Source organism: Pyrus communis, chromosome 2 (genome assembly GCF_041283825.1).
Source record: "Pyrus communis isolate YQ-2024b chromosome 2, ASM4128382v1, whole genome shotgun sequence".
NCBI lineage: Eukaryota > Viridiplantae > Streptophyta > Magnoliopsida > Rosales > Rosaceae > Pyrus > Pyrus communis.
The window spans coordinates 9,500,866-9,572,954 of NC_142566.1; the positions used below are offsets into that span (position 1 = coordinate 9,500,866).

Genomic DNA, 72,089 nt, shown 5'->3' on the forward strand with positions numbered 1-72,089 from the left:
GTCCAAATTCTAGCCCTAAGCCGTGCCTTTCCCCTTGTTTCCTTCCCTTGCCGTGCAAGGGGGGCACTTTGGTTCCATTTTATGCGCAAAAATCCTAACCCTAATAACCCTAATTCATTTTTATTCACTAGCCGTCACACCCTAATTGATTCAGCCACTCTCTCCCATTTCCTCCATAAGCCGTAGCCATTCACCCTAATTCCATCCCATTTATTCCCTTTCTAGCCGTGGCCCCCATTTTATCAAAGAACCTAATTCATGCAGCCACCTTGCCCTTTTATTTAACCCTAGCCGTCACTTTTCATTCTCCCATTGAGATTCTCACCCTAATTCTCTCCCAAAACCCCCAATTCATTCGGCCACACATTCACATAATTCCCCTTAAGCCATTTTCATCCTAATTATTCTTCTAAGCCGTGGCCCCCCATATATTATTTGACCCTAATTTCCCACTTTGGCGGTGCATCCCATCACCCAAAAACCAAGCAGCCACTAGCACCTAAAAACCTAATTAATTCCCATTAGTGCCGCAGCCACCATCACCCATTATCCCATTCTTTGTCCTTTAGCCGCAGGCAACCATTCAACCTCCCTTCTCTGCCGTGCTTTCCCCCAGCCATTGCAGCCAATTCCCATTATTGCCGTGCCTTCCTCCACCTTCCCAGCCACCTTCCACACCTTCACAAACCATCTACCAACCTTGCCGCACCACCCAACCTCCCTAAATCCATCCCTAACCCATAAAACCATCCAGAAATTCCCTAAACACTCTCTGCTGCAGCAAGGAGAAGAGGAAAGAGGAGCTTCGACGCGCAGAAATTCAAGTGGATTCGTTGTGCGTTCTAGGTGTAATCAATCCTTTGTGCTTTATGTTAAATTCAATTGTATTTCTCTTTTTGTGAACATGAGAGGCTAAACCCCTATTTAGCTAAAGGGTGATTCGAAACCATGTATATGCTTGCAATATGATTTGATTACTTTTGGTTGGAATTTCATGAATGGTGAATTCAATTTGTTTAACTGCTTGATCGATAACTTGTTTATGTATGTTGATTGAGAGTGCACGCTTAATTTTCATGCATGAATATGACGCTAGAATATAAGTGAGTTTCACCTAATAGTTATGAACTTATATTCACGAGTAGTGGAGGTTGCTTATAAACAATCGCGTTAAATGAATTCTTGGCACTAGTTTCATGCTCATCATAGTAACGAATGCCTCGTCGACACTTATAGTTTTCATGATGCTTAATGATCTTTGATTGTATCTTTATTGTGCTTTTCATGTAAAGGACTTTTGGAGAATGTTTTGAATTGCGTTGCGCTAACCCATCCAATTCATTAACTTAAGGAAAACTTGACGCTTAATTTAAGCGGACCTAATTAACCCTGGGTGTTGAGTTTCATAATTCATCGAAAGACCAACTGAAAATCAAATGGTATGCAAGTGTAACATGTGTGGAGAAGAACCTTCTAGCTAGCATTCATCCATATTTTCATCACATTCATATTTACATTCTGCCTTTAAATTACAATTTGTGCATTTAGTTTAATTTCGTCAAAACCTCAATCCCCCTTTACTTTAGTGTCTAATTTAGTTAGAAAGTGTCTTAGTTTGTGTTTATAAGTGTTTTGTATTCTTTGAGTCTTTTGATTTGTTTTAGTATTTTATTGTTTAGTTTTGCATTCTTTGAGTCTAGTTTAGTGTTTTTAATGTTTGTTTTACGTTTTTGAGTCAGTTTCCAAGTGATTTAGTAATCCCTCCTAATCCCCGGTCTAGAACGATCCCTACTTGCATCTTTACTACAATTGTCAAAAGAGGGTTTTAATTTGTGTGCTTAATTAGTTCGCATCAAGGTGGAGACACTTAGTCAAGAAGTTAAGCAAAAGGAGAATACCCGAGTAGCGGAACTCCAACACCTTACGGATGTGCACATTTAGAGATGTCCGATCTTCGGGGGACCCACAAGAGGGCAATCGTGAGGGAATACAATAAAGGGTACAACCTTGGGTGCCTCATGGGCTACGCTCGAAGAGACTATCTTGGAGATAGGATGCTCATAAGATCTTGGAGGAAATCAAGAATGCCAAGATCCCAATTCTGGAGCACCTTCTGAATGAACTTTCAGACTTGGAGATGGAGGAATCTTATAGCAGCGATGATTCAGCACCTGACGCACCCGTAGATTCTTCAATCTTCATTTATCCTAGCCAGGATGGGGGTGTGTCCCTTCCTTTATTCGGACTCTTTTTCCCTTTGCCCCATTTATGGGTGGTTTGCTTCTTTTTTACGTGTATACGAATTTTCTTTTTTAGTCGATGTTCTTTCATTTGGTTGAGAAAATTATTTAGCGACAGGACGGACAGGCAACTAACCTATGTTGCAAATGTTTTGACAACTATATACTACGCAAAATGATCGTCACAAATACTATTTACGACAAAATTACGACTTTATCTAAAGCATCGTTAATAATAAATAAAAAAATTTAAAATAAAGACAATTAAATAAATCAACTAGAAACCCATTTAAAGAAAATCAATTTAAAGAAACACTATTTGTAAAAGCACTAGGGTTTCGCCGTCACCTTAACAATCCTACGTAGTTCTTCTAATTACTTATGAATTACCCATGCATATTTTGAAGGTTAGGTTTTCCTAATATATATTCTACTTGGAACCTCCAAAATAGAACGTATATCTAACATGCAATATGTCCGGACATTCGGATCAAATATGAACATGAAAGACTCATTAAGTTTTATGAAAAACCATGAAACCCTTAAGACGTGATTTTCATCCTAAGTGAAACTACAATTATTAACCACAAGAAGTCAGCACCAATTTCAGGGAACCTTCTAACCAAAATTGCATCAAATTACTTTTCTAAATATCCTAATAGTCGCAAATCACTAAGACATTTTAGATAGTTTAAAACGGTGATTAATAATTCAAAACATGCATGCATAATATCATAAGTAAATTGAAAAGAAATTACATATTCTTACTAAGGCTCCAAGTTTTGCCCCACTAAAAGAAATTAGTTATGAATAATCATAAAACAAAATATTCTTAAGAATATGGAAAGAAAACCCCTTGAAAATGAACTTGAATTGTCAAAGGATCTCTGAAGTAGTGCGTCTCCTCCTCTTCCTCCCTTCTTCTCTTTTCATCTCTAATACCCTAATGGCTAAATATCTTTATTTATAATACTACAAAATAAAATCCTAAAAGGCCTTGGAATAAAACTAGGAAACATAATAAAATAATAAAGCAAAAAATAAAAAATTTCCTATTCAAACTGAAATTTGGACTTCTCAGAATATAAGACTTTTGACTGACCAAATCAACTCTGATTTGCTTCCAAAAGGTCTCTTTCAAAAGCCGAAGACATCCCCTGCACATTTTTAGAAGGAATCTTCTTCAAAATATGCCATCTTGACCTCCAAAACACCCAAAATGTACAAAAATGTCAATCTGGAAAAGCTGTACCTTGGGCTTTTATTTCATTGCCACGGTCAAACGACTACGTAGAAAAATTTGAAACTTTAATATAATCATCTTGAAAGACTCATGAACATCCTCCAACTAGAATCTCTCCAAAATTCATCCATTTGATTACTCTATGATCAAGAGGAAGTCGAATGTCTTATAGAAATATAACTCAAAGTATCAAAATCTCATCAAAATAAACAATAAATTATTACTAAGATTAGGGGTGAAATATATAGTATAATATCGACTTATCACCACCTCAACTAATTGGAAAGATAATCAAAGTCCCCAGAAAAGAGTGCAGTACAGTTCACCAAGAATTTCTGATTTTTTATAAGAAAGGTTTCATCCTGGATGCTAATTAAATCAATGAAGTCAGTTCCCTGCACTGCAATAAGGGAATAAATTCAGTTCTGGTCATGGACAAAGGCTTCTTGGAAGCAAAGGCATCGCCATCGTCAATAAAAAGATTATGCAAGTAACAATTGAGTCACTTACCAGATATAATTGGTAAGTATTGAATTTTTCTGATTTGAATTGTAATCCCTTTTTTATTTTTTTTTTTCTCTCTTGGAAAGCCTTATGGGAAGGCATACTTATATACAAAAGAAGCTGAAAGCTTTACACCCTACACACTTGTAATCGGATGCAACAGCACACATGCACATGCACATTCCTTTCCCTGCTGTCCATGTACAAAGAAAGCTGAAAGCTTTACACCCTTGTAATCGGATGCAACAATACACATGCACATGCACATTCCTTTCCCTGCTGTCCATGAGTCAGCAATCACATGCACATTCCTTTCCAGAGTGCACACCCTTGCTGTCTTTCCTTTACCCATGCTTGCCGTGATGTATGCTTGCTGTGCTGTCTGTACATATAGCTTGCCGTGCTGTCCTTCTTCCAATACTCCCCCTCAAGCTGGATCCAGTAGGTTGATGGATCCAAGCTTGGAGATGAGTCTTTGAAACTGATGAGAAGCCAGAGGTTTGGTGAATATATCAGCCAGCTGATCGAAGCTTTTTACATAATGTGTCTGAATCACCTGCGACTGTACTTGTTCACGGACATAGTGACAGTCAACTTCAATATGCTTCGTCCTCTCGTGAAAGACGGGGTTTGATGCTATGTGCATGGCAGCCTGGTTGTCACAAAATAAGGTCATTGGTTGAGCTGTGAACACACCTAAGTCACATAAAAGTCCTTTTAGCCATATCAGCTCACACGCGGTTGAGGCCATTGCACGATATTCAGCTTCGGCACTTGATCTTGCGATGACAGTTTGTTTCTTGCTCTTCCACGTGACCAGGTTTCCACCAACAAAGGTACAATAACCAGCGGTGGACTTGCGATCGATTGCGTTTCCTGCCCAATCAGCATCACAGTACCCTATGATTTGAGTGTTGTCATTCTTTGCCATGAGGATGCCACGACCAACAGACCCTTTTAAGTAACGTAAGATTCTTTTGACAAGGTTCAGATGCTCGATGGTGGGAGAGTGCATGAACTGACTAGCAATACTTACTGAATGTGAGATGTCTGGTCTGGTGATCGTTAGGTAGATCAGCTTGCCGACAAGCCTCTGATATAAGCTGATATCCGAGAGTGGCGTGCCTCCCAAGTCAAGCTTGAGCTTGCTATCAAGAGGGGTAAGTGCAGGCTTGGCATCACTCATATTGGCATCTTTAAGTAGGTCCATGACGTACTTTCGTTGATTAAGAAATAGTCCCTTGTAAGAAGATGCCATTTCGATTCCAAGAAAATACTTCAACACCCCAAGATCTTTAACCCCAAATTGTTGTTGAAGTGACTGTTTGTGTGTGGTGATTTCAGCAGCATTATCACCTGTAATTATTAAGTCATCCACATATATCAACACAACTAATTTGCTTGCAGTTCTTGTGCGAACAAATAATGATGAATCTGCATTACTCCTTTTGAAACCAATGCTATGAAGAACGGTACTTAGTTTTGCATACCAAGCACGTGGTGATTGCTTCAGTCCATAAATTGACTTATGTAACTTACACACCAAATTAGGCTCTTGGCTTTGAGGGTGTCCAGGTGGCAATCTCATATAGACTTTTTCTTCAAGATCACCATGTAGAAAGGCGTTCTTCACGTCCATTTGATACATAGACCAACCTTTATTGACGGCAACAGACAATAGAACCCTTACTGAATTCATTTTTGCAACAGGAGCAAATGTTTCCTTGTAATCCACCTCAAATGTTTGAGTGAATCCTCGAGCCACCAGCCTGGCTTTATGCCTCTCAATCGAACCATTAGAATTAAACTTGATCTTATAGATCCACTTACAGCCCACTGCCTTTTTTCCTTGTGGAAGTTTGGTGATGCTCCAGGTTTTGTGTTGGTCTAGTGCTTTGAGTTCATCTCTCATTGCTTCTTTCCACACAACTTGATTATTAGCCTCATAAAAGTTTTGAGGCTCACTGTGACTTGAAATGTTGTTAAGAAAGGCAGCATGAGATGGAGTTACCTTTTGATACGACACGCAATTTGAAATTGGATGCCTCGGTTTATATGTGACAAAATCTTGAAACCTTGTGGGAGGTTGTCTATCACGCCGAGGATTGCGTCGAGGTACTAGGAGGTTTGTCTCATCCTCGTTCAAATTGTCATCCACACCTTGAGGATTTTCTGTGTTGCCGTTGTCATCATCATGCACCGAGTCATCATCATGCACAGAATTATCAGGATGAGTACCTTCATTATTGACTTCAATGGGAGGTGTAGAAGTACAGATTCTTGGTAGAGGAATTAGGTCTAAGATGCACTCCCCCTGACTTGTGGCTTCATGTGATTTGCTGAAAAAAGGGTTAGCTTCATGGAATCGTACATCTTTAGATACAATTATTTTTCTTAGTTGAGGATCATAGCACTTATATCCTTTTTGTGTTGATGAATACCCAAGAAAAATACATTTGAGAGCTCTAGGGTCCAACTTATCTCGATGGTGTGACTGTATATGAACAAAACAGACACAGCTAAAGACTCTAAGATGTGAAAGGTCGATTTTTCTTCCTTTCATGACTTCAAGTGGAGATTTAAACCCCAAGACCCGGCTAGGAAGTCTATTGATGATGTACACAGCCGCCATGACTCCTTGTGACCAAAATCTCTTTGGTACGTTCATTTGTAACATTAATGCTCTCGTTTTTTCCAGAATGTCACGATTTTTCCTTTCAGCTACACCATTTTGTTGAGGTGTGCCGACACAACTTGTTTAATGCATGATACCATGCTTGCTCAAATATAATGACATGATATGGGACATATATTCGGTGCCATTGTCAGATCTTAAGGTTTGAATTTGAGAGGAAAAATGTTTCTTAACAAGATTGTGAAAATCCTTAAAAACTTCAATCACTTCACTCTTAGACTTTAAAAGGTACAACCATGTGGCTCTAGAGAAATCATCGACAAAAGTTACATAATACTTATAACCATCAAAAGATTCAAACGTTAGTCCCCATACATCTGAGTGAACTAGTTCGAAAACTTTACTAGTCCTAGATAAGGATGAGGTAAAAGACAATCTGGTGGCTTTAGACAAATGACATGTTTCACACGAAATTAAATCATTCCCTAAGTTTGGAAACAAGGAAGACAAAACAGGTTGGGAAGGATGAGCTAAACGTTGATGCCATAATTGACTATCTTGGGATGGACTGGACTTGGCTTGAAATCCTCTGGGACTGTTTTTTGATATGTAATAGAGGCCATCTAGGTAAAACCCTTCACCAATCGTCTTCTTGGTGAGGCAATCCTGAAAAATGACATTGTGAGGAGAGAAATGTTGATGTATATTTCCTTCCTAATGCAAGAATATATTTAGTATAATGGCATAAGCAAGGGTGTCGAATCCACAGGGACTAATTGGACCTATGTAACTACTTGTTTGCAAGAAATCTAAGAAATGAATCAAACTAGTCTAAATAGGCAGATTTGAATCAAACTAATCAAACTATGCAGATTTGTTGTTTTAACTTGAAAGCCTAAGAGAATGAAGTAAACACAAATCAATGAATCAACAACCAATATAATGAGATAGTATCAATGGAAATGAAACTAGGGATTCGATTTCACCATTGCTCAATTAAATCCATGTTTGTTAAGTTGGTTTATACTCATTCATCTACAAATTTCTTGAATTTGTTTCACTTGGATATGATCAACCATATGATGTGTGGATTTGATCAAATGTCTATAATCTTGAACCTAATTGTGATGTGCAACTTTGGTTCATAATCTAGAGTATGTAATGCACAAGAAACGTTCACTAAACCAAAGGGAACACTTGGCAGGATGTTTGCCAATCTTTCCCTTCATTCATTCACAAATCCACCAATATTAGACATGATGTATGTTTTAATCTTGGCTAAATAACTTGTGGTTAACTCAAATGGCGATCAAGCATACAAATCAACCCACAAATTCACAATTATAACAGAGAATGAATCAAGAACTAGGTAGACAAACTGAGCATTCTAACTTAATTACATAGCAAACTTTGCAAGGTTACATCGAATCCCTAGAGGAAGCTTAGTTACAATTCATGTTTACAAAAGATTTGACATAAAAGTATAAAACATGAATGAACATAGAATTGATAAGAATGAACCCTTGAAGCAAAACTGATGTTGAAGTCCTTGAAGAGTTCCTTGGTGTTGCTTCTCCAAATGTGGTGCGGATGAAGTAGATTGGTTTGGTTTGGATGGTTTCTGCCCTTAGGACAGAAATGGACAGAGAATGGAGTGAAGTAGGGGGGTTTTAGAGTGTGTAATGGACTGAAAATGAAGAAGGAACCTTGCGGATGGGAAAGGGAGAGAAAATGAGCAGTTTCTGTGAAAGGAAAAGAATGTAGAATGCAATGCAATGGAGAGGGCGAAAATTAGGTGAATGATGGACAGAAAATGGAGCCAAATAGAGTGTGTGTGATCCCCCAACATTCAGATTGGATCTAACATTTGTTTAACTCAGATGGCAGAGCATAAATCAGATGGAATGATGGGTTTCTGAGTGTGATACCTGCAAAGCATGGACATGATCTGCAAGTGTGGTTTATTTAATCCAAAACACATGTGGAATGTCTGCAAGCATGAAGGGGATAACCTGAAATTGGTTATAATACTATGGGAATGGCAGAAAGCACACGGCATGGGCATAAGTGGAGCTGAAATGGCATGGAATGTTTAATTGAGGTGCATGTGGATTTCTGCAAAGAGAAGTGAAGAAGGGAAATGGAATGCACGGGTCAGGTTGTGGACATGCATGTGAATGCATGTTTTGATGTTTTAGAAGTGCATAATCTGACTTGGAACCACATGGGATTTGCATGACATGATTGTGTTTGTTGGTGGAAATATGGCTGAATGTTTTAGGCAAGGAGGTACACGGCACAAGCCATGTGGAATAATAAGAAATCTGCATGTTTTTGCCTTGTTTAGAACCACCCAATGTGGTCGAATTGCACCATTTTCCTTCATTTGCCTTCCAATTGATCTTATTACACCTTGGCTGCACACTAACACAAAACAATGTAAAACGCGACTAGTTTAATCCAAAACAATCACAAAGACACCAAGTAAGGAAGATATAAATGCATGCAAAATGTGACTTATCAAATACCCCCAAACCTAGTTTTTGCTAGTCCTCGAGCAAACTTAAAACTAAAACACACAAAACTCAAACATCTAACTAAACCACTTTCGCTGGCTAAACGATTGCACTGAGCATGTGCAACAAGCCTTTGAACCCCTAGGTGTCCCTAGTTGGAGGAGTTGTGTCTCCTGAGGGTTTACAGTGATGACACCCACAAACATTTACAAAATCTGCAAACAACTTGGTTAAAACATGCTTTAAACAAACTAATAAGAACCAATGAAGATTTTGTCATTCATTCAACTCAAAAGATTGCCACTTCAAAGAATCGTATCAATTGTAACGTATAAAGATATTTCTCCATGTCTTACGACTTCAAAGTCACCATACCCAAATGCTTAAGACAGAATTCGCCTCAACTCTACTCCTCACAGATTTCACTCAAATTTTCACTCAGATCCTAAGGTTTAGTCTCTCAACAACATATATGAGTGAAATTATGTAAAGGAAATCAAAATTCTCACATATGAAATCTGAAATGGAAGCACAGTTTCTGAGTAGATCTCATGAAATGAATCAAATGCTAAGAATATAGATAACACACACACTTACCATCACCCATGAATACATCCTCAATGATCAGCTAGGTCTTTCTCAAGGTTGTAATGCAAGGCTTAGGGTATAGGTTATGAAAGACTTGATATGAAATACTAGAGCTTGGGGCATACCAAAGTGTTCTTGAGGATCATGCTCTTCACTTGCATTTGCTTTCTTTCTTCTTTGTTTTTGGCATCCAGGCCCTATGTCTTATAATGAGGAGATTTGGAACTTGTATCCATTTTAATTCTCTTCTTTTTTTTTTTATAACCCTTTTTTTTTTTTTTTAGAAGCATCTTCAACATAGGCGCCCTCGGTACATGCCACAATCTTGTTCTATAACTCAATCTGCCCTTAGTCTTCATCACATTGGTATTCCCCAAACTATAAGGTATGGCTTGTAATGGGCTAGAATGGGTAGAGTATGGTGTGGGTGATGAAAGAATTGGGCTAAAGTGTTTGGCTGCAACGAGGGTGAATGGAACACACAAATGGGTAGGATTTAAGCCTTTTAGTAGTTAAACATGCATAGCCTAAAATCATCTCATTGAGTTCATTCACGAATGATACTAAACACATGGTATCTGCAAAGAGAGTAATTCTTAGTATCCAATCAAAATAGAAGTAATGAGATCATTTAAAGTGAAATTGAAAGAAAGAGATAGGAGTAGAAACACTTTAAACCCTCTCAAAGAAGCATTTAGGCTCAAAATAACTCACTAGGGTAGTCTCCACTATTCTTCTTCCAGAATTTGAGTATGGTACCTCTATCATCATAATTTCAAGAGTTATAGCTTTATAAATGACAACAAGATGCAACTCTTTTCCATAGCAACCCAATTGTTTGTTTTCAAACATAGTCCTCATATACATTCGTATTAGCATGCAAAAACACTTTTAACCAACACTAACACTTCAAATAGGCACAAACACAACACAAAACTTCCAAACCACCCCCAAACCTAAACTAAACATTGTCCTCGATGTTTAAAATTGTATGCAATGTAAGTAGGCAAAGAAAATGGAATGGCAACAAAATAAACACAACATAAAGAAAGAACACAAACCACACTAGGTTGCCTCCTAGCAAGCGCTTTATTTAATGTCTAGGCAAGACATGGTAGCTTGTTCATGGTGTTGAAAATTCAAGAACATCTACGACTTGATACACTTGCTCTTCATCCACTTTATCCAAATATGGTTTCAATCGCTGCCCGTTGACTTTAAAAGAGGTGTCATTCTTCATGTTCTCTATCTCCACAGCTCCATGGGGAAATGTTTGCAAGACTTTGAATGGTCCCACCCACCTAGACTTCAATTTTCCTGGAAAAAGTCTCAAACGTGAGTCAAACAAAAGTACTTTCATACCTTGGTGAAACTCCTTCCTTAGGATGGCCTTGTCATGATAGAGCTTAGTCTGTTCCTTGTAGATTTTGGCATTCTCATATGCCTCATTTCTAAGCTCTTCCAACTCATTAAGTTGGAGCTTCCTTGCTACTCCAGCATCCTTGTAATCAAAGTTGAACTTCTTGATGGCCCAATATGCACGGTGTTCAAGCTCCATTGGCAAATGACAAGCTTTCCCAAACACAAGGCGATAAGGACTCATGCCAATGGGGGTCTTGTATGCTGTTCTATATGCCCATAATGCATCATTTAACCTCAATGACCAATCCTTCCTTGTAGGGCTCACAGTCTTCATCAAAATGTTCTTGATCTCCCTATTGCTAATCTCCACTTGTCCTGAGGTTTGAGGATGGTACGGGGTTGCCACTTTGTGATTGATGTTGTACTTCTTCATCAAGGATTCAAAAGGTTTGTTGCAGAAATGGCTGCCACCATCACTAATAATAGCTCTTGGGGTTCCAAACCTACAAAAAATCACATCTTTAATAAAACTCAACACAACCTTATGATCATTAGTTCTTGTAGCAATGGCTTCAACCCATTTGGATACGTAATCCACTGCCACTAATATGTATAAGTAGCCAAAAGAGGATGGAAATGGTCCCATGAAGTCAATTCCCCAAACATCAAAGAGTTCTACCACCAAAATGTTGTTCAATGGCATCTCATTTCTTCGGCTAATGTTCCCCATTTTCTGGCACCTATCACACTTAGAACAAAAATCAAAAGCATCTTTGAATAAAGTAGGCCAAAAGAAACCAGATTGTAAAACCTTTAGCGATGTCTTTTTGGCACCAAAATGGCCTCCACATGCCAATGTGTGGCTAAACGTTAGAATGCTTTGTTGCTCACTTTCTGGGACACATCTCCTAATGATTTGATCAGGGCAATATTTAAACAAATATGGTTCGTCCCAAACGTAGTGCTTTACCATGGCAAGGAACTTCTTTCTTTCCTGAAAAGAAAGGTCATTTCTCATTATACCACAAGCAAGATAATTCACAAAGTCCGCATACCATGGTTCTTTTTCTTGAACAACAAAGAGTTGTTCATCTGGAAATGATTCATTTAGGGGCAAGGGTTGTCCCACTCCATGGTTTTCATTAAGCCTGGACAAATGGTCAGCCACAACATTATCACTGCCCTTCTTATCTCGAATTTCCAAGTCAAACTCTTGTAGTAAGAGTATCCATCTAATCAAGCGTGGTTTAGCATCTTTCTTTGTCATCAAATACCTAATGGCTGCATGATCAGAAAACACAATAACTTTAGATCCCACAAGATATGACCTAAACTTTTCTAAGGCAAAAACAACAGCAAGCAACTCCTTTTCAGTTGTGGAATAGTTAAGTTGAGCATCATGCAGAGTCCGGCTTGCATAGTAGATCACATGTGGAAGCTTGTTCACCCTTTGCCCTAAAACTGCACCAATAGCATAGTCAGAGGCATCACACATCAATTCAAAAGGTAACGACCAATCTGGTGCCATAATAATAGGGGCCGAGGTTAGTTCATTTTTCAAAGTATTGAATGCATCCATACAAGCCTTATCAAAATGAAATACAACATCTTTAGCTAACAGATTGCATAATGGACGGGTGATCATTGAAAAGTTCTTAATGAAACGACGATAAAAACCCGCATGGCCCAAAAAACTTCTTACTCCCTTCACAGTGGTGGGGGCTACCATATTGGTGATGACGTCAATTTTGGCTTTGTCTACCTCCATTCCTTTGCTAGAGATTACATGTCCCAACACAATTCCTTGTTTCACCATGAATTGGCACTTTTCCCAATTGAGAACCAAATTTGTTTCCTGGCATCTTTGAAGTACTAAAGAGAGATGGTTAAGACATTCATCAAAAGAGGAACCAAACACTGAGAAGTCATCCATAAATACCTCAATGAACCTTTCTACCATGTCAGAGAAGATGGCCAACATACATCTTTGGAATGTTGCTGGAGCATTGCAAAGTCCAAAAGGCATTCTCCTGTATGCAAATGTGCCAAAGGGGCAAGTAAAGGTTGTTTTCTCTTGATCCTCCGGAGCGATTGCAATTTGATTGTAACCTGAGTAACCATCAAGAAAACAATAGTGTGAGTAACCCGCCAATCTCTCAAGCATTTGATCTATGAAAGGCATAGGAAAGTAATCTTTTCTAGTGCTAGAATTCAACTTCCTGTAATCGGTGCAAACACGCCAACTGGCCGTGGGCTTGGTGGTCACAAGCCCATTGTTTTCATTCCTCATCACAGTGATTCCCACCTTCTTAGGCACCACCTGAATAGCACTCACCCATTTGCTATCAGAAATGGGATATATGATCCCCACATCTAACAATTTTAACACCTCATTCCTAACAACTTCCTTCATGTGTGGATTGAGCCTTCTTTGTGGCTCACGGCTTGTTTTTGCTCCTTCCTCCAAAAGGATCCTATGCATGCACATGGTAGGGCTTATTCCCTTGATATCTGCAATAGACCAACCAAAAACAGATTTGAACTCTTTTAACACCCTAATTAGTTTATCTTCTTCATTTGGGGTGAGATCAGAAGCTATGATAATTGGATGAGTTTCAAATTCAGCTAGATATGCATATTTTAGATGTGGTGGAAGTGGTTTAAGTTCAAGTTTTGGTGCTTTAACATTAGAAGGAGTTAGATGTGACATTGATGATTCTAAAGGCTCAAAACGAGGTGAAACATTGAAAGGATACAATGCTAATGCTTCCAAAGCAGCTACTTCTTCCATGAGTGCATCTTCCTCATCAAACTCATCTTGAGATTGACTCAAAACAGTTTGCAATGGTTCATCCGATTGTGCCTGCAAGAACTTAGAGAAAACAAGTGAATCAAGCACATCAATGGCATAACAATCAAGAGATGACGAAGGATGAGAAAGAGATTCAAACACTTTGAATTGAACTGTCTCTCCTAACACTGTCATAGTGAGGAGTCCATTTTGCACATCAATGATGGCCTTGGCCGTGGCCATGAAAGGTCTCCCAAGCAATATTGGCAACTCACGATCATGTATAGGAGCTTCTTCCATGTCCAACACTACAAAATCTGCAGGCAATATTAGTTTATCAACTTGAACTAGGATATCTTCAACTATACCTCTTGGATATTTAACTGATCTGTCTGCAAGTTGTAATGAAATGGTGGTGGCTTTCAAATCTCCCAAACCTAGTTGAAGGTACACTGAATAAGGCATTAAGTTGATGCTAGCACCCAAATCAAGCATTGCCTTCTCTACTTTCTTGTCCCCTATGGTGATGTTGATAGAGAAACTGCCTGGATCCTTGAGCTTTGGTGGAAGTTTTCTTTGCAAAACTGCACTCACATTCTCAGACACCACAACCTTCTCATGGGGTCCATACTTCCTTTTGTAACTGTTTAACTCCTTGAAGAACTTCCCATATGCCGGCATGTTCCTAATGACATCAAGCAAAGGTAAGTTAACATTCACTTTGCTTAGTATATCAAAAATTTCTTTGAATGACTTATCCTGCTTGCTCTTGGCAAGTCTTCCAGGGAATGGTATTGGTGGAGTGTATGGTTTCTCGGCCTTGTGAAGATTTGGTGCTTCTAGTGAGGAAGTGGCATGGCTTGGTTCCTCAATTGATTTCTCATTGTCTCCTTGAGTGACACCTGCATTCACATGATCATATTCATTAGTAACTTCATTGCCAACTCTATTATCAATAACCTTACCACTTCTAAGTGTAGTGATTGCTTTGGCTTGCTCTTGGTTCCTTTGGAGTATCACGGGTTGGCTTGGAAACTTCCTAACCTCTCTTTGGTTCAAGGCATCTGCAATCTGCCCCAATTGTGTCTCCATTTTGGTTAGGGCTGCTGAATGTTGTTGGAGAGTGCTATTTGTGGACTGTTGGAATTGCAAGGTGTTTTGGGCTAACAATTTAACCGTATCCTCTAGACTAGGGGCAGGTTTTGGTTGGAAATTTTGGATTGGATTGTTGTTCTTCCATGAAAAGTTGGGATGATCTCTCCAACTCGGGTTATATGTGTTGGAATACATATCATTCCTTGGTCTTTGGTTGTAAGAATTCATGAGGTTCACTTGTTCTTGAACATACTCGGGGTAAGCTTCCCTAGATGGACATTGGTGAGTAGGATGGCTTGGTATGTTGCAAATGGCACACACTTCATTAGCTTTTGGCACCATGTTGAGCACGGATTCAAGCTTCCTTTCTAGGTTAGCTACCTGCAACAAAAGCTCATGGTTAGAACTTGTTTCATAAACTCCAACTTTCTTACCCCTTAAATCTTTGTGTTGAGCATTAGACCCCAACATCTCATAAATGTTATATGACTCTTGAGCATTCTTTTTCTTCAATGCTCCACCTGCTGCATTATCCACAGTTGATTGACAATTTTGGGTTAGTCCATCATAGAAAATTTGCATTTGTAAATGAAAAGGTAACCCATGGTGTGGACATTGTATCAAGAGGCCTTTAAAACGCTCCCAACACTCATTGAAAGGTTCTCCATCATCTTGTTTGAAGTTGAAGATTTGTCCCCTTAATGTGGCTGTCTTTTGAGTGGAAAAGAACTTCTCCAAGAACTTCTTAGCCACGGCATCCCATGTAGTGAGGGAACCTGGTGTTAGAGTCATCAACCAACTCTTGGCCCTATCTTTCAAGGTGTAAGGAAACACTCTCATCCTCAAATTTGCTTCACTTACTCCCTGCAAAGGTAAACCACTCACAACATTGTAAAACTCTTTAATATGAGCTAAAGGGTCTTCATTAGGTAAGCCATAAAATGAGGGAAACATATGGAAATGTGAAGATTTGAGATCATAGTTTCTAGCTTCTGAGGGCAGCAAGATGCATGAAGGTGAATTTGGTATGATTGGTTGAGCAAAGTCCTCCAAAGCTCTAAGCTCATCTAGGTTGCCCGCCATCTCTTCTTCTCTTTCCCAATCAACTTGCTCAGATCCTTTACTTGTTGAACTAGGTGAAGTCCCTTCCTCTTCCTCAAGGTTAAAGGATGAACTTGATGGCACAAGGTTGTCCAAAGTGTGGCCCTTTAATCTTTCAATTCTTTGGCCTAACTCAACAAGTTTATTTGACATATACTACCTGAAACAAAGTAACACAAGTGTGAATGAAAATCAAGAAGCAAACAACAACGAAAAGAACAAAAATAAACTTAAAAACGTTTGAAAAGACTCAAGGGATGTGGAACTAAACGCTTAGAACACTTAAACAAACCTAAAACCCAAAACAGCAACTAGAAGACTCAAAATTGCCTAAAAACCACTTTCTGGGCAGTTTTGAGCACCTACACTAATTTGGACGAAATTGGATGGAAACTTGAATCAAAACACTTATAAACACAATTCAAAACACTTTCTAACTAATTTGGACAAAACAAAGACTCAAAGGACACAAAACAGATTCACAAGACTCAAAACAAGCTAAAAACTCTCAAAACTGCCTAAAAACACAAACTGGGCAGTTTTGACACTAAACTCAATTTTGGACGAAAATTAGGTTTGAGCTTGACTCAAAATGCTTCAAAACACAAGATAAGACAGATTCTAAGCCTAAAACCTAACAAAATATGGGGGAAATTGTATTTGGACGAAATGCAATTAAATGGTCAGATTATAACAAAAGCAGATTGTAAAGCAAGTTGATGTAAACCAATGGATAATGGAATGGCTAAGGGATTCTTTTCCACACCTGAAATGTATGCAACTTAAATCAACTTCCAATTATCAAATCGACAAGTTATGAACCTTGACACTAATCAAAATAGCAAACAAGCAAACAAGCAATTACAAGGGACTGAAATCAGTCCCCGGCAACGGCGCCATTTTTGTTGATGTATATTTCCTTCCTAATGCAAGAATATATTTAGTATAATGGCATAAGCAAGGGTGTCGAATCCACAGGGACTAATTGGACCTATGTAACTACTTGTTTGCAAGAAATCTAAGAAATGAATCAAATTAGTCTAAATAAGCAGATTTGAATCAAACTAATCAAACTATGCAGATTTGTTGTTTTAACTTGAAAGCCTAAGAGAATGAAGTAAACACAAATCAATGAATCAACAACCAATATAATGAGATAGTATCAATGGAAATGAAACTAGGGATTCGATTTCACCATTGCTCAATTAAATCCATGTTTGTTAAGTTGGTTTATACTCATTCATCTACAAATTTCTTGAATTTGTTTCACTTGGATATGATCAACCATATGATGTGTGGATTTGATCAAATGTCTATAATCTTGAACCTAATTGTGATGTGCAACTTTGGTTCATAATCTAGAGTATGTAATGCACAAGAAACGTTCACTAAACCAAAGGGAACACTTGGCAGGATGTTTGCCAATCTTTCCCTTCATTCATTCACAAATCCACCAATATTAGACATGATGTATGTTTTAATCTTGGCTAAATAACTTGTGGTTAACTCAAATGGCGATCAAGCATACAAATCAACCCACAAATTCACAATTATAACAGAGAATGAATCAAGAACTAGGTAGACAAACTGAGCATTCTAACTTAATTACATAGCAAACTTTGCAAGGTTACATCGAATCCCTAGAGGAAGCTTAGTTACAATTCATGTTTACAAAAGATTTGACATAAAAGTATAAAACATGAATGAACATAGAATTGATAAGAATGAACCCTTGAAGCAAAACTGATGTTGAAGTCCTTGAAGAGTTCCTTGGTGTTGCTTCTCCAAATGTGGTGCGGATGAAGTAGATTGGTTTGGTTTGGATGGTTTCTGCCCTTAGGACAGAAATGGACAGAGAATGGAGTGAAGTAGGGGGGTTTTAGAGTGTGTAATGGACTGAAAATGAAGAAGGAACCTTGCGGATGGGAAAGGGAGAGAAAATGAGCAGTTTCTGTGAAAGGAAAAGAATGTAGAATGCAATGCAATGGAGAGGGCGAAAATTAGGTGAATGATGGACAGAAAATGGAGCCAAATAGAGTGTGTGTGATCCCCCAACATTCAGATTGGATCTAACATTTGTTTAACTCAGATGGCAGAGCATAAATCAGATGGAATGATGGGTTTCTGAGTGTGATACCTGCAAAGCATGGACATGATCTGCAAGTGTGGTTTATTTAATCCAAAACACATGTGGAATGTCTGCAAGCATGAAGGGGATAACCTGAAATTGGTTATAATACTATGGGAATGGCAGAAAGCACACGGCATGGGCATAAGTGGAGCTGAAATGGCATGGAATGTTTAATTGAGGTGCATGTGGATTTCTGCAAAGAGAAGTGAAGAAGGGAAATGGAATGCACGGGTCAGGTTGTGGACATGCATGTGAATGCATGTTTTGATGTTTTAGAAGTGCATAATCTGACTTGGAACCACATGGGATTTGCATGACATGATTGTGTTTGTTGGTGGAAATATGGCTGAATGTTTTAGGCAAGGAGGTACACGGCACAAGCCATGTGGAATAATAAGAAATCTGCATGTTTTTGCCTTGTTTAGAACCACCCAATGTGGTCGAATTGCACCATTTTCCTTCATTTGCCTTCCAATTGATCTTATTACACCTTGGCTGCACACTAACACAAAACAATGTAAAACGCGACTAGTTTAATCCAAAACAATCACAAAGACACCAAGTAAGGAAGATATAAATGCATGCAAAATGTGACTTATCAAGAAAATGGCCAAACAATTTAAGGTATTGGTGATTTTTCCCACAGATAGAAGTTGAAATGGAAAAGAAGGAACAAATAAGGCTACTGACTCAATTTTGTCTGATATTAAGTTGATATTTCCCTTCCCTAAAACTTTAGAACTCTCACCATTGGCAGTTGAGACTTGAGACGGTTTTGAAAATTTTTCAAACTTGTGAAACTTAGAAACATGGTTAGTCATATGATCTGTGGCACCCGAATCAACAATCCACAAATCATGCATCATATTTACATTAAGAGCAGTTTTAAAAGCAGTCATGATACCTTGCATGTCATCTTGGGCCATGTGTTGTGTTTCTGTCAGAAATCCAGCAAACTTGCCTAGCAAAGCTATTGAATTTCCATCTTCAAAGCTGACCGTTTGGTCACTCTTAATCCTTTTTTTCTTGCTTTGAAGATACACTGCAAACTCATTTATGCGTGCAGCTGGATTTGCAGTGAAGCTCTTGAGTGCATCAGTCCTATGAGAGGTTGAGGTAGTTGCATTGTTGGCTCTATGTGGTGCACGGTTCAGTCTTTGTGAGTCCTTGTTATCCTTCATGAACTCTGGCTTTAATTTTGGATGTAAAATCCAGCATGTCTCCTTAACGTGACCAGTATAGTTACAGTGTAGGCACTTTAAGTGTGGATTCTTCACTTTGTATTTTCTTTCGTTGGCTAGATAAGCCCTTGCTTCAGTTACACTGGTCTTTGTGCCAGTGTTCATGACTTTCCTTCGTACTTCTTCACGTTGGATTGTTGCACATACGCTGGTGAAGGAAGGTAGTTCGGGGTTCATGAGTATGTGGCTTCGTAGGTCTTCGTATCCTGAATCGAGACTTGACAAGAGTTGGAATATCTTGTCTTCTTATGCCCTTTTCAGCAGTAAAGACGCCTCAGTTGTGTGAGGCCGATACATTTCCAGCTCATTCCACATGCTCTTCATGCTGCCTAGAAGTTGAACAAAGGGCTTTCCTTCTTGTTGTATGTTGGAAATGTTCTTCTTCAATTGAAACACACATGCAGCATTGTTCTGGTTACCATACATCTCCTTGACTGTCTCCCATAGTTTGAATGATGATTCAGAATAACTGAATATTTCAGCTAGTTTACGTTCTATGGAATTTAGGAGCCATGACATAACTAGCTGATCCTTGCAAAGCCAGATTTCATAAGTTGGTGAAGAAACATCAGGAACTTCGATGCTTCCATTTATGAACCCTAGCTTGGACCTTCCACCTAGGGCAAGACTCACTGCTCTCGACCAAGGTAAGTAATTAAACTCATTTAACAAGACCGAGCTTAATCTTTGATTTGGATTGACATCCACCTCAGACACGGTTGAGGAGGAAGGTATCTGGGAATCTCCAAACGAATAAGAATTCTCTTCCGCCATGTCGGAGATGGAATACGATCAGTTGGAAGAAATGCAGAAGCAGGTTATTTTTCCTTCTCTGATACCATATTGAATTTTTCTGATTTGAATTGTAATCCCTTTTTTATTTTTTTTTCTCTCTTGGAAAGCCTTATGGGAAGGCATACTTATATACAAAAGAAGCTGAAAGCTTTACACCCTACACACTTGTAATCGGATGCAACAGCACACATGCACATGCACATTCTTTTCCCTGCTGTCCATGTACAAAGAAAGCTGAAAGCTTTACACCCTTGTAATCGGATGCAACAGCACACATGCACATGCACATTCCTTTCCCTGCTGTCCATGAGTCAGCAATCACATGCACATTCCTTTCCAGAGTGCACACCCTTGCTGTCTTTCCTTTACCCATGCTTGCCATGCTGTATGCTTGCTGTGCTGTCTGTACATACAGCTTGCCGTGCTGTCCTTCTTCCAATAGTAAGATAATAAGGCAAATGAAGGAGGCCCTCATCGAAAGCGAGCACCCCAAGGAATGAATCCAGAGACCTATAAACGATAAATAAGAATGCGGTTACAGACTCACACATTTGATATTAGTTCATTATGTAGGACACAACAACGCATAAAGAATAAAAGATAATGGAACTTTAGGTGCAACAAAAAAAAAACACACAATGTGATGTGGAACAAAATAAAACAAAGGTTTTTTTTTCTTTTAGAAGACTGATGCTTTAGTTATGACTAATTCAGCACTTTTGCACTCTGGATTGTCAAATCAGATTTCAAATTTTGCACTATGCTTTTCACCATTTCTATCAATACCAAAATGAAAATTTCCACTCTTTTGTACTCACCAATTGGCCTCTTCAAAATTTCAATTAGTTCAATCCACATTCTAAGCAATCAATTACTGGGATATGAGGTGGGAGTCCCTGAGTGGATGGCTGTCTTGGTGGATCTGAAGTATTAAGCACATGCCTCTTTGCAGTTCTTGTTGACAACATCATCCATTTCTGAATCACGTATACTGAACAGAATTTTAGTGCAAATTTACAAGGCTACCGGACACATCTTTCCCAATTTTGAATTTCCTTTGAAGAACCACAGCATCATAATTTAGCTTAGAGAGAGAGAGAGAGAGAGATTTAAACCTTGTAAGAGCATTCCTTATTGATGCACCAACTACAATACTATTGAGGTAGTTGCAATTGATATATTCCAACAGTGCTTTAGCAACCCTATCATCAAGGATAACCTCTTTCACGTGTGCCTAAAATTAAAAAACAAATCAAACTGTATTAGACTCTGTATGCGATATTATGCGTAATACATTGTAGACTACATCTATTGTGACATCCCACATCGCTCAGGGGAGTGATCCTTATATGTATATTCTCATCCCTACCTAACACGAGGCCTTTTGGGAGCTCACTGGCTTCGAGTTACATGAGAACTCCGAAGTTAAGCGAGTAGCGCGCGAGAGCAATCCCATGATGGGTGGTGACCCACTGGGAAGTTGCTCGTGAGTTCCCAAAAACAATACTGTGAGGCAATGGTAAGCCCAAAGTGGACAATATCATGCTACGATGGTGGAGCGGGCCCGGGAAATGATCCGCCCCAGGCCGGGATGTGACAATTCGGTATTAGAGCCTAACCCTGGTCGCGAGTGTGTCAACAAGGACGTCGGGCCCCTAAGGGGGGTGGATTGTGACATCCCACATCACCCAGAGGAGTGATCCTTATATGTATATTCCTATCCCTACATAACACGAGGTTTTTTGAGAGCTCAATGGCTTCGGGTTCCATGGGAACTCCGAAGTTAAGCGAGTAGCGCGCGAGAGCAATCCCATGATGGGTGACCCACTGGGAAGTTGCTCGTGAGTTCCCAAAAACAAAACCGTGAGGGAATGGTAAGCCCAAAACGGACAATATCGTGCTATAGTGGAGCGGGCCCGGGATGTAATCCGTCCCGGGCCGGGATGTGACATCTATGGTGAAAATGATGTAGGTACAAACCCCTTTACGAGCGCAATATGTACAGTACGGGACGAAGATGCTATGTTCATCATTATCACCCGATTCACCATGAAGCAGAGAAAATGGAGGATACCTACGATTATTTTTGTGCTTGACATGGATAAGGATGATGTACAGATCGGTGCTAGTGGTTAAAAGATGATCAATAGCAGCATAACGAAAATTAAACTAGTTAAGTGCCTCTTACAGTATACACCATTTCGAATAAAACCCACAAAATAAAAAATTCAACCATGATTAAATTTAAGAAGAAATACCAAGAATTGATAGCTGCAGAGCACCAAAATGCTCATGATCGTGCTGATGAAATCCAAATCTATACAACTTTTGTCTTCCTCCTCGGTCAATTCCTTGAGAAGTTTCGATGTCGCCAACAATCTCTCCTCATCGTGGCCATGGTCGTGCCCACTGCCCTGACCGTGGTCGTCGTGGTGCGCATGACTGCAGCCGTGGTGGTGAGTGTGAGGCTCATGAGAGGCAAATGCACAGAACGCCGAAACAAAGCTCATATCCGAACAGAGCCCAACAACCAAAACAACAGCAACAAAAACAAAGCTTAACGGTTCAAAATCAAATTTTCTAATCCCAAAAAGTAGGACACATGATTGAAATCAAACATCAAGAGGCACCAAAAAATCAATAAAAATAATTAATTAAATAAAGGAAGTTTTAACGAAAAGCTCACGGTACTGTTCACTTTAACGAAAAATCACATTTTTATACTAAAAAGTCAATCCTGATACTATACTATTCACTTTATCCTTTATTTTGTCCTTATCGTTAAAACTCAAAGTTTTCAAACCATTTTCATTAGTTTTCCTTTAAATAAAATTCGTAGGAAGAAACCCTAGGAAACTAAAAGGCACACCACAATGGAGACTATAGAACTTGATATTGAAATTATACAGCTAGACAATGAGATTCCAACATGCGAGAAACCAATCCAAATCAACCTCACTAAGAGAGAGATCGTGAGAGGGCTGAGGGTGTTACAACCTGTACTTTGAAATATTGTATTTTATTTTCAAGATGTGAGAAATAACTATTTTACCTGAGTGGGTGTTTTAAATAATTTATTGAGCCTCGACTCGAAAGTTCAACCCTCATACTTTCTTAAGTTTCATAATTTATATTTTTCATACGTTAGTTAACGTCAAAATCGATTTTCAAATTGAGACCACGAGGACCAAATTGTTAATTTTACTACTTTGGAGGGCAATTGGGTAACTTTATTTAAATAATTTTAAGTGGGACTTAACCCACATCCGGCCCACTTTCTCTTTCTCCCTCTTCATGTTCTGAAATCTTTCTCTCCCTCTAACTCTCAACACTCCCCTTCTCTTTCTAAGCTCCGAGAGCTTCACCTAGCCCTCACCTCAACTCCCTCACAAATCGAACTCAAAATTCACATATTTTCAACCTCTGAGGCTTGAGGAACCCTGCAATGCACTTGCATGTGCCATCGGAGCACTGTGGGATCACTGGGATGCTCTACCATTAAAGCCGAGAGCTAAAGCTCTAAAACTCGAACCCAGGTGAGACTTATGTTCCTTCTTCATATTTCTGGGTTATGCATGTTGTTCTATGATCTGTGATGTTGGTTTTATGGCAAAACTCGAGGGTTTTGACCTCAGCTCTTCTCTATGCTAGGAACCCAGCTCCGACGACAAACTCCGGCGAAATGTCGTCAAGTTCAAAGTTGAGATGAGGTTTTGAACCACTTATTCGAGCCCTAACCCCTGCATGCACCTCAATCTCTATTTTCCAGTTCACGGCGAGTGTGAACGGACGAACTCTAGCGAGTTCGTGGCTGTGGGTGCACGGACCCCTTTGAAATCGAACCCAGGTAATTAATTACCTTGTTGCATGTGGATTTTGGTTGAGGATAATCAAGTTTGACCTGCAAGCATCATGTTCTTCCTATTCCAGAATCTGGCGATCTCCCCTGAGCTCAACTCTTCGAATCCGAGGTTAATTCGACCTCTTATCCACCTAAACCGAGTTTGGGTATACCATTCCATTAATTGATTTTAAATCCTCACTGCACCGGCATGTGGCTCTGGTGACGGCGAGTGTGACGTCTACTCGCCAAATCGCGGCGACGAGTACGATGATGCGTTTGCTGATGACGGTAGCCTACAGTGACATGTGTTTCCTGGTGCGTGACGGCACGTGACACCTGGTGGCACGTGGTCGAAGCACAGCAATGAGTGGAGACGCGTGACAGACCCAAGACCCAACCCTAGGTTTTTCGGTGTTCTAAAATTACGTGGTGCCTTCTATTTTTGCAAATTGAACACCTAAAAGGTAGTTTTGGGCAATGTTCCATGAATGGATGTTTTAAGCTTAACTTAGCTTATGTTGACTATCACAGGATTATTAGAGGATCGAACAGATACATGCAAGGAGTTTAATTGCAAATGACATTCTACTTACCTGTGAGTGGGCCCTTTCGAAAACCAAAACGTTTTTACATTATATATATATGTATGTGTGTTTATATATGCCAAATATGCGGATGCATATTAATATGTTAGTCTCTGACGAGATTGGTCATGATATTGATAATATCTTTAGATCATCAGTGGTCTACTTTCACCACATGGTCATCATGTGATATTTTTGTATAGCTACCTTCAACGGTAGATTATTTTTAGGTGATATTTATTTTAGTAGATGCTAAGGTTGACGATTGTTACCGGTATTGAGATTAACTAGTTGATGCTAGTATTTTCCTGCTTGCTATACGTATGTTATTAGATGCTAGCATGGCATTGATTGAAGTGAGGTATTATTTCTTAACTAGTCTTGATTGTTTTTTATTGTATTGTTGGATAAGATTTTACTATTATGGTAGTAAATAATATTATATAGTTTTTACTATATATGTTCTCAAAACAGGGGTTATTATGTTTAACGATGATTTTATAATTGGTCCACTTACGTTTTGTTTTATCGACCCCTTTGATGTGAAATATTCTAATACTCAAATTAAAACCCTGTGATTGTAGTATATGAAAGTAGGGATCGTTTTAGGCCGGGGATTAGAAGGGATGCTAATCAACACAATTAAGACTCAAAAAAACACTAAAATAGACTCTAAACTAAATTAAAACACTCAAAACAACAACAAACACTTAAAAAGACTCAATTTTAGACCTAACAAGTGTTTTGGACGAAAATAAACCTTAACTTGACTCAAAAGACTCAAAGAAAACAGATTTTGACTCAAATAACAAGACTAAATGAAAGGGGGATTGTTTTTGACGAATTTAAAACTTAAAACAAAAACTTTGTAGAAAATACTTTGGAAAAACGAATTTAAGTGAAATAAATGGGTGAAAGGCTAGTTAGAGGGTCCTTCTCCACACATGATATATGCATACAAACCAATTTCCAGTTATTTTTCCTTTAGACTATGAATGACAACACCCCAAGTTAGTTGCATCGCACAACTAACCATCAGATTTTCCTTATTTCATTGAATTAGATGGAATACGCATCTAAACCAAATTATCTTTCTCAAGTTCCCTATATGAAACGCATGATAAAGATACATATCAAAAGCCATTAAGTTCTATGAAAATCATAAGCATTGACAAGGCATTCATCACTATGAAACGCATGAGACTCATACCAAGGATTTACTTAACACGATTGTGACTAGCAACCTCCACTACTTGTGAATATAAGTGAATAACTCTTACGTGAAACCCCCTTATACTCTAGCATTAAATTCATGCATGCAAATTAAGTGTCGACCCCCAACCCACATACATAAACAAGTTTTAATAACTTAGATAAGCAAATCACATTCAAGACTCAAGAAACAATAACTGGATAGAATCAATTCATATAAAACATATAATCATGGCTTCGTATTCACCTCTAACTAAAAAGAAATTAGTTCCACATGTTCGCAAAACAAAGATAATTAAACTTAAACATTAAAAACAAAGATAGAATACACCTAGAAACACTCCAGGTGGCTCCTTCTTCCTTCCTTGCTGCCAACAATGGGGATTTGTGTGAATTTAGGCTCTTGAGGTGTGGTGGATGGTGTGGTGTAAATTTATGGTAGAGGGTGGTGGTTTTTGAGTGTTGTGGCATCGAGTATTTATAGGGTGAAGGGGAGGCACGAATTTGGGCTGAAAATGAAAGGAATTAGGACTCCAAATCACCAAAGAACAAGGATACTTTCAATTAGATTCCAAGGAGGACAAGGAATGGTCCTTGTGGCAGATTCTAGAACTTCTAGAAGGGTTACATGTGGCATAAACTTAATGCACGAAAATAGGACTTTTAGAACTTGATATTTAGGTGATTTAATGTGAAAAAGAGTCCTCTTTGAAGTTGGAATTAAGGTAGGAAAAGATTAGGATAGGATAAGATAAGATAAGGTTGGATAAGGTTTGGATAAGACAAGGAAATTTGGATAAGGTTCCTTATTTCTTGCTCTTTCCTTATCTTCTTTGCATTTGGACTTCTTTCTCCAGATTTTTAGCCTTTCCTAGCATCTCTTGACTTCAATTTCGTCCATCCACATTGCTCCATAGTTGAGCTATCCAATCCATGCCCAAAACTGCTCCAAATAGCCTCAAAATGCACTTTCTTGCTCCTTTTGCCATTAGGACCTAAAAGCATACGAAAATAGCTGAAAAAACTAAAATAGATAGTAATTAAGTAACTAAATGCAAGGAAACAACATAACTAAGTAGCATAAATATGCTCCTATCACCCTTCAGGACCTAACGAGAGTAACGAGAACATCGGTGGGGATGAAAAGGCTTGGTAGTGAAGCTGTCATCCTCTGGACTTTAGGTGATGGTTCCTTTACTGCAGCTTTATCTTAGTTGTAATAATAATGGCATGATCGTACTTTTGATTATGCACAACATTGCACTTTGTTGTATAAACTATTGTGTGAAACTTCTAGCTGCTCTGATGTGATGTGATAATAACAGGGTTAAACATGAGATAATTTGTGTCCCAAGTAGGGAGGATGATAAGTGATTTCTTATAGCAGCTTTGGAATTTATAAATGAACATTTTTGGTTTAAATTCTTACACATCATAAATATCTTGATATGACTTCATCATTAAGTTGTCTTGTGATGTCATCTCATGATGGGGTCATATGGTCAATTTAGTGTCAGCCAGTACACCACGGTCTTGTAACTTGTGTTATTGGGGTCGAGGTTTGTCAAAGGGTCGGTCTTGTAACTTGTGTTATTAGTGTCGAGGTGTGTCAAAGGGTTTAAGAGAACATGAAAATATCAGTCAATGAGAGATGGAGAGATAGAGTTCTGAAAAGAGAGAGAGAGTTTGAGAAGCAACTGCACTTTATCAAAAAAATTGAAAACGATGGAATTTTTCATTTGAAAGTAAGGCGCCTAATAGGAAATGAGGGCACTAAAATAAATTTCAAGGGAAGGTGTACATTAAATGTCATTGACATTGCGACATCATTTGCAACATTACTTAAAGTAGAGTCGCAAAAGTTTCTTGCAAACACTTTACATGCAATATTATTTATTTATGAAGGCCATGTACTTCGTCGCAAATAGAGTGTAGCAAAAGAGCCTTTTTCTTGTAGAGAGATTCATTTCCTTCGCTTATGTGTCATAGAATGTTACTCTATGCTACAACTTCTCCAAAGTAAACCAACTTTGGTGTAATGAGTGGCAAAGTTGAACATAAACAAACTTGTGGGCCCGAGACAGATCTTAAAAGCCCCTTGGTGATGTTGATTCAGAAAAACATCACCTCCCAAGTTTATAGTTCATAAAGATTTCCATCACGATGTTCGAAGTTCAACCTTACTTTGGAACCACGAGTTAAAACATTAAACCCATGGAAAATCCTTTGCTTTGCGCTCATGTTGTTCGAGTTTAGGGAGTTGCAAGTGTCTGGAATGGCCTCCAACTTGTATTTCGCTTACTTTGTTGCCCTTGTCTTAAGGGTCTTGGAGTTTTTGCAACGTGATGCTAAAAAAAAGTTCCTTTTAGTTCGAATAGCATGCCCATCTCCAGTGAATCTTAAGCGAAAGTTCTTTGGAAACTTGGTTGCCTGCATATGGGTCAGAAATACTTTTGGAATTCTTTTGTCAAACCCTGTGCATCTAACTACTTTGACTAATGTTGCCAAAGCACTTTCGCATACTGGAGCTCCATTGGAATAAAATTCCTCTTGAGGATTATCTAGTTTGGATGCCCTCTTTCAGACTTATTTACACACGATGTTACAGAATATACTTGGCTTAGTAAGTTGGTCTTGGATAGAAGTAGTTGTGCTCGAGATCGAAGTTCAGAGCCATCTTTGGATGATTTCCTGATCGTCATTTCGACTATTCCTTCAAATGACGTAGAACTCGAGTTTGAATGTTATAACCCACAACTTTGCTAGTTGTATAGACTTTCTGGAGGCCGGATTGTGCATTGGACTTCCGGGTTAGGGCATCATGTGCTCGTGCTCGTAGCCCACCAGTCGTGCCCGCGCTTATTACTGTTTAAGCATCCCAAGTTGCTAACCATTCAGGACGAGATGAGCTAAGAGAGACTCTTCTTGCACTATTTTTTGAACTTTTGAAACTTGCATTAGTGCGAAGTTTTCAAAGTTTATGCCTTATTTGAAATAAGTGGGGTATTCCCCTGCATCACCAAAAAAGAAAATAAAGAACAAATATTGATAGCAAAATAAATAAAATTACTTTATTGATGTAAAAAATAAAATTGACTGATAAGGGAGTGTGATTGAATCAGGGAAAGATTACCTACATATCTCTAGGAAGGATTATCAAATCACAGGTGTAGTTCTAAGAAAAATATGATATAATGTAAAAATTACATCAGCGATCACTTTTAGCGAGAAGCATATGGTGGAACATTAGGAGATGAATTCTCCATGGACTTGTCTGCACGTAGATGGCGACGTTGTAGTTTAGTCCAGAGTGGTAAACCATATATCTTGGGAAGGAAATCAAACCGCGTGCAGTTCAAATAGTGCTTGTTGTTATTCTATCTGGAGTTGCCTATAAGAAACCTGTTTTTTGGAGGTAGATACTCTCTTTTCAAAAGCCGATTCGTCAGCTTCCTTACCGTTCAACCTCTTGTGAGTTTCAATTGATTGGTAAGGTGGTGGACATTCGAGGGAAAGGGAAAACCTCGTGTTGTGTAGCCAGTCTTGGCCAATATGGTGTTATAGGGGGGTAATCCATAACATGGAAGATTATCAGGCAGTTGTAAGGTTTTGCTTTCACCATAAGTTGTATTGTTCCTAAGGTGTAAAGAAGGATCCTGGTGTAAGTTTGAATGGTAACCCTTATATTCTTTTCCTTATTGAGGACGTCTGTCATTTTAGCCGCACCTTTGAAGATGATGGTTACCTCTGAGCCGTTGTTTATCAGAACTCGACCAATTATTGCATCAGAGATCTATAACTTAACGACGAGTATGCCATTGTAGGGGGATCAGTTTGCTTCAGAGTACCAGTTGGAGAACATTAGGGAATTGAGGTGCGCAAATGTTGGTGGCCCGTTAATGAAGTATTTGACTGAAACTTCTCGCGCACTGTCTTCTTTTCCTTCTACATTCTTCTGAAGCATCCCTATTTTCCTCTTGTGTAGTTATTTCCTAGGAATAGTTTTCTTGCAGAGCATCGAATTGGGAATAGGTTTTGGGTTTATTAAAACTTCCCACAACGCACCTTAGGAGCAAGTTTTTGGGGGTGGTGTACCCAGATAATGCTCAACAACTCTTGTTAAGTAGTGGATGGTTGGTTTTCCAAGATGGATGATGGTATGTTCAATCTCTTTCATTCATGCCTCAAGCCTAGATAGCATCACCCATTCTTTTGCTCATAAACTCATTTGGAGGTCTTTCATAGACGCCCGAATTTTCAATACACCGTTCCACACTTGATCCACATAGCTTCCTCATTGGGTGGGGTGACGGTAACACTATCGAGTGATCGCTTAGGAAGATTTCCATAGGGGTATAATGGTTTGGTCAAGAGGAAATATAAGTATCCTCTCAATGAAAGCACCAATTGTTGGAACCAAATTCACCCACCACCGTGTGTGAAGGAGATGCAAAAACTCAACCACTTGCAAAATAGAGAACAACTATGAGCAAGCCTAAGACTCGATGGCTATGTTAGGCAAAGGCTCTCAAACGGTTAAGTTAGTGAATTTTACTTAGACTCAAGCGGTGGGTGAGAGAATTCGAGTATTAAGATTGCAGTACCATAAGTGAATCCTAGATGAGTCTATTTATACCATTGGAAGATATGCCCTTTTAGGATAGAATCATTGTTCTAAGTTGGAAGAATCCTAGAGGATATGTAGAAGTAGATATTGCAGCCTCTTAAGAGTTGTGATTACCAGCGGCGCATGTCAATTACTAGATTGTTGGAACTCCATGACTTATAACGATGTAATTAAGGCTATATCCACATCAGATTGTGTGTCTTGCAGAACAAGTATGGTCATCCAGCAAAGTCGCTAAGAGTCCGCTAGTTGCCCCAGAATAAACTGATGGTGACACCATTGCTCCGTCTAATCTAGCTCTGCTCGGAGATGATGAGTCCATGATTGGACTTCTGAGGTAACTATATTCAAATCAGCCTTACTCCGGTCTTGGAAAATCATGGTCCCACAACTATCTTAACTGTTGAAATCTATCACCTACATTACTTTCCATCCATTTTGCTGTTAAAACGTGTCACACCCTCTCATGTAGAGGGATATATTTGTCAATTCACTTCCTATTAGAACTATTTATAATCATTTTATTTAATTTTTTTAAACTACTTCATTGTAATAAATTTTATCATTTGATTGGAAAATATACGGCGGGTTTAGACCCAACCTTGTGGACTACTGAAATACATTATGGAGGTGAACTACTTGACTTGGGTTAAGGCAAGATATATTCTGGTGATAGTGTGGTTTGAGCGGACAATTTAGATTGAGATTACATGGCAAATTTTGATATTGATGAAATTGCTAAAGGACTGGGGTACCGAGAATCTCTTGAATATTACTATAAAGTGCAAAACTAAGGTGGAAAGTTAGTTGGTTGGCATTGGTGGATTTTGTTGTAAACTTCCTATTAAAGTGTAATTGTGTAAATCCTATATTAGATTTGATTTTAGTTATCCTTTCCTATTATGACTTGTATTCCTTGGGGATGAAGGTTTTCTTTTCTCCCTTATTACTATAAATAAAGGCACTATGTAGCAGGGATAACACACAAATTCCCCTACATTCCTACAAACACATTCTCTCTCTATTTTCTCCCTCTGTCGTTGTCCCTTTCTCTCCCTTTCAGATAAAATAGATCACAACACGTTATCAGCATGCTCCTACCCCTGCGCTTAGGAATCTGACGTGGAAGCTTTCTGCATCAAACCAATTCATCCATATCATCACGCAATCAGGTTCTTCCAAAACAACGGTTTTTATCTCGATATTTTTGCAGCCCTTATAGCATGAACATTCACCATAATACATGACCCAACTTTACATTTTTCGAATTTTAGATTCTACAAAAATTGTGTATGCATTATACTCATAATTATTGAATTATGTGAATTTGATATTTCCCATGAATTGCATCAAATATATGTACAAGCATTAAATTATTGAATTGAATTGAAAAAAAAAAAAGGAAATCGAAAACCCTAGGGTTCTTCAAACCCGTGACCTCAGACACCAAATTGGGCTCGCATGAGCCCACCTTAGGCTGCGAAGCACCGAAGCAAAACCCTTTCTCCATCTGAGAAGATGCCTTTTGGCATCGAACCCCAAAACCCGGCACCGCCCGCAATTGGCCGCAACCTCATCGCCGTTGTTCCTGGGAAATCACAACCTCCAATCATGTTTGGAACATTATCAATCATCGGAGACGATGGGTCTCTATCAAAAATCCAATGAACATCGAAGAATTCTTCTACCGATTCTTCGAATCCTCACCGTTCTCGAACCCCCCCTCCCCCCGACGTCGAAACCTAGGTTTCTGTCCATAATTTGGGTTCTTAATTGAACCCACATGCTTCTTCGTGTCGTGACCCTGGAGGATAGTCGCCTAAAGCGACGCTAGAGCTTCCCCCAGTTCGAAACCGACACCCAGTGCCACTGGGGTGTCCCGGATTTTTTGACCCGAGCCCTAGTGGGCTTCGGACCTTCGGCTTACATCGCACAACGCCCTTTTGGGCTTGCTGCTTGCTAATTGATGTCCCTGCCCAAATTCAACAAACCAAATTGGGTTTCTGTTAGACCCAGCCCACATAATACCAGCGCAAACCGGTACATGGTGTTCCCTCGTGTCACGTCACACCCTGATCATGCCCTAGTCTTGGCCTTTGTTTTGGGCCTAGCTCCCTTTGCCGCCCGCTTATTGCTGCTGGGCTTGTAGCCCACCACCTACTTTTGGGCCTGATCAACCCGAGCCTTTTTTAGCCCATTATTAGGTCTGGGTCACGCTACTCAAATTTGCTTAGCCTACCAGTGGGCTTAGGCCCATGTTTTTGGGCCCCGAGCATAATTGTTACTTTTTTTTTAGACAATTTGGGTTTTATATTTTTTCACCCATACTTTAAATTTGGCCCGAAGTCCAAATAATTAATTCAATTATAATTATAGACTTGAAGTTCTAATTGCATATTTTCTTGTTGCATATTTTTGTGTATATATTTGTGTTTGCCTACAGGAATATTGAACCTGAAGTTCATAATTATTTCGAAACCTAAAATTTCTAAAAGCATGCCTTGTTTGAAAACCTGAAGTTTTTCATGCAAATTTAAACCAATACATGTCTATTAGAACTTGAATGTTCTACTCCTATGTGAATGGATTGATTTTTCTCCATTACACTAACCACATCTTGTCCATCTATCTTGTGATAGGAACATGTCAAATTTGAACAAACTCGACTTCACCACTTTGGAGATCTCTAGAAGGAACTACCTTAAGTGGGTCCAAGATGTGATGCTCCACCTCACTGCAAAGAACTTACGTCCCGCCATTAAAGATGAGACAGACAATCTAGTTGGCGAAGATGAGAAAGCCATTGCCATGATCTTCATCCGAAGACATATTCATGACGCCTCTGCAAACTGAGTACCTTGCTGAGGAGAATCCACGAGCACTATGGGTCACTTTGCTTAATCGCTTTGATCACCAAAAAGACATCTTCTTGCCTGAAGCAAGACACTACTAGCAGCATTTACTCTTCCAAGACTTTAAGTCTATGAATGAATATAATTCTGAAGTTTGTCGAATCCGATCACTTCTCAAGTTTTGTAACAACACTTTGACCGAAGAGGATCTCTTGGAGAAGGCCTATACGACCTTCTCTACTATTCTCTAGCGCACGCATCGAGGCATCCCGAATGATTGTTGCCTGTGACCAATTATTGAATCACATCTCAGAACTCTTATCAATAGAATACATAATTCATATAAGGCACACCCTCAAGGATATTCTAAAATAGTTTAAGACTCATTGACCACAAGTCAACCGTCGATCAAAGATCAACGGTGGGGTCCACAACCCTGTATAACTCAATCCGGAAGATCCGCATATCAAATTTCCAATCCATAACTTCCAAAGATCCACATTATGTTTCTAAAATAACATACTCAATTTTCATTTCGATCCAACGATCGGATTTCCGCCAATTTCCAAAACTGATTAGCGGTTAACGTTTTATTTTATTAACTTACAAATCCAATTCGGGAAGATCCGTACGTCAGATTCCCAATCCGTAAGTTCCTAATTTCTTCAAATATTACGTACTACAATGTAACAAAGATTGGTGACAATCCAACAGTTGGATCATCGATTCACATAAATACCTATTAACGTATTGTAGAGAATTTAGGTTCCAACGATCAACCTACGTCATTCAAATATCAAAACTGAACATAGCCTAAAAATAGCATTGGCGGCCCACTGGCCATGTGCTACCGCACACGCTGCTGTGGGTGGCGGTCAGCCGCCCCAACTCGCCGAAAAATCCAACTATTGCCAAAAATTACCAAAATTCACAGTAATAAAGATCTCAATGAGTAGAGTAACTTTCATACATGTGACCAAGGCCAATTAGGCCAGGAAAAGCTTCAATTTTGTTAAAACCCGTCGGAAACCCTATACTTGGGTGTTTTCAATTCAACCTCCAAACTTGCTCCGACACCTCCACTGCTTGGGCTTTGTTCTTGGGTTCTAGGGGAGTGTTTTGGTAGTGGTGATTGAAGTAAAATGCTTCACAATTGGTGGATTTCAAGCAAGGTTCCCCGCGGCACCCATAGGTGAATTTCTTGCGAATTCAAGGCCAAATTGCATGAATTTTGGGATGGAATCAATAGAGGGAAAGCTAGGAAGTTGTTTCCAGTTGGTGATTTGGCTCAATTTGCCGTGAAATGCCATGAATGGTGTTGGGAAACATGGAGCACCGCCGATTGGGTCGAACCAAAATGGGTCGAGAATCCTCTTCCTCATTTCCCTCCTTTCTTTGTTCCCTGATTCGTTCTCCTGCTTTCTCTCTCCTCCCCCGATTTGTCCCACCTCTCACCATTTCTCTCCGATTCTCTCTTCTTTCCCTCTTCATCCCTGCTATCAGGCAGCTTCCTCCTTCTTCTTTTTTTCTCTTCTTCTTCCCTTTCTTTAAATTAACTAAAAGATATTAATATAAAGATTATAAAAATATAAATAGTAACTAAAACGAAAGTACTTCTCGGGTTTACAGTTTCGTAAAGCTTTAACCGTAACTCTAAATCTTTTTCAGCTTGCCTACGCGTCCGTATCGTCGAGTATTACATGAATACTCAAAAGGAATATGTTGTATGTCTCACTATACGTTGGTCAACGAAAGTCAATACCCTCGGCTCAAGGGCATTTTTGTAAATTCATTATTTTAAAATTTATAAAATAATAAAATTTGGGACGGGTTGTCACAGGCCGAACCCCCCTTGTTTTTTGGTTAAATTTTGAGTACTTTTCCTTTATATTTGGATTATTTGTTGGTGATTAGTTTTTTGGATATTAAGTTTTTAATTAATTACCATCCTTCAATACTTAAAATTATTTTGAATGGATATTTGCTCTTAAGAACTTTTATGCATGTGACCGATTCAAATTAATTTTTCATTCTAGGTATGACTGGTGGGGAAGTTAGTTGTCTGACAGATAGTGCAACCATGCACACTGTTTTGTGTGAACGCATCAATTTCACTAACTTCATACTTAAGAATGCACCTCTAACAACCCTCTCAGGCTTATCCAACGTGATTGAAGGATACAATAAGGCACATATAATGTTGTCCAACAATACACTTTTAACCATTGATGAGGCACTATATTCTCCACATTCCGGAAGAACACTGTTGAGTTTAAAGGACATTAGAGATAACATTTACCATGCTGAAACCCATGTAGAAAACAGAGTTGAATTTCTATGCGTAACTTCCTACGAATATGGACAGAAGTGTATTCTAGAGAAGATGGAGTGTATCCCAAGTGGTTTGTATACTACGACCATACGCCCCATAGAATGCCACTAAGTGGCAGGCCCTACCTCTGGGACTGCGCACGAAATTACACTTTGGCATGATCGTTTGGGACATCCTGGACGAACAACGATGCGCTGTATCCTCAAAACATCACACGGGCATCCACTAACCCAAAGTTTAGGTTCAATTCAAGGAATCGCATGTCAAACATGCTCAATGGGAAAGCTTATTATTAAGCCTTCTTATGACAAGATTTGTTCGAATCCTCCCATCTTTTTTTACAAAAGGATTCAGGGGGACATTTGTGGACTGATTCACCCTCCATACGGACCATTTAGATATTTTATGGTTTTGGTTGACGCTTTCACATGTTGGTCACACGTGTGCTTGTTGTCCATAAGGAACGTTGCATTCTCCAAATGGTTGGCTTAGGTTATCAAGCTCAGGGCTTAACACCTTGATTATCCGATCAAATCTATTTGATTGGATAATATTGGAGAATTCACATCTAAAACTTTTGATGACTATTGCATGTCAGTTGGGGTTGAAATTGAACATCATATGCCCATGTTCACACCCAGAATGACCTGGTAGAGGCATTCATTAAGCGTTTATAAATGATTGCTTAATTGTTGGTCATACGTACCAAACTCCCGATATTTGCTTGGGGCCATTCAATATTGCACACAACCATGTTGATCCGCCTGAGGCCTATTGCAACCCAACCATATAGCGTCGTTCAGTTGGTTACCGAATATGAACCCGACATATTGCATCTGCACATTTTTGGTTGTGCGGTCTATGTGCCGATTTCGCCGCCCTTACATTCAAAAATGGGGCCTTATCGAAGAATGGGAATCTATGTCGAATATTATTCTCCTTCGATTATTCGTTACTTAGAACTTTTGATGAGCGATCTGTTTACCGCTCGTTTCGTAAATTGTCACTTTTATGAGATAGTCTTCTAGTCGTTAGTGGGAGATAAGAATGTTAACATTCTTGAAGAACGATGCTAACCACTTTGTCTCATTTAGATCCCCGCACCGCTCAATCTGAAACTGAAATGCAGCGCATATTAGATCTTTAAAGCATATATTAGAGCATGCCAGATCACATATTCCAACTACGAATATGCCTGCAAAGATGGATGTACCAAATGTACGGCGGACTTCCCTACTGGAAGCCCGTGATGCCACTTTGGCTGATCTATGTACATTAGTGGCTAGCCAATCATCTGCCCCTACACACAAGCTTGGCAGACCTCTTGGTTCATGATATGAAAATTAACTTGACACACAAATTAAACCCTATGGATGACAATTGTAGTATATGAGCAAATAGGGATCGTTCTAGACCGGGGATTAACTAGGGATGCTAACCAATGTGAAATTGACTCAAAAACGTAAAAACAATATTTAGAACACTAAACTAGACTTAATGAATGCAAACCTAAAATTTAAAATACTCAAACAAACTAAAAGACTCAAACATCACCCAAAACACTCAAAACTGCCTTAAAACACTTTCTGGGCAGTTTTGAACACTTTGGTGAATTTGGACGAATTTGTGTAACAAATTGAATCAAAACACTTATAAACACAAACTAAGACACTTTCTAACTAAGTTGGACACTAAAGTAAAGGGGGATTAAGGTTTTGACGAAATTAAATTAAATGCACAGATTCTAATTAAGGGCAGATTGTAAAAACGAAATTGATGAAATAGAATGATGAGAAACTAGTTAGAGGGTTCCTTATCCACACATGAACATATGCATATAATTTGATTCCCAGTTATGACTTCAACAAACGATGAATGACAATGCTCCAAGTTAATTAGGTCCGCTTAAATTAACTTTCAGATTTCCCTAGATTCATTGGATTGAATGGAATACGCATTACAACCAAATTATTCCTAATCAAAGTCCCTAACTATGGAATACGCATGATAGAGACATTCAACAAGGATCATTAAGTTCAACGGAAATCATAAACATCGACTAGGCATTCATAACTATGGAATACGCATGTTAATCCAGCCTAGGGTTACTAAACACAATCGTGACTAGTGATTTTTACTACTCATGAATATAAGTTCATAACGATTAGGTGAAATTCCCTTATATCCTAGCATCAAGTTTAGGCATGCAAATTAAGTGTCGACCCTCAACCCACATACATAAACAAGTTCTCAATCAAAACAGAAAAGTAAACCACATCTAAAGTTCATGAATTCATAACTGGAGTAAATCAAATCATAACCAACATATGTCCATGGCTTCAAACTTTCCCCTAACTAATTAGGGGTTTAGCCACTCATGATTACAACAAACTTAGAGAGTAATAACAAAGTAAACATTGAAAACAAGAACGAAGAACACCTAAAAATCCCAACAACTCAATCTTGAATTGTATGAACGTTTAGGCCTCTTCTCCTCTAGTTGCTGCAACACAAGGGGTTTTGGTGAGTTTTGGGGGTTATGGATGATGTAGAATGATGTGTTTAGGGTAGGGATGGATGTAGGGGAAGGCAAGGAGTGTTTTTGGGCAGAAAATATGAAGAATGGTGAAGTATGGCAGTGTTAGAGAGAGGGAATGAATTTCTGGCGTGAATGAATGTGTATGAGAGATGATTTTCTGAATATGGAAGTGTGTGTGTATTGTGGCTGCAATGGATGCTTATTTATAGGTGAAGAAGAGGGAATATGACAGCTAGGAACTTGGTGGAAAGCTGAAAAAGCATGTGCAATGTTTTGGGAGAAAATGGGAGTGCATGTGGCTGCAATGGATTAAAGGGTGAATGCAATCTGAAATGGGAGAGCATGTGGGTGAAATAATGAAGGAATAAGTGCATGTGGCTGAATTGGTGGTGCAAAGTGAATGAATAATGAAATGGGAAAGCATGTGCAAGGTTGTGGTGTGAATGATTGAATGTGCATGTGGCTGATTTATGAAGAGTGAATGCATGTGGCTGCAAGGTGTGAATGATTATGGGTGCATGTGGCTGCAATGGATTAGGAATCCTTCAATTTCGTCCATTCCTTTTGCTCCAAACATAAGCTATCCATTCCAAGTCCAATTTTGCTCCAAAATGCTCCAAAATGCATCTTTTTGCTTCCTTAGCCATATGAACCTAAAAACACACGAAAATGGCTTAAACTACTAAAACAACTATGAATTAACAATATAAATGCACGAAAACAAGCTAAGTAAGTCGCCTAAATATGCTCCTATCAAATTCCCCCACACTTAGCTTTTGCTAGTCCTCGAGCAAAACAAAACAAAAGAAACCAAAAACAAAACAAAACACAATCTAAACCTTCCAACATGTATCTCAGGGATTTCAAACGAACATGACACAATATAGAACATCATTCCCACAGCATTTAGCTTTCTTTACACTTCAACAAACACTTAATCATAGTTACCATTCACTAGTTCACATTTAATCAATTAAAACATCATTTTGAATGTAGTAACATGCCTTAGAGAATTCCCTCAATTCCTTACTAGAATGCACTCAATTTTCACACAGATTTTCTAACTCCACACCCTACACTAGGTATATGTGAGGAGATTGATGTAAATATGAATTCTAACACTCACATATGTTATATCAAAGAAAGCATTTTCTGGATTTACGACAATGACATGAATATGATCTCATGAATGGAATGCTACTACTTAGAACGAGAACCAGTGATTCCATATGCTCATACCAAATTCAAACTCCACATATTGAATACATAACATCAAGATAGAAGTTGAGGGTTGTAACGGGGCTAAGGGTAATGGCTAACAAGGAAAAGCAAAGGACAAACAAAGGTTCTTAAAGCAATAAGAAGCAAAGTAATGAAATTGACACTTAAACTCACTTTTAATGGCAGAAATCAACTTTTAAACACAAGGGAAGATTCATGCACAATTAGGGTCAAATTCACTCTTTTGGACCCTTCCTTCAATAACCAATACTTGTGAGATCATTCTCACTTATTTTTCAACTCTTTTTTTTTCTTTTCAACACTTTTCTAATTTCTTTTTATTTTTCAACTCTTTTTTTTTTTTTTTTTCCTTTATTTCATTCTTTGGCCGTGCCCTATTATCTTCCCCCACACTTATTTTCTGCAATATATTGATCAAAAGGAGTTCATACTAAGTCATGCTTCACTATCCTTTAAGAACAAGGGTATGGAAAGTTCTAATCTAAGCTAGGTGAGGATAATGTGGTTAACAAAGAAAATAAGCTTGAAAATGCTCAAAAGGGGTAATCCTACAATACATGTGAAAAGGGATAGGCTTTTTGGCTTTGGCTTGACTAACAACTTCATCTTATTGTATGTTATGCAATCAATATCATGCTTTGAATGAATTGGGCATGAGTTCTAGTATTTGGAACTATAATGAAATGCATTCCAAGTAGCAACCAAGCAAAGAATGATGAGATCATGCAACGACTTTAGAAAACAAGAAATCACAGATTTATACTCTCCAAAGAACGTTATAGGCTCAAGTCTCACAAGGATGTAGCTTTAGTTTAAGTTCCTTCGTTCAAGCATGTTACAAAAACAGATTTTCTCTTTGTAATTACATGTGAATTCATAAGCTATAACCATAACCAAGCATAAACCAAAGCATAAATCAACTTCCAGCCATGTTTACAACATTCTATAATAGTCATGTAATTTAAAACCAAATCCTCATCATTGTGTTGGAAGGTACCCTAAAACACAAAAATGACTCAAAAACGACTCTTTTTGGTATTTTTCAAAGTTTTTCGAATTTTTCTAAGGTTTTCTGTTATATGACACTAAAACACATCAAAACACACTAAAAACACTTTAAAACGGTGAGAAACAACATGTGAAGTGATAGGTGATAAAATCCCACGAATTTCATGCAAAAACAGCTTGTTTACCCCCCCACACTTAAACCAAACATTGTCCTCAATGTTTCAAACTTAGATTAACACAAAAACAATCAACTAACACAACTAGCAAACATAACACAAATGGCAAAGTAATAGCAATAAAGAGATAGGTTAGGGACGCAAATCTGGGTTTGGAGTGAAAGTTCGTTCTTCTCGTGTTTCAACACATGGGTTGCCTCCCAAGAAGCGCTTGCTTTAACGTCTTCCAGCCGGACGGTACCTCCGTTTAAGCTTGACTAGGTTCCATGGCATGGAGGGGTACCTCCTCCACGACATGCTCCTCAAACGTCTCGTAATAGGGCTTCAATCGATGCCCATTCACTTTGAATTCTTGCTGCGTCCTTGAACTTTTGATTTGCACTGCACCATGAGGGAAAACATTAGTGACAATAAAAGGACCAACCCATTTGGAACGCAACTTACCCGGAAACAACCGAAGGCGAGAATTGAACAACAACACTTTCTGCCCAATAGAGAACGTCTTGGCACGAATCATCTTGTCATGGAATGCCTTCGTTTTCTCCTTGTAAATCCGGGCATTCTCATATGCTTCATTTCGGATTTCATCAAGCTCACACAATTGAAGCTTCCTATGTAAACCTGCGGCATCAAGGTCCATATTGAATGTTTTGACGGCCCAATGTGCACGATGCTCTAGTTCCACGGGAAGATGGCATGGCTTCCCATAGATGAGCCGAAAAGGTGACATCCCAATGGGAGTTTTGTAGGCAGTGCGATACGCCCACAATGCATCGTTTAAGCGCAAACTCCAATCCTTCCTTGTAGGCCCCACGGTCTTCTCAAGAATTTGCTTGATTTCCCTATTCGAAACCTCGGCTTGCCCACTCGTTTGAGGATGATAAGGTGTGGCCACCTTATGTGTGACATTGTATTTCTTGAGCAACGCCTCGATGGTTCGATTACAAAAATGGGAACCTCCATCACTGATTAGCACTCGTGGCATCCCAAACCTTGCAAAAATGTTAGTTTTCACAAAATCTGCAACCACTTGAGAATCATTAGTTCGGGTGGCTTTTGCTTCCACCCATTTCGACACATAGTCCACAGCAAGCAATATATAAAGTAACCCATGTGATGAAGGAAAGGGACCCATAAAATCAATACCCCAAACATCAAAGATTTCAACACTAAAAATGGGGGTTTGCGGCATTTGTTGTTTAGGACCAATATTGCCCGTTCTTTGGCATCTATCACAAGACATGCAAAATGTTCTAGCATCCCTAAAGATGGTAGGCCAATAGAAACCACATTCTAACACCTTAAGTGCTGTTCTTTGAGTGCCAAAATGTCCCCCACAAGCATAAGTGTGACAAAAGGTTAGAATAGCATTAAACTCAGAATCGTGCACACACCTACGTATAACTTGGTCAGGGCAATATTTCCATAAATACGGGTCATCCCACACATAAAACCGTGCCTCTTTCTTTAATTTATCACATTGGTGTTTAAGTAATTCACTAGGAACATGTTTAGACACCAAATAATTCACCAAATCAGCATACCACGGTTCACTTACCTTGACGGACATCAGTTGCTCATCTGGGAATGTCTCTATGATAGGCACGGCATCCTCCTCATGCACCATACGGCTCAAGTGGTCAGCCACCACGTTTTCACTTCCCTTCTTGTCCCGGATTTCGATATCGAACTCTTGGAGAAGAAGCATCCAACGAATGAGTCGTGGTTTGGCCTCCTTCTTGGTGAACAAATACTTCAATGCTGCATGGTCAGTATAAATAATAACTTTAGTACCAAGCAAATAAGAACGGAATTTATCTAAAGCAAACACAACAGCAAGAAGTTCTTTTTCAGTGGTAGAATAATTCAATTGTGCATCATTTAAAGTCCGAGAGGCATAATAGATAACATGCGGCCTCTTTTCCTTCCTTTGCCCCAAAACAGCTCCTAATGCATAATCGGAAGCATCGCACATAAGCTCGAAAGGTAGGCTCCAATCCGGTGGAACAATGATGGGTGCCGTGGTCAACAACTCCTTAAGTAGGTTGAATGATGCCGTGCACTCCTTGGTGAATTCAAACGTCACGTCTTTTTGTAGGAGACGGCAAAGAGGTTGTGCAACCTTCGAGAAATCCTTGATAAACCTACGATAGAATCCTGCATGGCCAAGAAAAGAACGAACCTCTCTAACCGAAGTAGGAGAGGGTAAGTGACGTACAAGATCTATTTTAGACTTATCAACTTCAATTCCTTTTTCAGAGATGATATGACCCAAAACTATACCTTGTTTAACCATAAAATGACATTTTTCCCAATTCAAAACAAGGTTAGTTTCCATGCATCTTTTCAAGATTAAAGTGAGATTATGCAAACAAGCATCAAATGAGTCTCCAAACACACTAAAATCGTCCATAAATACTTCAATTATCTTTTCAACATAATCAGAGAAGATACTTACCATGCATCGTTGGAAAGTGGCCGGTGCATTGCATAAACCAAATGGCATACGACGATATGCAAAAGTACCAAATGGACAAGTAAAGGTGGTCTTTTCTTGATCATCCGGCGCTATGACAATTTGATTATATCCCGAATAACCATCAAGAAAGCAATAAAAAGAATGACCGGCTAACCTTTCAAGCATTTGATCGATGAATGGCAAAGGGAAGTGATCTTTCCTTGTTGCCGCATTTAGCTTCCTATAGTCAATGCACACCCTCCAACCGGTTTGAATGCGTGTAGGCACAAGTTCATCTTCTTCATTTTTCACCACCGTGACTCCGGACTTCTTGGGAACCACTTGGACCGGTGAAACCCAACAACTATCCGAGATGGGATAGATGACGCCACAATCAAGCAATTTGATGATTTCCTTCTTCACTACTTCCATCATTGGTGGGTTGAGTCGACGTTGGGCTTCCCTTGATGGTTTGGCGCCTTCTTCCATGAGAATTCGATGCATGCACGTGGTAGGACTTATACCCTTGATGTCGGCCAAAGTCCACCCTATGGCCGTCTTGTGCTCTTTGAGAACCCTCACCAACTTCTCCTCCTCTTGTGCCGTGAGTGATGAAGCTATAATGACGGGCAATGTGTCTTGCTCGCCCAAAAACACATACTTCAAGTGATTTGGCAACGGTTTGAGCTCAAGTGTAGGTGGTTGTTCTATAGAAGGAAGCAACTTATTAGTTGAAATTGGAATTGAAATTGGACTAGGGAACTTACCTTGGAGCCGTGGCAATGACTCTAGGGCTGCCACGGTCTCAATTACATCTTCATCACAGGCCTCGGCATGGGTGTTCAATTGTGTGCCGTGGTTTGTTATGGTGACATCCATGTGATCCTTCATTTCTATGCCATTTGTAATGACCGTTTCAAGTGCATCGCCATGTAATTGATCAAAGTGTGCCTGCACCAAAGAATCAAGAATATCAATAGAGAAACATGAGTGATCATCATTAGGAAATCTCATAGTTTCAGAAATATTAAAATCAATCACTTCCCCATCGAATTCCATTGTTAAAGTGCCTTTAAACACGTCTATCTTAGTTCGGGCCGTCTTCATGAATGGCCTCCCAAGAAGAATCGGCAAGGATGGAGCATGGGTGGTTTCCTCCATTTCAAGGACATAGAAATCCGCCGGGAAGATCAAATCATTCACCTGCACTAAGACATCTTCCAATACGCCCTTTGGATAGGCATTAGATCTATCGGCCAACTGAATAATCACACCATCATTTTTCAATTCACCAAGGTTCATTGAAGCATAAATAGAGTATGGCATGACGTTAATTGAAGCTCCTAAGTCTAACATAGCATGTTTGAACTTAGTTTGACCAATAATACAAGGGATTGTAAAGCTACCTGGATCTTTGCACTTTGGTGGTAACTTTCTTTGTAAAACAGCGGAAACGTTCTCACTTACCCTTACTACCTCTTTAAGTGACGCCCTCTTCCTTGTAGTGCACAATTCCTTCAAGAACTTAGCGTATTTGGGCACTTGCTTTATGGCATCTAGGAGCGGGATATTGACTTGAACTTTCCGAAAGGTCTCTAGAATGTCCTTCTCGGCTTCTTCCTTCTTTGATTGCCTAAACCTGCCAGGAAAGGGCACGTTTAGTGGAATAGAACTTGTCAAAGTCGAGTTTGGACTTACCTTAGGTGTGTTGGACGGTTTTGGCACAATAGGGGGCTGCGGCAAAGTTTCTTTCACCCTTGCCGTGGCCTTTATTCCTTGTTCCTCCTCTTCTTGCAGCAACATGTCCTCTTCTTGACTTGTTTTGGACGGCCTTGAGGTGGTTCCGACCTCCTTACCACTTCTTAACATGATTGCCTTGGCAGATTCGAACCCTCCCTTTGGATTGACAATGGTTGAGCTAGGGAGCTTGCCTTTGTCTCGGAATTGTCCTACAAACTCCGCAATCTGCCCAATTTGTTTCTCCAAGTGATCCACCCTTTTGTCTTGGTTTTGCATGGCTTTGGTTTGATTCTCTTGCCCCTGAGACAAACTAGTAAGCAACTTAAGAATAGTAGCATTATCTAAAGACGTACCTTGATGGTTTTGGGCGGATTGGGGTTGGGTTTGGTCTTGGCCGAATGGCTTGGTGTAGAACCCCGGGGGTTGTTGTCTAAAACCTCCTTGTTGGTGAGGTTGTTGAGGCTCCCTCCACTTGAAGTTTGGATGGTCTTTCCAACCTGGATTGTATGTGTTGGAATATGGATCATTCCTTGGTTGATTGTGGCTCGGAAATCCAATGGCATTTGCACTCTCCCATCCCCCATTCTCAATCAATTGAGGGCATCTTTCCGAAGGGTGTCCTTGGATAGAACATACACCACATACAATCGGTCCTTGTATCTTCATTCCTTCGGCCATTTGAGACATAATAGAAGTAAGATTAGCTAACTGAGATTGAATATCGGATTGAGAACTTACCTCATTCAAGTGTTGTCGTGGGGGGTCCCTTTGCCCAAGTCCTTCATATTGTTGTGCATTTAGAGCACGGTTTGCAATTAGGGTCTTGGCTGCCATAGGAGTTTTGTCCACCAATGCACCTCCCGCCGAAGCATCGAGCATTTGCCTTTCAATGGGAAGAAGGCCCTCATAGAAATATTGAAGGAGAAGCTCCTCCTTCATTTGATGTTGAGGACATGATGCAACAAGGGCTTTAAAACGCTCGTAGTATGCCGGAAAAGATTCTCCTTGACTTTGTTGGATTCCGCTAATTTTCTTCCTCAAGAGAATGACTCTTGAAGTAGGGAAGAACTTCTCCAAGAATGCTCGCTTCATGCTCTCCCAAGAAGTAACGGTCCCGGGTGCCAATTCATAAAGCCAATCCTTAGCCTTTTCCACAAGAGAGAATGGAAAAGCTTTCATCTTCATAATATTCCCATCAACGTTAATGGGTGTCATGCTTGAGCATACAACTTCAAACTCCTTCAAATGCTTGTTTGGATCTTCCATGGACAGCCCATGGTACTTTGGAATGTGGTGCAACAAGCTTGACTTCAACTCGAATTCATCGGTCTTGCCTTGGGCAGCCGCGGGGTATTGAATGCATAATGGTGCGGCATTGGCCAACCCCGAGGCCGAAAGCTCTTTAATGGTCCGATTGTCCGCTGCCATAACTTCTTCTTCCACACTTTCAAACTCAGATTCGGCCTCTGAACTTGAACTAGGTTCACTAGGTTCGGGATGCCTCCTCTTTCTTCTCAAATCACGTTCAAAATCGTCGTTAAAGTCCAAGATATGTGCATGCACAGTTTGAGAACTCCGCGTCATGCACTAGTACCTAAACCAAGAAAACAAAACAAAATAAGAAAACTAGGTAAATTACACTAAAAACATACAGCAAAAACACAAGGGATTAGCAATTTTGCTAATCCCCGGCAACGGCGCCAAAATTTGATATGAAAATTAACTTGACACACAAATTAAACCCTATGGATGACAATTGTAGTATATGAGCAAATAGGGATCGTTCTAGACCGGGGATTAACTAGGGATGCTAACCAATGTGAAATTGACTCAAAAACGTAAAAACAATATTTAGAACACTAAACTAGACTTAATGAATGCAAACCTAAAATTTAAAATACTCAAACAAACTAAAAGACTCAAACATCACCCAAAACACTCAAAACTGCCTTAAAAACACTTTCTGGGCAGTTTTGAACACTTTGGTGAATTTGGACGAATTTGTGTAACAAATTGAATCAAAACACTTATAAACACAAACTAAGACACTTTCTAACTAAGTTGGACACTAAAGTAAAGGGGGATTAAGGTTTTGACGAAATTAAATTAAATGCACAGATTCTAATTAAGGGCAGATTGTAAAAACGAAATTGATGAAATAGAATGATGAGAAACTAGTTAGAGGGTTCCTTATCCACACATGAACATATGCATATAATTTGATTCCCAGTTATGACTTCAACAAACGATGAATGACAATGCTCCAAGTTAATTAGGTCCGCTTAAATTAACTTTCAGATTTCCCTAGATTCATTGGATTGAATGGAATACGCATTACAACCAAATTATTCCTAATCAAAGTCCCTAACTATGGAATACGCATGATAGAGACATTCAACAAGGATCATTAAGTTCAACGGAAATCATAAACATCGACTAGGCATTCATAACTATGGAATACGCATGTTAATCCAGCCTAGGGTTACTAAACACAATCGTGACTAGTGATTTTTACTACTCATGAATATAAGTTCATAACGATTAGGTGAAATTCCCTTATATCCTAGCATCAAGTTTAGGCATGCAAATTAAGTGTCGACCCTCAACCCACATACATAAACAAGTTCTCAATCAAAACAGAAAAGTAAACCACATCTAAAGTTCATGAATTCATAACTGGAGTAAATCAAATCATAACCAACATATGTCCATGGCTTCAAACTTTCCCCTAACTAATTAGGGGTTTAGCCACTCATGATTACAACAAACTTAGAGAGTAATAACAAAGTAAACATTGAAAACAAGAACGAAGAACACCTAAAAATCCCAACAACTCAATCTTGAATTGTATGAACGTTTAGGCCTCTTCTCCTCTAGTTGCTGCAACACAAGGGGTTTTGGTGAGTTTTGGGGGTTATGGATGATGTAGAATGATGTGTTTAGGGTAGGGATGGATGTAGGGGAAGGCAAGGAGTGTTTTTGGGCAGAAAATATGAAGAATGGTGAAGTATGGCAGTGTTAGAGAGAGGGAATGAATTTCTGGCGTGAATGAATGTGTATGAGAGATGATTTTCTGAATATGGAAGTGTGTGTGTATTGTGGCTGCAATGGATGCTTATTTATAGGTGAAGAAGAGGGAATATGACAGCTAGGAACTTGGTGGAAAGCTGAAAAAGCATGTGCAATGTTTTGGGAGAAAATGGGAGTGCATGTGGCTGCAATGGATTAAAGGGTGAATGCAATCTGAAATGGGAGAGCATGTGGGTGAAATAATGAAGGAATAAGTGCATGTGGCTGAATTGGTGGTGCAAAGTGAATGAATAATGAAATGGGAAAGCATGTGCAAGGTTGTGGTGTGAATGATTGAATGTGCATGTGGCTGATTTATGAAGAGTGAATGCATGTGGCTGCAAGGTGTGAATGATTATGGGTGCATGTGGCTGCAATGGATTAGGAATCCTTCAATTTCGTCCATTCCTTTTGCTCCAAACATAAGCTATCCATTCCAAGTCCAATTTTGCTCCAAAATGCTCCAAAATGCATCTTTTTGCTTCCTTAGCCATATGAACCTAAAAACACACGAAAATGGCTTAAACTACTAAAACAACTATGAATTAACAATATAAATGCACGAAAACAAGCTAAGTAAGTCGCCTAAATATGCTCCTATCAGTTCAAAGGATTCACACCCCGGGAAGAGGAAACCCACGACATAGGCTTCTGAAAAGCCTACCGTGAATCCGAATATCACTTACTCATTCTATCTAACCCATAAGGAAATTCTAGATTATGGAAGTGTCCTTGAAGAGACGAATCATCATCCCAAGAATCGTGAGATTTTGGTCTATTTTGCTAGCTTAGATGATGTGTGGTGTAGAAATGAAATGATCATCGATGATGCATTAACATATGAAGTAGCTACTGAAATTATGTTGAGCGATGACGTTGAACCCCGTTCTGTTGATGAATGTCGATGTAGAACTGATTGGCCAAACTAGAAACAAGCAATCCAAGTTGAACTCGATTCAATTGCGAAACATAAGATGTTTGGACCTGTAGCTCCTACTCATCCACATGTGAAGCTCGTTGGCTACAAGTGGGTTTTCGTTCGGAACTGAAATGAAAATAAAAAAATTGTATGTTACAAAGCTCATCTTATTGCGCAAGACTTCTTACAACACCCCAGGATTGACCATGACAAAACTTATTCACTCGTTATGGATGTGATTACTTTTCGTTACCTTATCAATTTGGTAATTTCTGAAAAACTGAGTATGTAGCTGATAAACGTAGTAATTATGGGGATTTTGATACGAAAATTTATATAAAAGTTCCCGAATGACATACATTGTCTGGATTAAATATTTCCAAACCCCAGAGAAGGCTCTCAATTCGGCTGAGGCGTTCATTCTACGGTTTGAAGCAACCAGGAAGATTATGGTATAACCGTTTGAGTGAGTATTTGACTAGTCAGGGGTATGTGAACAACGAACTATGCTTTTATGTGTTCATTAAGAAGTCACATTTCGATTTTACGATAGTTGCAGTATATGTCGATGACATGAATCTTATCGTAACTCCTGAAAAAGCTCACGAGAATTGTCGCACACCTAAAGTGGGAATTTGAGGTAAAAGATCTAGGAAAGACTCAATATTGTCTCGGTCTTGAGATAGAGCACTGTTCGGATGGAATCTTAGTTCATCAATCGAACTACACCTAGAAGGTGTTGTGCCGCTTTAATGAGGATAAAGCGAAGTCTTCGAGTACTCCTACTGTCGTTTGATCATTAGATGCAAAACAATATCCTTTCCGTTTGAAGGATGATGAAGAAGAGATTTTGGAGCCTGAAGTTCCTTATCTTAGTGCGATAGGCGCTTTATTGTACTTAGCGAAATGCACTAGACCTGGCATCTCCTTCATTGTTAATCTTTTGGCAAGATACAATAGTGCACCAACACGTAGACACTAGACTGGTGTTAAAGACATCTTCCGTTACCTTAAGGGTACTACGGATTTAGGCTTGTTCTATCCCTACGGATCCTCGAGTGATGTCGCACCCCTTGCTTCTCGAGTTGATTCTTGCTTTGTTGGTTATCCCGAGGCAGGATACTTATCTAATCTGCACAAGGTGCGCTCTTAAATAGGTTATGTTTTTACTGTTGGAGGCACCGCAATTTCTTGGAGATCAACTAAACAGACCTTAGTTGCCACTTCATCTAACCATGCTGAAATTCTTGCCTTACATGAAGCAACTAGGGAATGTTTTAGGTTGAAAGCAATTGTGGGCCATATCCGAAGCTCCTGAGATCTTTACCCCATCGTTGATGTCCCTATGACAATCTATGAAGACAATACAATATGCATCGAACAGCTCAAGAAAGGTTATATCAAATTAGACAACACCAAGCACATTGTGTTGAAGTTCTTCTTCTCACATCAACAATAAGAACATCAAATCGAAGTCACGTAAATCCATTCACAAGACAATCTGGCCAACCTTTTCACCAAATCACTATCAAAGATGACGTTTCAGAAGCTTGTTTAAGGAATAGGTAAGTATAAACTTTTTGAGTTGTAACATTGCTCGTTCTCTTTGGAATTGTGTCAAACTCAGGGGGAGTATCTTGAAGTATACTTGCTTGATCTTAATGTACTCTTTTTCTTACGACTAAGAGCATTTTTTGCTTCCTAACTAGCTTTTAACGAGGCACCCACCTTGGGTTGATCATATCCCTGATAACGTCCCGTAGACATTTCATTTGACTTCGCATTGCTCACGTATTTTTCCTTATACTATGGATTTTGTCCCTACTCGGGTTTTTGCCATAGCCTTAGGGTTTTTTGTGAGACTTACTTCCTTATGCAAGTTCCTACCTTATTGAGCATAGTGTGTTCCTTAGAATCAATGTCGACGAGTCAACTTCTTCAACATCTACATAATGTTGAATCTACCTTGAGTATTTACACACTCAAGGAGGAGTGTTGTAAACTTCCTATTAAAGTGTGATTGTGTATATCCTAGATTAGATTTGATTCTAGTTATCTTTTTCTATTATGACTTGTATTCCTTGGGGATGAAGGATTTCTTCTCTCCTTTATTACTATAAATAAAGGCAATATGTAGGAGGGATAACACACACATTCCCCTACATTCTTACTGATGCGGTAGAAACTAACACACAAATTAAACCCTATAAATTATGCAATCATAGTACGAGTAAGTAGGGATCGTTCTATTCCGAGGATTAGAAGGGATGCTAATCAACACAAATTAAACTTATAAAACTGAAAAACTAAGTTAAACTAACAACAAAACAATGACTGGGGAGGATTTTGGACGAATTTGATTAAAACAAAAGTAAATGGCAACAAGTAAATTAAGTTATGAATGAAATATGGATGAAAGGATAGCTAAAGGATTCTTCTCCACACATGAAACATATGCATACAAATTGATTTCCAGTTATTCTTCCTATAAACCATGAATGACAATGCCCCAAATTAACTGTGAACATCACTAATTAACTCTCAGATTTTCCTAAGTTCATTGAATTGGATTCAGCGACGCAACCAAATTATTCTTCTCAAGTTCCCTAACTATGAAAAGCATGATAGAGATACATCTCAAAGATCATTAAGTTCTGTGAAAATGATAAGCATTGACAAAGCATTTGTAACTATGAAAAGCATGATACTCCTACCAAGGATTTACTTAACTCAATCATGACTAGTGACTTTTACTACTTACAAATATAAGTTCATAATGATTAGGTGAAATTCCCTTATATTCTAACATCAAATCCATGCATGCAAACTAAGTATGTATCCTTAATAAACATACAAGAATAAGTTCTCTGTAAAGCAAATAAGTAAATTGCATTCATGTTTTATGAAACAATAACTGGATGTAATCAATTTATATATAACATATGATCATGGCTTCGAATTCACCTCTAGCTAAAAGGAAACTTAGTTTCACATGTTCATCATAACTGAAAAACAATCTAAAATAAACATTGAAACTTAAAACAAAGATAGAAAGAATTCCGAAAATTCCAACAACTTCAATGGATGAATGGTAAGCACAACACGCCCTAAATTGTTGTAGGAATTTCATATATATAGGGGGAAATGATAGGAGCATATTCATGCGACTTAAATGGCTTGTTCTCGTACATTTACGTTATGTTTCTTTAGTTATTTTAGTTCTTTATGCTTCTTTTGTGTGTTTTCAGGTTCTAAGGGCTTAGGGAGCAAGAAAGTGCATTTTGAGGCCATTTGGAGCATTTTTGGGCATGGATTGGATAGCTTATCCATGGAGCCAAGAGGATGGACGAATTTGAAGGCCTTGTATGCTCTTTGGGGACATCAAACAAAGGGCCTAGCCCAATCAAACACATTATGCCATACAAACCAACCTATTTTAGGCCCATTCTATGTACTTAAACCCTAGCCCTTTAAACTAGTTCATATATCTCATATTTCCATTCACAACACTTCACACAACACAAATACACATCCATTGCCGCAATTCCCCTTCCATTTTCTGTGCAGTTTTTCTCCTTCATTGCAGCCACTATCCAACCACTCCCTACTCCATTCCACATACACCTAAAGCCCTTAAGCTCACCTTAGACCTTGTGCTACAACAACGAGGAAGAAAAGAGTGCTTAAACGTTCATACAATTCAAGTTTGAGTTGTTGGAATGTTTAGGTGTTTCTTTGATTTCAAAGTTTAAATTTAATTCTCTTTGTTTTGTACGTATGAGAAGGGAAGAGAAGAGTGCCTAAACGTTCATACAATTCACGTTTGAGTTGTTGGAATGTTTAGGTGTTTCTTTGATTTCAAAGTTATGAGGAACTAAACCCCCTTTAGCTAGGGGGTGATTCGAAACTATGTTTATATTTGCAATTTGAATTGATTACGTTTGGTTGGAATTTCATAAGTTGTGGATTCAATTCGTTTAACTGTTTGATGGATAACTTATTTATGTATGTTCATTGAGATTGCAAGCTTAATTTTCATGCATAAATATGACGCTAGAATATAGGTGAATTTCACCTAATCGCTATGAACTTATATTCACAAGTAGTGGAGGTTGCTTATAAACAATCGCGTTAAACGAATTCTTGGCATAAGTTTCATGCGTATTCCATGGTAACGAATGCCTCGTCGATGTTTATGATTTCCGTTGAACTTAATGATCTTTGTTGAATGTCTCTATCATGCGTATTCCATAGTTAGGGACTTTGATTAAGAATAATTTGGTTGTAATGCGTATTCCATTCAATCCAACGAATTTAGGGAAATCTGAAAGTTAATCTAAGCGGATCTAATTAACTTGGAGCATTGAGTTTCACAACTTATCGAAAGACCAACTAAGAATCAATTTTGTTTTGCAAGTGTAACATGTGTGGAGAAGAACCCCTTGGCTATTCCATCATCCATATTTTTATCACATTCATATTTACATTTTGCCTTTAATCATATTCTGTCTTTTTAATTTAATATCGTCCAACCACAATTCCCCCCCCTATTTTGTTAAGTCTTAATCATTCGTATTTGTTTTATTTTTGTATCTTTAAGCTTTTGGAGTCATAAACAATTGCAAATTCGTCTAAATCAAGTTCTAGCTTCTATTTGAGTCAATTTGTTTGTTTTAGACAATTTGAGTTTTTCAAAGCCTTTCTGAGTCACAGTAGTCTTGTTAAGAGTATTTTAATTTAGTTTTTATGTTTTTAAGTCAATTTAGAAGGTTTTAGCAAGCCCTCCTAATCCCCGGTCTAGAACGATCCCTCACTTATCCATTCTACTACAATTGTCAAACGAGGGTTTAATTTGAGTGTCAAGTAAATCTCGCATCAAATTTTGATGCTTTTTACTGTTTTCTTGATGGATACTCTGGATATAACCAAATTGTGATAGCCCCGGATGATCAAGAGAAGACCACATTCACATGTCCCTTTGGAACATTTGCTTATCGTCGCATGCCATTTGGCTTATGCAACGCACCGGCCACTTTCCAAAGGTGTATGGTAAGTATATTTTCCGATTTTGTTGAAAAGATCATTGAGGTTTTCATGGATGATTTCAGTGTATTTGGGAGTTCATTTGATAATTGCTTGGATAATCTGACCTTAATTTTGAAACGATGTGTTGAAACTAACCTTGTCTTGAATTGGGAGAAATGTCACTTTATGGTGAAACAAGGTATAGTTTTAGGACATATTGTTTCAGAAAAAGGAATTGCAGTAGATAAATCGAAAATAGACCTTGTACGTCACTTACCCTCTCCTACTTCGGTTAGAGAGGTACGTTCGTTTCTTGGCCATGCAGGGTTCTATAGGCGTTTTATCAAGGACTTCTCCAAGATGTCCAACCCTCTTTGCCGATTGCTTCAAAAAGATGTGCCATTCAAGTTTGATGAAGAGTGTAATTCGGCATTTAACCAACTCAAGGAGAAGCTAGTCTCGGCCCCCATTATTGTACCTCCAGATTGGAGCCTTCCGTTCGAGCTCATGTGCGATGCATCCGACTATGCAGTAGGAGCTGTTCTAGGACAAAGAAGAGACAAGCGGCCGCATGTCATATACTATGCCTCTCGGACTCTCAATGATGCCCAATTGAACTACTCCACGACGGAAAAAGAACTTCTAGCTGTGGTTTTTGCTTTAGATAAATTCCGTTCATATTTAATTGGTACTAAAGTAATCGTTTATTCTGATCATGCAGCTTTGAGGTACTTGCTCACGAAAAAGGAAGCAAAGCCGAGGCTTATCCGTTGGATTCTTCTTCTTCAAGAATTTGATATTGAAATCCGGGATAAGAAAGGAAGCGAGAATGTAGTGGCTGACCATTTAAGCCGAATGATCCACGAGGAGCATGAACATGCCGTACCTATCCCTGAAACTTTTCCCGATGAGCAGCTGCTATCCATTGAGGTAAGTGAACCATGGTATGCAGATTTAGTGAATTACTTGGTGGCTAAACAAATTCCAAATGAACTAAACAAGCACCAACGTGATAAGCTTAAAAATGATGCACGTTTCTATGTTTGGGATGACCCTTATTTGTGGAAGTATTGCTCAGATCAAATTGTACGTAGATGTGTGCATGATTCTGAATTTCACTCAATTCTAAGCTTTTGTCACACATATGCATGTGGTGGTCATTTTGGCACACAACGCACTGCCCTCAAGGTTTTAGAGTGTGGTTTTTATTGGCCGACTATATTTAGGGATGCTAGAACCTTTTGTATGTCTTGTGATCGTTGCCAACGAATGGGTAACATAGGAACCAAGGACCAAATGCCGCAAACCCCTGTCTTTAATGTTGAAATTTTTGATGTTTGGGGCATTGATTTCATGGGCCCTTTCCCTCCATCTTATGGTTTCACTTATATCTTGCTAGCCGTTGATTATGTTTCTAAATGGGTGGAAGCAAAAGCCACCCGTACTAACGATTCTAAGGTGGTTGCAGATTTCGTGAAAACTAACATTTTTGCTAGGTTTGGAATGCCGAGAGTAATCATAAGTGATGGAGGGTCTCACTTTTGCAATCGGACCATTGAGGCGTTGCTAAAAAAGTACCATGTCAACCATAAGGTCTCCACACCTTACCATCCTCAAACAAATGGCCAAGCCGAGGTGTCTAACCGAGAAATAAAACAAATTTTGGAGAAGACCGTTGGACCAACAAGGAGGGATTGGAGCTTACGTTTAGATGATGCACTGTGGGCATATCGTACGGCATACAAAACACCCATTGGGATGTCACCTTTTCGGCTCGTCTATGGTAAGCCATGTCATTTGCCCGTAGAATTAGAGCACAAGGCACATTGGGCCGTGAAGATTTTCAACATGGACATAGATGCAGCGGGAGTTCATAGGAAGCTCCAATTGAATGAACTTGAGGAGATTCGGAATGAAGCCTATGAGAATGCCCGGATGTACAAAGCCAAGACCAAAGCATTCCATGATAAAATGATTCGAACCAAGACCTTCACAGTTGGGCAGAAAGTGTTACTTTTCAACTCTCGCCTACGTTTGTTTCCTGGTAAGTTGCGTTCTAAATGGATTGGCCCGTTTGTTGTTACTAATGTTTTCCCTCATGGTGCAGTGCAAATCAAAAGTTCAAGGACGCAGCAAGAATTCAAAGTGAATGGGCATCGATTGAAGCCCTATTACGAGATGTTTGAGGAGCATGTCGTGGAGGAGGTACCCCTCCATGCCGTGGAACCTAGTCAAGCTTAAACGGAGGTACCGTCCGGCTGCAAGACGTAAAAGAAAGCGCTTCGTGGGAGGCAACCCATGCATCCGAATAGAGAAGAACTTGGAAACCCCTTTAAGAGACTTATTTTTATTCCTTTCTTTTTCTTTACTGCCTTTACTTTGCTTTCTTTCTCATATTTGTTTATTTGCTTGCTCTGTTGTGACTTTCTGCTTAAAACATTGAGGACAAAGTTTGATTTAAGTGTGGGGGGGTAAATAATTTGTATTTGCATGAAATTCGTTGGATTTTATCACCTATCACTTAGAATGTTGTTTCTTGCTGTTTTAAGCGTTTTTAGAGTGTTTTAGTGTGTTTTATAGTGTCTTGGTATAAAACTCCGAAAATTTGAAAAAAAAAAAAAAAATATATATATATATATATATATATATATAAATTCTTTTCTTTGTTGCTATTTCGTTTCTGCCTTGTTAGGTTGTTTAGTTGTTATTGTTTGTTTGTTTATTAATTGTGTGAGTCTATGATTGTAACATTGAGAAAATGTTTGATTTATTGATAGGCACTGCTAAACAAAGAAAGATGGTGCTTCACAAAGGTTGTTTGCTTGAGGCCCCACTACGTGGCTTTACTCTTGAAGCGGAAGGCGTAGGAACAGAAGGCATCGGAGCGGAAGGCGTAGGAACAGAAGGCATCGGAGCGGGAGGCATCGAAGATAGAGCATTCCAGGCCTCAATACTTGGCCAAGCGCTGGATGAGCCAGGAAAAAGGTGCCTCTGGAGGAAAGACGAGAACCTTTGACGGTCACTGTGAATCCGACCTTCAGACTCTTGCAGCTCATCAAGCTTCCTCTTCATGCCCGTCGAATAGTTGTTTGCAAGCACGTGCAAACTTCTATTCTCATACTTCAGCTGCTGGATCTCCTGCTTGAGACTTTCCACCTCTGCCATCAATGATTCCACCTGACGGGAGCGGGCAAGCAGGCGTTGGCCCATGTTGGACACAGAACTCGCACACTGAACACTAAGTGCGAGGGACTCTTGAACGGCCAACTCATCGGACCGTCCTGACAGCAGCCTACTATCTTTCGGAGTGAGGAGGTTCCTAGCTACTATTGTAGCTGTTGTGGCGTCCTGCATCACGGAGTCTTCACCTGTGAGAGGACCGTTAGAAGAAAAGAAAGAAGGGCGCCATACGTTACCTTGACGCGGCGCGCCCGTATCACTGCTAAGGCTCAATTCCAAGCTAAGGTTCGATGAGTTTGCCATTTTTCAAAAGTGTTCAAAGAGAAGGGATGGAGTTAAATTTCGAAGGGCCGGAGTCGATTTTCTTCAGAGTGTGTTTGTTGTGGTGATCGATAGCTCAATAAAAAAGCCAAGGCGACGCGTCCACCAATTCAAAAAGCCGGAATTTCCGGCGTAATTTAGGCGACGCTTTCTCAGCTTTTCAGAAGGCACGTTCAACTTTGTCAAAAGATTTCTTCTTTTCAGACAACACGTGGAGGCCATCATCGCAACTACACATCTTTAGCCGACAAGCGCAAAGTTCGGCGACGCTTTCTCTGCTTTTCAGAAAACGCGTGCAGCTTTGTCAAAAGGAGCCGCATCTGCACTACCACGTGTCGTTCAGAAAGCGAAGGGGTGTCGTTCAGAAATCGAAGGGGCGCCTGCTCAGAAATCGAAGAGGCGTATTCAAAGATCGAAGAGGCGCCACTATTTCAAAAAGCCGGAGTTGCGGGATCAAAACGTTTGTCGACAAAGGTAAAAAGTACCACCACTTGATATTATCTCTATATATGTCGACCTTCGTCTTTTATGGCAGGGCAAACCTGAAGAAAATGCCCAACTCTCCCTCACCTCTGAGGGCGCACTCCCAGCAAAACCTTTCGAAATACTCAATTCTTTCTTCTTCCCCAAAGATGATACCAGATGCCTGGAGTACATATGACCCAGGAGGAAGCAGCACAACAAATACATGTGCTGATTCATTCACCGCTTCTTCAAAAGCAAAGGTATCTCATATCATCAAGGTCAAAAGCAAAAGTATCTCATATCATGCTCTTTCCCTGTCTTTTTCTTTGTCCTTGTTCTTACTCGCATGGCAAAGTAAAAGAAGCAATCAGCCGGCACTTGGAGTCAGTCTTCCGATCTGGAGCCAACTGCCTGGGATCTATTCCTGATTGCTTACCTAGCGTTGCTCTCGAGTAGTCATCTTCAACGGTTGATACACTTCCGGAGAAGGGACCACTTCTGCAAAGGGGAGCGAGTAAGGCAAGTGAAAATGATACATTGAAGCATGTGGAGACAAACATAGGCTGAGTTATCCTCCAACCCTTTTCAATACGAATTGGAAAGATTGAACAAAGAAACAGACCAAAGGGGTAAGCTCAGACCTTCGGGGAAGACCAAAAGATTCCTGCTGCCCAGTTCAAGAAGTAGCACAAAGGAAAATCAACGATGGGCAGAAACCAGTTCAAGAGTAAGCCTGTGGAATCACAAAGATCAAAGCCTCAATGCAATTACCAAGGAGAAGATGGAATTTACACTCTATAACCAGATTTGCGTCTCTAAACTCTTCTCTTTGTTAATTACATTATGCCATGTTTAGTATGTTCAAGTGCTTTTTGTGTATTTACTTATGCTTTGTGTGAATCTATGCTTAAAACATTGAGGACAATGTTTGATGTAAGTGTGGGGGGGTAACTAAGTATATTTGATGCAAATTCGTTGGATTTTATCACCTATCACTTCACATGTTGTTTCTCACTGTTTTAAAACTGTTTTAGTGTGTTTTGTCTTAAAAATTCGAAAATCCCATAAAAATTTGAGAAATTGTTTTGAAAAACCCAAAAAGAGTTGTTTTAAAGTTGTTTTTGTGTGTGTGTTTGTGTCTTAGGGTACCTTCCAACACAATGATAAGGATTTGGTTTATAATTACATGACGGTTAAAAAGAGTTATAAACATAGAGAAAAGTTTGATTTACTCTTGGTATATGCTTGGTTATGGTTATAATGTATGACTTCACATGCAATCATAAAAGAAAAAAATTCGTTTTTGTAACATGCTTGAAGGAAGGAACTCAAACAAACGCTACAACCCTGAGAGACTTGAGCCTATAACGTTCTTTGGAGAGTATAATCTGTGATTCTTTGTTTTCTAAAAGTTGTTGCATGATCTCATTATTCCTTGCTTGGCTGCTACTTAGAATGCAATTGTATCATGATAGAACTAAATGCTAGAACTTATATCCGTTTCATTCAAAGCATGACATTGAATTGCATAACATATATCAAGATGAAGTTGTGTAGTTGCCACCATAGCCAAATAGCCTTACTTCCCATATTTCGTATATGTTGTAAGTTTTACCCCCGTTGAGCCTTGTTTAGCCTTTATTCTTTGTTTACCCACATTATCCTCACCTAGCCTAGTGTAGGATAGTCCACACCCTTGTTCTTAATTGATAGTGAGCATGACTAAAATGAATTCCTTTTGAGTACATTATGCAAGAAAATGAGTGTGGGGGAGTAAAAGTTTGTTCTTACGTTTATATGTATGTTTTGAGATTCAAAAGAAAAAAAAAAAAAAAAAAAAAAAAAAAAAAGAGTGAAAATAAGTAAGAATGAACTCACGAGCGTTGATGGTTGAAGAAAGGGTCCAAAAAAGTTGAATATGGCCCTAAGTTTTGTGTGACTTTCCCTTGGGTGTTCAAAGTTGACTTCTGCGTTCTTAAGGGAATTCTAAGTGCCTAATTCAATACTTTGCTCACTATTGCTTTAAGAATGTTTGTTTATCCTTCACCTTTCATTGTTAGCCAACACCTTTAGCCCCGTTACACCCCTTTGACTTCTATCTTGATCGTTATGTGTTCAATAATGTGGAGTTTGAAATTGATATGAGCTTATGGTGTCACTGGTTCTCGCGTCTAAGTAGTAGCATTCCATTCATGAGATCATATCTAAACTTGATTATTAACTCCAGAAATTGCTCTCTTTATGATACATATATGTGAGTGTTCGTTTTCATGTATACATCAATCTTCTCACATATGACTAGATTAGGGTGTGTAGTTAGAAAATCTGAGTGAAAATCGAGTGCATATCTTGTAAGGAATTGAGCAAATTCTCTAAGGCATGTTACTACATTCAAAACATGGTTTTAAATGCTTAATTGTGAACTAGTATATGGTGACTATGATTAAGAATGTACTTAAGTGTGAAGATGACTAAAATCTGTGGGAATGATGATTTTTAACGTGTCATGTGCATTGGAAATCCCTAAGACGGTTGTTGGAAGGTTTAGGTTGTGTTTTACGTGTTTAGTGTCGTTTTGTTTATTTGTTTTTATTCTGTTTTGCTCGAGGACTAGCAAAAGCTAAGTGTGGGGGTATTTGATAGGAGCATATTCATGCGACTTAAATGGCTTGTTCTCGTACATTTACGTTATGTTTCTTTAGTTATTTTAGTTCTTTATGCTTCTTTTGTGTGTTTTCAGGTTCTAAGGGCTTAGGGAGCAAGAAAGTGCATTTTGAGGCCATTTGGAGCATTTTTGGGCATGGATTGGATAGCTTATCCATGGAGCCAAGAGGATGGACGAATTTGAAGGCCTTGTATGCTCTTTGGGGACATCAAACAAAGGGCCTAGCCCAATCAAACACATTATGCCATACAAACCAACCTGTTTTAGGCCCATTCTATGTACTTAAACCCTAGCCCTTTAAACTAGTTCATATATCTCATATTTCCATTCACAACACTTCACACAACACAAATACACATCCATTGCCGCAATTCCCCTTCCATTTTCTGTGCAGTTTTTCTCCTTCATTGCAGCCACTATCCAACCACTCCCTACTCCATTCCACATACACCTAAAGCCCTTAAGCTCACCTTAGACCTTGTGCTACAACAACGAGGAAGAAAAGAGTGCTTAAACGTTCATACAATTCAAGTTTGAGTTGTTGGAATGTTTAGGTGTTTCTTTGATTTCAAAGTTTAAATTTAATTCTCTTTGTTTTGTACGTATGAGAAGGGAAGAGAAGAGTGCCTAAACGTTCATACAATTCACGTTTGAGTTGTTGGAATGTTTAGGTGTTTCTTTGATTTCAAAGTTATGAGGAACTAAACCCCCTTTAGCTAGGGGGTGATTCGAAACTATGTTTATATTTGCAATTTGAATTGATTACGTTTGGTTGGAATTTCATAAGTTGTGGATTCAATTCGTTTAACTGTTTGATGGATAACTTATTTATGTATGTTCATTGAGATTGCAAGCTTAATTTTCATGCATAAATATGACGCTAGAATATAAGTGAATTTCACCTAATCGCTATGAACTTATATTCACAAGTAGTGGAGGTTGCTTATAAACAATCGCGTTAAACGAATTCTTGGCATAAGTTTCATGCGTATTCCATGGTAACGAATGCCTCGTCGATGTTTATAAGCAACGTAAATATGAATGTGATGAAAATATGGATGAATGCTAGCTAGAAGGTTCTTCTCCACACATGTTACACTTGCATACAATTTGATTTTCAGTTGGTCTTTCGATAAATTATGAAACTCACCACCCCGGGTTAATTAGGTCCGCTTAAATTAACCGTCAAGTTTTCCTTAAGTTAATGAATTGGATGGGTTAGCGCAACGCAATTCAAAACATTCTCCAAAAGTCCTTTACGTGAAAAGCACAATAAAGATACAATCAAAGATCATTAAGCATCATGAAAACTATAAGTGTTGACGAGGCATTCGCTACTATGATGAGCATGAAACTAGTGCCAAGAATTCATTTAACGCGATTGTTTATAAGCAACCTCCACTACTTGTGAAAATAAGTTCATAACTATTAGGTGAAATTCACTTATATTCTAGCGTCATATTCATGCATGAAAATTAAGCGTGCACTCTCAATAAACATACATAAATAAGTCATCAATCAAACAGTTAAACAAATTGAATCCACAATTCATGAAATTCCAACCAAAAGTAATCAATTCATATTGCAAGCATAAACATGGTTTCGAATCACCCCCTAGCTAAATAGGGGTTTAGCCTCTAGTGGAGATTAAAAGAAGGTTTCGTCCGGCTGGAAGACGTTAAAGCAAGCGTTACTTGGGAGGCAAGCCATGCAATCAACAAAGGAAGAACTTGGGAATCGCTCCACACTCAGATTTGCGTCCCTAAACCCTTTCCTTTGTTGCTTACTTTATGTTATGTGTATTGTGTTTAATTGTGTCTAAAACATTGAGGACAATGTTTAGTTTAAGTGTGGGAGGGTAACATTCTGTTTTGAGATATTTTTTGCATGAAATTCGTAGGGTATTACCACCTAACATGTCTAAACTTGTTTCCCACTGTTTTTAAGTGTTTTTAAGCTATTTTAGAGTGTTTTAGAGTGTGTTGACTTAAAAATCCGAAAATACCATAAAAATTTGAAAAATTGTTTTGAAAAACCCAAAAAGAGTTGTTTTTGTGTGTTTGTTTGTGTCGTAGGTTACCTTCCAACACAATGATGAGGATTTGGTTTTTAATTGCATGATGGTTAAAGAAGTTACAAACATGGATGGACGTTTGATATACTCTTGGTTTATGCTTGTTTGTAGTTATAGTTTACGAATTCACATGTAATCACAAATGATAAAAATCAGTTTTTGTAACATGCTTGAAGGAAGGAACTCAAACAAACGCTACAACCCTGAGAGACTTGAGCCTATAACGTTCTTTGGAGAGTATAATCTGTGATTCTTTGTTTTCTAAAAGTTGTTGCATGATCTCATTATTCCTTGCTTGGCTGCTACTTAGAATGCAATTGTATCATGATAGAACTAAATGCTAGAACTTATATCCGTTTCATTCAAAGCATGACATTGAATTGCATAACATATATCAAGATGAAGTTGTGTAGTTGCCACCATAGCCAAATAGCCTTACTTCCCATATTTCGTATATGTTGTAAGTTTTACCCCCGTTGAGCCTTGTTTAGCCTTTATTCTTTGTTTACCCACATTATCCTCACCTAGCCTAGTGTAGGACAGTCCACACCCTTGTTCTTAATTGATAGTGAGCATGAATGAATTCATTTTGATTAATGTGTTGCAGAAAATAAGTGTGGGGGAAGGATTATTGATGTGAGTTATGTGCCATAGGCACGGTTAATATATATAAAAAAAAAAATAAAAAAAAAAGTTAAAAAAAAAAAAAAAGTTGAAAACTATTGTTTGTTGAAGTAAGGGCCCAAAACTATGAATTAGGCCCTAAGAGTTGTTTGAATCTTCCCTACTTGTCTAAAAGTTGATTTCCGCATTCTAAGTGAATTCTAATCATTACTTTGCTACTATTGCTTAAAGAACTTTTGTTTATCCCTATCTTTCCTTGTTAGCCAATAACCCAAGCCCCGTTACAACCCTTGACTTCTATCTTGAGTGTTGTGCATTTCAATTGTGGAGTTTGAATTTGGTATAAGCATATGGTGTCACTGGTTCTCGCATCTAAGTAGTAGCATTCCATTCATGAGATCATATCTAAACATGTTTAATTACTCCAGAAATTGCATTCTTTGTTATAACATATGTGAGTACTAGGCCTTCATGTTTACATCAATCTTCTCACATATAACTAGTGTAGGGTGTGTAGTTAGACAATCTGAGTGAAAATTGAGTGCATAACTAGTGAGGAATTGAGGGAATTCTCTAAGGCATGTTACTACATTCAAAATGTGTTTTATTTGATTAAATGCGAATTAGTGAATGGTGACTATGATTAAGTATGTGCTCGAGGGGAAGGAAGACTAAAGGCTATGTGAGTAATGATCTTGGACATGTCATGTTTCATTGGAAATCCCTGAGGCAAACGTTGGAAGGTTTAGGTTATGTTTTGTTTGTTTTGTTTCGTTTTGTTTAGTTTAGTTTTGTTTTGCTCGAGGACTAGCAAAAGTTAAGTGTGGGGGAATTTGATAGGAGGATATTCATGCGACTTAATTAGTTTGTTCTCGTGCATTTATGTTGTGTTTACTTAGTTATTTTAGTGTTTGAAGGCCTTGTATGCACTTTAGGACATAAAACTATGGCCCTAGCCCACTTTAAAGCCCAAGCCGTGCCTTTGCACTTAAAAAAAAAAAAAAAAAAAAAAAAAAAACGAATTCTTGGCATAAGTTTCATGCGTATTCCATGGTAACGAATGCGACTTTGATTAAGAATAATTTGGTTGTAATGCGTATTCCATTCAATCCAACGAATTTAAGGAAATCTGAAAGTTAATCTAAGCGGATCTAATTAACTTGGAGCATTGAGTTTCACAACTTATCGAAAGACCAACTAAGAATCAATTTTGTTTTGCAAGTGTAACATGTGTGGAGAAGAACCCCTTGGCTATTCCATCATCCATATTTTTATCACATTCATATTTACATTTTGCCTTTAATCATATTCTGTCTTTTTAATTTAATATCGTCCAACCACAATTCCCCCCCCTATTTTGTTAAGTCTTAATCATTCGTATTTGTTTTATTTTTGTATCTTTAAGCTTTTGGAGTCATAAACAATTGCAAATTCGTCTAAATCAAGTTCTAGCTTCTATTTGAGTCAATTTGTTTGTTTTAGACAATTTGAGTTTTTCAAAGCCTTTCTGAGTCATAGTAGTCTTGTTAAGAGTATTTTAATTTAGTTTTTATGTTTTTAAGTCAATTTAGAAGGTTTTAGCAAGCCCTCCTAATCCCCGGTCTAGAACGATCCCTCACTTATCCATTCTACTACAATTGTCAAACGAGGGTTTAATTTGAGTGTCAAGTAAATCTCGCATCAAATTTTGGCGCCGTTGCCGGGGATTAGTAAATTTGCTAATCTCTTGGATTGTTCGTTTCTGTTATGTATTTTAGTTTTAGTTTTTGATTTGTGTTTTGTTTGATTGATTTTAAGTACTAGAGAAGCACAACATGGCACTTGATAATGCTTCTCTTTTGTCACAGCTCATGGAAAGGTCCCAAATGCAAAGTGTTGATATATTTGATCTTCAATCAAGGAATAACGTGTTTTCCAATACTTACAGTTCAGATTGGAGTGATCATTCAAACTCTATGTGGTGGGAACCTCAACATGTTCAAGAAGAAGGATATTGGCAGCCATATGAGGAGTTCTATTCAAGACCTATACACCCACCACAACCTCATATTCAATATGCCCAACCAAATTTAAGTTCGTCAATAAATTATAATCAAAAGCTTAACGAATTAATTTGTTTGGTGCAGGGCTCACAAAATCAAGACAATGAGGCTCGACAAGAAGACAAAAGGTTGGACCACTTGGACAAGCAAATTGGGCAGATAGCGGAGTTCGTAGGACAATTTTGCGACCAAGGCAAACTCCCTAGTTCAACCATTGTAAATCCGAAGGGAGGATTTGAAGCACCTTTGTCAGAAGCACTTATTGCTCCTACGCCATCTAATTCAAATAAGGTTGTTCCAATTAGTTCTAACCCCATTCCAACAAATATCCCTATTCCTTGCAGGTTCATGAATTCCAAGGAAGAAGAAAGTGAAAAAGACATCTTGGAAGCCCTTCCAAAGGTGCAAAGTAGGGAATGTCATGAATTCATCAAAGAGGACGTTCTTGAAACCACAAAATCCAAAGAAGTTAAATTTGATGACATTGGACAAGTCATAACCATCACTTGCAATCTGGCCAAGTCCAATATCCCTGAAACTTTCAAAGGAGTGGTGTTTGTCATTGAGTTCTTATCGGACAAAACAAGTAAGTTTTTTTTTCCAAATTCCATTACATTTTATACTAACTTGCTGTTTTTTATGAATCAGGCACCTACACTAGAATTCAAACCAATGCCGGTTCACTTCAAGTATCACCTTCCATTCAAGGACCAATTCCATGCCGTTTGATTTTATTTATGTAAAAAAAAAAAAAAAATATAAATGCCTCAGGTTGTGTTGTCTCTTCATCTACTTTCTGGGCAGATTTGGGATTGTTTGGCTCGGTCCCAACTTCTTTTCCACCCCTTAGGGTGATGGCCTTGGCGGATTCGAATCCTCCCTTTGGATTGACTGTGGTTGAGCTAGGAAGCTTTCCTTGCTCTCTAATCTGTCCAAGGAACTCAGAAATCTGCCCTATTTGTTTCTTCATATCCGTCATCTCCTTCTCGTTATTTGCTATCCGGTTGTTTTGATTTTGCAACCCCTGTGAAATAGAGGTTAGTAATTGCATAGCTTGATCACTTTCCAAGGACGTACCTGAATGAGATGATGTCGAAGGTTGTTGGGGTGCATACGGCTTGGAATAAAAACCAGGGGGGTTTGGCCTAAATCCTCCTTGTTGGGCAGCTTGTTGTGGCTCCCTCCATTTGAAGTTTGGATGGTCCCTCCATCCGGCATTGTAAGTGTTCGAGTATGGGTTGTTTTGATTTTGTCCTTGGAAACCAATTGCATTGGCAGATTCCCACCCACCATTCTCGATTAGTTGAGGGCACTTGTCGGATGGATGCCCTTGAATTGAGCACACGCCACAAACTTGGTGTTCTTGTGCTTTTGGACCAATCACAACCTGAGAAACAAGAGAAGTAAGATTAGCAAGTTGTGATTGAATTTCTGAAATAGCACTCACCTCATTTACACTTTGTTGCCGTGGGGCTTCCCTTTGGCCCACTCCTTCATATTGTTGAGCGTTGAGCGCTCGGTTGGCTATGAGAATCTTGGCATCCCTTGGTGTTTTGTCCACCAATGCTCCTCCCGCTGATGCATCAACCATTTGACGTTCGATAGGAAGGAGGCCCTCATAGAAATATTGAAGGAGAAGTTCCTCCTTCATTTGATGTTGAGGACATGAAGCTACAAGGCCCTTGAAGCGCTCATAATAAGCCGGGAATGTCTCACCATGATTCTGTTGAATACCACTAATTTTCTTCCGTAGGAGAATCACTCTCGAAGTAGGGAAAAATTTCTCCAAGAAAGCACGCTTCATACTCTCCCACGAAGTCACAGTTCCCGGGGCTAGTTCGTAGAGCCAATCTTTGGCCTTGTCCATAAGTGAAAATGGAAAGGCCTTCATCTTCAATATACTCCCATCCACATTGACGGGGGTCATGCTCGAACAAACCACCTCGAACTCCTTCAAGTGTTTGTTGGGGTCTTCCATAGACAAGCCATGGAACTTCGGAATATGGTGTAACAAACTGGATTTGAGTTCAAATTCCTCAGTCTTCCCCTCTGCAGCCGTGGGGTATTGGATACAAAGAGGCAATGCATTATCCAAACCCGAGGCCGAAAGCTCCTTGATGGTTCTATTATCTGCTGCCATGGCTTGTTCTTCTTCAAAAATCTGATCCGTGGGCTTTTCTTCTACACCTACTTCGTCTTCTTCAAGCCCAGGTTGTGGTGGAGGTTGTGGTGGCTCTTGTTGACTCCTCGTTCTCCTCAAAGTGCGTTCAAAATCACCGTCAAAGTCGGAGATGTTCTCTATAATAGGCCGAGAGCTACGAGTCATACACAGTACCTAAAAAAAAAACAAGGAAACAAACAAACTAAGAATTTGAAATAAGAATGCACGAAAAACAAAATATAAAAATAAAGACAAAGGATTAGCAAAGTTGCTAATCCCCGGCAACGGCGCCAAAATTTGATGCGAGATTTATACGCACACAAATTAAACCCTCTTTTTGACAATTGTAGTATAAGTATAAGTAGGGATCGTTCTGGACCGGGGATTAGGAGGGATTGTTAATCACTTGGATTTGACTCAAAAACATAAAAACAAAGTTAAAAACGTTCACAAAGACTCAAAGGACTCAAAACAAGTTCAAAAGACTCAAAACTGCCTAAAATCACTAACTAGGCAGTTTCTGACCTTAAACCCAATGTTGGACGAATTTAAGATTATGGCTTGATTCAAACGTAAAATAACAATATAAAACACTATACTAGACTCAAAGAATGCAAAACTAAACTTTAAAACACTAAAACAAACCAAAAGACTCAAAACAACACAAACACACTCAAATCTGCCTAAAAACCACTTTCTGGGCAGATTTGAGCACAAACACAAATTTGGACGAATTTGTGTAACAAAATGACTCAAAACTCTTATAAACACAAACTAAGACACTTTCTAACTAAATTGGACATTAAAGTAAAGGGGGATTGAGGTTTATACGAAATTAAATTAAATGAACAAATTAAACTTAAAACAGAATGTAACTATGAAATTGATGAAATGGAATGAATGGATGATAGAATAGCTAAGGGGTTCATCTCCACATATGTTATACTTGCATAATAAAATGATTTCCAATTGCATTTCAATAAATCATTAATTCTCAACACCCCAAGTTAACCGTGATGCACTAATTAACCTTCAAATCTTCCTAACGTTATTGAATTGGATGATTGCATACGACAACCCAAAACATTCCCCACAAGTCCCCTACATGATTGCATAATAGAGATACAAGCAAGAATCATTACGCTCTATGAAAATTATAAGTATTGACGGGGCATTCGTTACTATGATTGCATGAAACTTATGCCAAGAATTCGTTTAACGCGATTGTTTATAAGCAACCTCCACTACTTGTGAATATAAGTTTGTAACTATTAGGTGAAACTCACTTATATTCTAGCGTCAAATTCATGCATGAAAATTAAGTGTGCACTCTCAATAAACATACATAAATAAGTTATCAATCAAATAGTTAAACAAATTGAATCCACAACTTATGAAACGCAATTAGAAGTAATCAAATCAAAATGCAAGCATAAACATTTATTTCGAATCCCCCCCTAGCCAAGGGGGGTTTAGTTCCTCATAACTTTGAAATCAAAGAAACACCTAAACATTCCAACAACTCAAACTTGAATTGTATGAACGTTTAGGCACTCTTCTCTTCCATTCCTCATACGTACAAAACAAAGAGAATTGAATTCGTCCATATTCAGAAAATCATCCAAAACACCACCAGAAATCATCCGTGAGTTTCCCTACTAATCCAAACACCACTCCAACCACTCCCCATCCCTCCAAAACACTTCACACTATCCCAAAACTCACCTTAGACCTTGTGATACAACAACGAGGAAGAGAAGAGTGCCTAAACGTTCATACAATTCAAGTTTGAGTTATTGGAATGTTTAGGTGTTTCTTTGATTTCAATGTTTAAATTCAATTCTCTTTGTTTTGTACGTATGAGGAATGGAAGAGAAGAGTGCCTAAACGTTCATACAATTCAAGTTTGAGTTGTTGGAATGTTTAGGTGTTTCTTTGATTTCAAAGTTATGAGGAACTAAACCCCCCTTGGCTAGGGGGGGATTCGAAATAAATGTTTATGCTTGCATTTTGATTTGATTACTTCTAATTGCGTTTCATAAGTTGTGGATTCAATTTGTTTAACTATTTGATTGATAACTTATTTATGTATGTTTATTGAGAGTGCACACTTAATTTTCATGCATGAATTTGACGCTAGAATATAAGTGAGTTTCACCTAATAGTTACAAACTTATATTCACAAGTAGTGGAGGTTGCTTATAAACAATCGCGTTAAACGAATTCTTGGCATAAGTTTCATGCAATCATAGTAACGAATGCCCCGTCAATACTTATAATTTTCATAGAGCGTAATGATTCTTGCTTGTATCTCTATTATGCAATCATGTAGGGGACTTGTGGGGAATGTTTTGGGTTGTCGTATGCAATCATCCAATTCAATAACGTTAGGAAGATTTGAAGGTTAATTAGTGCATCACGGTTAACTTGGGGTGTTGAGAATTAATGATTTATTGAAATGCAATTGGAAATCATTTTATTATGCAAGTATAACATATGTGGAGATGAACCCCTTAGCTATTCTATCATCCATTCATTCCATTTCATCAATTTCATAGTTACATTCTGTTTTAAGTTTAATTTGTTCATTTAATTTAATTTCGTATAAACCTCAATCCCCCTTTACTTTAATGTCCAATTTAGTTAGAAAGTGTCTTAGTTTGTGTTTATAAGAGTTTTGAGTCATTTTGTTACACAAATTCGTCCAAATTTGTGTTTGTGCTCAAATCTGCCCAGAAAGTGGTTTTTAGGCAGATTTGAGTGTGTTTGTGTTGTTTTGAGTCTTTTGGTTTGTTTTAGTGTTTTAAAGTTTAGTTTTGCATTCTTTGAGTCTAGTATAGTGTTTTATATTGTTATTTTACGTTTGAATCAAGCCATAATCTTAAATTCGTCCAACATTGGGTTTAAGGTCAGAAACTGCCTAGTTAGTGTTTTTAGGCAGTTTTGAGTCTTTTGAACTTGTTTTGAGTCCTTTGAGTCTTTGTGAACGTTTTTAACTTTGTTTTTATGTTTTTGAGTCAAATCCAAGTGATTAACAATCCCTCCTAATCCCCGGTCCAGAACGATCCCTACTTATACTTATACTACAATTGTCAAAAAGAGGGTTTAATTTGTGTGCGTATAAATCTCGCATCAGGAAACGGCTGAATCCAATGAGGAAATGGATTAGGCATTTTGAATTATTTTAGGACTCTAAGAATCAAGTAGAAAGTGTTGGAATGTAATTAGTATTCTTCCTTGCAGCTGGAGATAAGATAAGATAATGTTGGATAAGATAGGATAAGATAATGTTCCTCTCCAACTTTCTTGGGTAATTCCTTGCCTTCCAAGCCTCAACTTTAAATTCTCCAGATTTTAGCACATAGCTAGCACCATTTAAACACCAAAAACATCCAGCCCATATGCTATCCACGCATGCTATCCAATCCAAGTCCAAAACTACTTCAAATTGCTCCATTTGACTATTTATTATCATCTTTACCAACTGAACCTACAATAATATGAAAATAACTTAAATTACCAAAATAAATGGAAATTAACTAAGTAAATGCAAAGAAATAAGATAACAAAGTCGCATAAATATGCTCTTATCACTACAAACACATTCTTTCTCTATTTTCTCTCTCTGCTGCCTGCCTTTTCTCTCCCTTTCAGATAAAATAGACCACAACAAGTTTTTTTTTTTTTTTTTTTTTTTTTTTTTTTTTTTTTTTTGGGAAATGGTGATGGGTTTAATAGCATGCTTGATAACTTGCCCCATAGTAGAGTTATTTATTTTTCTGGTGGTATTTATCCGACCATCAATTAATGAGCTTGTTTATATAAAGAATACTCTTGTGTTTGGAGACTCGGGCTAGGCATTTAAAAGAAAAAAAACCGACTAAACTGCTTGAACCGCACATCGACGACTTGGATTTTTTTTTTTTTTTTTTGAACCGCACCGACCTTAATCGGTTTGGCAATTGGTTCCCAAATTTCTTAGGATGTAGTTATCCAAACCGACCAACATATATTTAATTTTATTTTTTACTCATAATTATTATGTGTAATAATATAAATGGTTAATTATTTACGAGTTATCATGTTTCCACCACGTGAAAACAAAACCTGGTTAGTTTAAGAGTCTCTTTGGAGAAGAACAGGGGGATCATTTGGAGGAAGGCAACAACTCCTACTTTGGTGCTCTCCATGGGCTGCTTCATTTATACTTTTCTTTGAGCAATTACTCATATTAGTGCTATGTTATGTAGCTTTTGGGAGAGATATTTGTTATGTATTTTGGTCTTCACACAAACCAAGAACCAATAAAAACCACCTCGCCACTGTCGGTTAACTGACTTGATCAGTTTAGACCCAGCTTGGTCGGTTTCGGTTTGCAATTTTAGCCTAACCGACTAGGTCGGTTCCCAAACCAACCCACGCCCACCCTCATTGGAGACTTGAATTTAGGCATAATGAAGACTTGTTCTGCCAATTATATATGATACAGACATGAATTTTAAGCTTATTAGAGCTTATATTGAATTTTGGTATATGCCCGAATTTCTTAGAACTTATTTGTTATAGTTGATAAAGTACAAGTTTAATTTGTGTGTTTTATGTTGTCTTTCTATAATGACAACTATCATGCGTAGAAATTTGTGTGCTTTATGTTGTTTTTAAACTTTAATATTTAGTTTTTCATTTAC

At 38.6% G+C, this 72,089-nt stretch overlaps 1 protein-coding gene and 1 non-coding gene across 2 annotated transcripts; one reads left to right on the forward strand and one right to left on the reverse strand.

Annotated features, from left to right (window-relative positions):
* The first annotated feature begins 15,572 nt into the window (after positions 1–15,572).
* LOC148698550 (small nucleolar RNA R71) lies at positions 15,573–15,683 on the forward strand. The gene has a single exon (XR_015960253.1). It is a non-coding gene; the product is annotated as a small nucleolar RNA R71 (small nucleolar RNA).
* Positions 15,684–20,683: 5,000 nt separating this feature from the next.
* Positions 20,684–22,763, reverse strand: LOC148698551 (uncharacterized). Its single transcript, XM_088677134.1, has 4 exons — positions 22,501–22,763; positions 21,358–21,476; positions 21,061–21,233; positions 20,684–20,752 (listed from the first exon to the last, which is right to left on the reverse strand). Exons 1-3 carry the CDS (start codon positions 22,750–22,752, stop codon positions 21,173–21,175), a joined length of 432 nt encoding a protein of 143 aa, XP_088533260.1. The 5' UTR covers positions 22,753–22,763; the 3' UTR covers positions 20,684–20,752; positions 21,061–21,172.
* Positions 22,764–72,089: the final 49,326 nt, after the last annotated feature.

Bases quoted from the DNA above. Each gene is read 5' to 3' on its own strand.
- LOC148698551 (XM_088677134.1), bottom strand. From the start codon at position 22,752: ATGAGCTTTGTTTCGGCGTTCTGTGCATTTGCCTCTCATGAGCCTCAC. The intron at 21,477-22,500 runs GTATTTCTTCTT...TTTTAATTTTAG, and splicing joins TCTGCAGCTATCAATTCTTG to GCACACGTGAAAGAGGTTAT. The intron at 21,234-21,357 runs GTTTAAATCTCT...AATTCTGTTCAG, and splicing joins ATAAGGAATGCTCTTACAAG to TATACGTGATTCAGAAATGG.